The 72,089-nt window shown below is 37.5% G+C and overlaps 1 protein-coding gene across 7 annotated transcripts; it reads right to left on the reverse strand.

Moving 5' to 3' along the window:
- Positions 1-2,986: 2,986 nt before the first annotated feature.
- TAPT1 (transmembrane anterior posterior transformation 1) lies at positions 2,987-50,201 on the reverse strand. Of its 7 annotated transcripts, XM_071807330.1 has the most exons (17): positions 49,932-50,049; positions 47,370-47,626; positions 45,943-46,028; positions 45,108-45,238; positions 40,751-40,869; positions 35,821-35,844; positions 27,872-28,034; positions 23,921-24,056; positions 22,960-23,057; positions 22,742-22,811; positions 16,828-16,908; positions 15,824-15,933; positions 14,178-14,237; positions 12,734-12,802; positions 11,316-11,392; positions 7,729-7,889; positions 2,987-5,098 (listed from the first exon to the last, which is right to left on the reverse strand). In XM_071807330.1, the coding sequence occupies exons 4-17, from the start codon at positions 45,132-45,134 to the stop codon at positions 4,869-4,871; spliced, it is 1,425 nt and encodes a 474-aa protein (XP_071663431.1). In that variant the 5' UTR covers positions 45,135-45,238; positions 45,943-46,028; positions 47,370-47,626; positions 49,932-50,049; the 3' UTR covers positions 2,987-4,868. The 7 variants fall into 7 exon arrangements, with proteins under 7 accessions (XP_071663431.1, XP_071663432.1, XP_065693069.2 ...); XM_071807331.1 differs by lacking the exon at positions 45,943-46,028; XM_065836997.2 differs by lacking the exons at positions 45,943-46,028; positions 47,370-47,626 and having other exon boundaries at positions 49,932-50,201.
- Between the last annotated feature and the right edge of the window lie 21,888 nt (positions 50,202-72,089).

Raw genomic sequence — 72,089 nt, forward strand, 5'->3', positions numbered from 1 at the left:
CAGCTCCTGCTGCCTTGGCTACAGAAGGAAGCCGGCTGATGGCTATATTGCTGCCTTTAACCGGAATGTCGAGTTCAAATCATATCTGCAGGCAAATTTCAGACCGACAATCAGTCCTGTCACCAGGATTGTACTTGACAGCATCAACTCAAATACCTTCCTGTTTTCATCTGGTGTGCCAAGCCCAAAAATGTGCTGTCCAATGCTGCACTTTAGGTTTCACTGCCACACTTCTCAGTAAATCAAAGGCATCACTTCCCAAGACTCCACAATTCCACTTCTCTGAATTACCTATTTTGAACTGTCAGCATTAAACAAGCGATTCCTGAAGTACCTTGATCCTTAATTTATTTCCAGCACAACAGCAGAAATAAGCATCTGTCAGGACTGGACATAACAGGAACACACCCTTTCTGATATTCAAAGTAGTAAACATACATAGAAACTTATGGACAGCTTTTGTCCAACAAACTGAGCATGCATGGGAAGAAGCAATACCAACATAAAACCTGAGGCTTCCTTGAACACCAAAAATTGTTCTATTAAAAATATACCTGCAACATCATGCTCATATCAGCAACCTAAAATGAGTAAGTAATTCTTGATATAAAAACACAAAAGTAGTAAAACCAACAGAAAGTATAATACATGCAATGTGACTGTTCAGCAAAGTTTACAATAAAACTGCCCCAAACTCACCCTAAAAAAATTACAGCCCAAGGTAGTGTTGCTGCAAACCACATCTGTGTTCTCACAGAGCTGACTCCCTCCCAGACGCTCAACACTTTCTGCAGTCCGGCTGTAAGACAGAAGTGCCTTCAATGAAGAGTGAGGCCGTGGCTGTGCTGACAGCATCACTCCAATCCACAGCAGTGAATGTTTGAAGTAAAGAACCACGTATTAAATACACACTGAGGCTTTGGTCCTTGCTTTTGAGAAATGAGGGTCTAGCATAAAAACTAGCGTGGCCTGCAGCCAGGTACAGCTGGGCAGCACCTTTACAAGAACAGCAACTCCTCTGTGGGCAGCGGTTTTGCTAAATCAGGGTATAAAAGATACTGCAGTGCTAAAAAGGTCTAGCTAGGCTCAGGCTTAGTTGGCATGGCCGATGAAAGATACTCTTCTGCTACAGAAGTAGACACACAAAAATGACAGGTTGGGTGTTTCTGACAGCCTTCAGAGTCTGAGCATCTCATACCACTACATAAAAAAACCAAAACCTTCCTCGAGCTAAAGATGGTCCCGTTGCAGCACTTTCAGTGTGTTCCAGCTCCTTTTGCTACCTGCTTAGTACTCACACAAAAGTATTTTACTTCTGTTGACTCCAAGGAACCAGAGTCCAAATTTCTAAGAAAGAGCAATTGCTCTGAAGAAGTTTCAAGAGCAAATTTACGTAGTAACTGTGAAGATAATTTCTGAAGTCGTGATTACTCAAGACTGACAGAGTTTGTACAACTCCTAGTTTAGAAACTGGGCTACTCCATTGTAAGACAAAACATTGCAGTTTTTCAGGTGTTTCACAGAGTTTGATTACATTTTACTATAATTAAATTGCATTCATCCTTGCTTACTAAATATTCAGAATTGTAGCCCAACAGCTGAGCTGGTGTAGCAGTCACAACTGTGCAAATACTGCCTTTAATAAGCGACCTTAGCAACTACGCTGACCTACAAAAAACAACTTCTAAATGAATCCTTAGAATATAGAAAACTTTGCACAACAACAAAAAAAAGACAAAGTTGAAAAGTTTCAAGCAACTCACTCTATATCAAGAGGCAAGTAAGTTAACAGTGTACTTGTAATTGTAAAACTACTTTGCTTTAGGGGAAATTCTGCTTGTCTGATGAACATCTGAAAGGCTTCAAAAGATTAATTAAATAACTCTATGGAAAACAGAGTTGTTCCTTATTGCTCTCATGAATAATATTAATTATGAATACACACCGTAGTGAGTGTGTGCTTTTGGAATTAATTTGGCAACTATGACTTCAACTGAAATATCACTGATTGCATCAGAACTGCCTGCATTTTTTTTTTTTGGAACAACTCAATTTATTCAATGCTTAACCTCTGATGTTCTTATGTATTTCACTGTTAAGACAGGAGCTTTTCAAGAAAACTTAAAGAACTGTACCTATATAGAGGAGAAATTTGGTGTCGCCATTTTTTGTTCTGTGGTTTGTTCCCCCTCAGCCACATCTACAGTTGTGAGAGGACCACCCAGGGTCAGAGAAGCTGTGACCTTTCATTGAAGATGCACTGCTGGATATTCAAGGAACCCCTACTAGTCACGAACACAAACACGAGAACAATTGGAGAGCTTGGGGCAAGAGAAAACAATGAAATTCCATGCCCAGTTGGGCCCCTACCAGACTTTCAGAGTTTCGGGGGAAGTGTTGCACGTCCAACGGCCTCTGTAACCAGCACCTCCAGTACAGCTTGAAGCAGCACAGTTATACCGACACAGCAGAGATGTAACCACAGAGCCCAGTTCCACTGCTTTAGATGGAGTCAGCACAGCTCCGGTGTAAAAGCAAAGCAAAGGCTCCCAGCCTCAAGACGAGGATGTGGGCCGGGACTTGGACTTGAGAGCAGGTGGCCATTGCCCCATCACTGTGACCGCCACGTGCTCGGGAAAGGATCTGCCTACGCTTACATCGCACTTACATCTGGCTTTGCTGTGTACGTGTGACTAATACAACTATAGTAATCGACTGCATAAATTACAGCTCCCTTAAGACATAGTATTTTTTCATTTACATGAGTTTTGCCTTTGGCATCAATACCTTCCTTCTTCCTACAAGTGGCAATAACCAACTGCTACAGAAATAAATCAGATCTAAAGCCATTGATAACCCAGTTCTTACGCACGCTGGTTCGCCACATTTGCAAGAATCTTGTTTCATCGAAATCAGAATTTAGTACAGTAGATACATTGTAAGTTCACCAACTCTGAATACTAAGAAAGAAATGTCGACGCCATACTTTTCCTTTTTTAAACAAATATTACAAAATTGAATTTTATTGAGTTTCACACAAGATGCACTTATAAAATTGATACAGAATGTCATTCAACAGAAAAAAATGAAAGCAACTGCTAAATAATTCAAAAATAAGACACACCAAATTGACAGATAATCTGAATTTCAATGTGTGAACATCTCCAATTAGTATAAATACATCAAAAATTAAAGAACTTCAGATTTTTCCCCAGCACAAGTCCTCTTCACTCTCATCCCTGAACAGTAACCACAGATTTTGGCTGTCACTCCATCAAGAGATGGGAGAGGCCCAAAGCCTGCAGTGAGAAGCTCCCACCAGCACAGACCCACTGACCTGGACGGCAAAGCTGCCTCATGGCCAAGTCTGCTCAGATACACCGCAACTCCACCCACCTGTCTCCATGTGCTATAGTACTGTAAGCCTGCAAGTTTCAGGGATTAGCATATACATTAAACATTCACATGTTCATAAAGCAAATAGACTTTGGCTTTCTCACTCTGACGAATTAGGAAATTAGCAAAGAGCAAATTTTGTCTTCATTTGTTCAGCACTGAAGTACTTTTATGATAACTTCCCTTGGAAAGTGGCACTGGTGCTTACTTAAATATCTGAAAGGCATTTGAAGTTAATGCTGTGTTTTAACAATAATATATATAAAGAATTTATCATTAACTAAAGGGTCTCTTCTGATACAAGTCTCCAGCCTAAGTTTTGAGCTCAAATTTATTCCATTCTTGGTCCTGAGGATTACAAACCATCTTTCATCAATTCTCCCACAACTGTATCTCACACCAGAAATTAAGATGCATTGTAATTCCTTAATGCTCCTTACACATCTTGTCCGTCTACTTGTCTGAGCTCAATCAATTAAAATGAGAAATTTCGACTTGATTGTTTGAGCCTTTATACGCATGTTCTCAGGCGAGTTAATACACAGATGTCATTCTACCCAGAGTTAAACCCCAAAAGCAGTGCAATGTTCTTTTCCGCTGTGTTAGTGCCATACACACAGTTCTAACACAACAGTTGCTCACTGCAATTCACACTGCGTTTCCTCAAGTGCCCCTTTATTATTTTTTCCTACAACAAAAAATCTTCAGCTTTTAAAGATAATTTTATAAATAATTTGCCTTGCAGGACACACAACATAAGAAATGATTATGCTTCTTATTTGCCCAGTTAAGCAGAACTTTCATTACTGTGATCCTTCCTTTGTGTTTAATATTTAGATAAAATAGTATGCAGTAAGTCTTCCATTTAAAGGCAAAATTTTATTCTGATTACAAGATTTTCAAGGTACATCTTGAAAAGATTTTTGTTGACAAGAATAACTATCTTGACTTACTGTTTTATGTACCAATGCTTTATGTGTTTCTTGATATGAGCACAGGTTTTGAATTCTGCTTGCAGATGTTTAATAAAACAGGTAACTGGAAAGGCAAGCTTCTGGTCAAGTTGTCATACATTTCCAGGATTATCCTTACACTGGAGGAACCTTCATGAAAAGCAATATCTTCTAGAAGAATGGTTTCATAATGCAGAGCAGGATTATGCTTTTTTTTCCAGCCTATTTTCCAGAAAAGTGATACTGCAGCTCTGCCACCAGGCTACAGAATCATGATCCACCACATTTTCCAAGAGGCAAGTTAAAGACCACTTACTTGACCTGGCCAGATACTGAGCCAAGCTACTTGTAGAAAGAAATTAATATTTTTTTTGCCATTAATAATTTAAGTTTTTAAATAAATATTTATGTGCCTTTTTTGGCAACTGTCCATTCTGGTAGCATCTGCTGTCCCAACAGCTCAGTATCCTTAGCACATTGATTTAAAAAACAAAAACAAAACCAAAAACGAAAACAAACTTAGTCAATTCTGTTTCCACAAATAGTAAACCTGTCTATCTCCAACAAGTCTTTCTTTGAAGACCTATGTTTTAATTCTGAACTGTCTTGGCTTATATCTTTTTCTTCTCCATCAGGAGTTGTCAGGAATTGATCAGAATTGCTTGTTACAAGTAAAGATGGCGCACTCTCCTTGTGATGCACAGGTTGATTGGTAACTGATGTAGATCCATTTTCATCTGTGGCAATTCCTGTCGGAACAGAAGACAATTACAAAGATAATAATGAATTTAACATAGACATCCTGAGGCATCTATAACATCCAGATTCATTCAAAGCTGTCCTGAAAAAGTATGCTGCATCCAATCAGCAGAAACAACAGAGGAATGCTACCTTTTAGTTTTACCATAACAGATTTCCTTTTCTAATTTGATAAAAGGATAGAAAATGAATTCTACAGAAGTTCAGATAAGGAGCAAGAGCATAAACACCAGATCTTAGGACATACACTCCATTCTTCTGGTTTATGTACTCATTTTTGTTGGCTTAGGCAAAAAGATTTTTGATAGTTGTGTGAATCACACAAATATTTTCTACTGAAATGAAGAAAAGGAATCTCTGTAGAGGGACCTAGATGTGCCTAATTATATATGTACAATAAACCTGGCTCTCTAGGGATAGCTAATAAATGACTCATGCAGTGCTACACACTTAATAGCACTGGCTCCTAAAGCAGTTCTATTAAAGATGTCTATTTTTATTCCTGTCTCTTACTTCAGTGGAATTGAACACTAGCTCCATTAACCCAAGATATTTGTAACTAATATCCACATATTGTTTCCATGTTTTGTTAAAACATTTAAAGTATTAAAATGCAAGTGGCCAGGAAATAATTTTCCCTATTTACTATCTCCTCATAAAGACTGAGTTATTGTTTCTAAAGCAATCTGAAAAAATCTGAGTAATCTGGAGAGTACTGCAGACCAGCCCAGGAGAACAGTATTTGTCAGAATAGCAGCACTACCCAAATCACTTCAAAACTTTTTTTTCAGTGTAGCATCTCTTCACTATACACCATCTGCCACTTGAAGGTACATGGATTACTCTCCATAGTCTCATGAAAGTCAAAGGTTCTAAACTTGCATCAAGAAAGGCAACAAGTAATGCTAACTGTAGAACTTTGTTGCAAAGGTATTTCCTAACCCAGTAACTTTCACAGAAAGCTGATCAGTCTATAGATGATTATCAGTAATTAGAAATTCCATCCTTTAAGAGTAAGTTTCAAATTTTATCCTTCACAATTTTAAATGGTTTCTGTGCATGAGGTGGAAACTCTTAATAAAATAAACTGATAGAAAGTAGACCAGATTAATTCCCTCACCCTCAACTAGTAAGAGACCAGCTGAAAGACTATTTTGAAAAAAAAGTTGGTAAATGGGGCACAGGGATTAATCAATATTGCAGAGCCAGCACTAATAACGCAGACATACAGCAGCTGGGGAAGGTAAAAATCATTTGTTCACGTAACTGGGTTTCTAGTAAATAGAGAGCTATTAAAAGGTACAAACCTCCCTGAAAAACTGTTAAAATTTGAGCTTTTTCATCAATGGAAATTTAGAATATTCTAAATAAAAATCAGCAAAGCTTTTTGATAGCTTCTTTTTAGTGAAAATCTTTCAATTTGAGGAAATAAGTGTCTCTGCTGACTGACCTGGTAAAATTGCTGCTGCTTCAGCTAAAAATAGTCTTATTTACAGTAATTTTAAGGGTCAATCTAAGTAAGCATAGCTTATTAAGCCTCATAACCAAGTGTAGTACTAGAGTCTTTTATCAAAACATTATCATTATGACAATTATCTAATGAAAGGCAAAAGGCATTCAGACCAATTCATATTACATTCTTTCATGATGAAACAAAAGCAACTCTATGAATTTAAGCTACTTAAAAACAAATGTCCACACCAAGTTTCTGCATGATGTGATTTGACACAGGTGAGATATAGAGATTTATGACTGAAACATTAACAGATTCCTAACTCTACTATTGCTGGCAAGACATCATGACGACTAATAAGCACCTTACACTTCAAGTTGTTCAAGTCTTTGGCAAGAAACCGAGCGAACACAATAAACGCCTCACTGTTCAGTTCTCTAGGGCTCCCATTGAGCTCTTCACAGAGGAAGAGATACAATCCAATTCAGCTGGCTGGAACAATGAAGGTTTCTGTTTCCTTCTACAACATGTCACAGGAATATAATAACGCTCCATTCCAATTATGTATTAACTGCTAATGCTGAGAAAACCACTGCTGCATAGACTGGAAATGTAGTGAGCAGAGACCAGCCGTAATTCCTACTTGGATTTCATAAAGCTTTTCATTCATGTTTTCATGACGTTTTAAAGTAATCATATCTACTGTGTGCCATGTTTTACATCAATTTCCATAAGAAATTCATAGATGGCTTCCTTATTAAACTTCAGCACTGCCAGAGACGATGTGTAAATAGTTACTTATTTGTGTAGTGACATGGCAGAGAGGGCTGGACTGGATGACCTTTGAAGGCCACTTCCAACCCAAACCATTCTATGATTATGATTTTCAAACAAAAGCACGCTGTTACTCTCATGTTTCTATCACCTCCGCATTATCAGGGTGACATCCTAGCAGAGACAAGTATTTATAACTAAAAGATTCATGAACTGAAAGCAATAAATTCTATTATATTTACAGACGTGTTCACAGTTGTGATATGGTACAATAAAGGTCCAGCAACAGGGTTACTGTGCAGCAAACAATGTCATACATCTAGTTTAATATTAAATTTAGTCTGAAAGCAATTTTCATTACAGTTGAAAACAAAACAAGGTAGTTAGTCTTACCTTGGGTAGATTTAAACACGCTTTGCTGTTTGCCAGCTGCTTTCCCTGGGGTGGCAGTAGGGACAGGATTGAATAATTTCTCCTCCATTTTTGCCTCCTTTACATATTGACATGATTTCCCCAGCAATACAATACTGTTAAGGACTTTTAGAGATATTAACCTGGAAAAAAAAAAAAAAAAAAAGATTTGTTGACATATTTGCATTAGCATATTACAATAACTGCATATTGTTCATACTGCAATTATTCATATTAAAATAATTGCATATGGTTACTGCTGTCTTGGAAGGATTAGCTAACAAATTAAATCCCTTCAATAGCAGCATCAAAAGGTAATTTCCTTCTCCTAACAATTTATTTCAGATTCAATACCTTTTTTCATTTTTTTTCCTCTCAGAAGGCACCTAGAGAAAAAACATCAAGTTTTATCACAGTTTAACGGAGGAGCTACAAGGACAGTTAAGCAGCCATTCAATGCATCAGATATTTAAACAGAACTAAAAAGGCCCCTCAACAGTGCAAATCCAAATTAAATGCGCTACAGTTAAAACTGTAGCCTTAAGTGTGCCCTGCCAAGGATCACTAGTGGACTTTGAACCACAAGAAAGCAAATATCTAGCTTCCAAATTATAGACTAATTATAAATATTCCTTTTTCACACCACAAAGGATGGTCCGTAAAACTCAACAAATCCCAAAAGGCAGCACTGCATGGGCAGCACTGCATGACCATCATGTCCAGTTGATGGCAGATTCCTTTTCTATTATCACTAATTTGCAGCACAAACTTCAGCAAGTCATTGAAATCCCTTTTTAAACCTGTCTTCTCATTTGAAGAACAGGAAGGTCTCATCTACCATCAAGTGCTTTTAGATTTACAACTCAAATGAGCTTTGTAAAATCTAAGTTATTCAACATGCAGACCACTGTCCTCTCCAGAGATGAAAGCAGAGGTGAAGCAGGTGAAGGCTCACTACAGAACAAGCAAATAGTGATCTGTTCTCCATACAACAAATGTATATATTCTCTATGCAAATGTAACAAAAGTGAATCTAATGCAGACTCTAAATTCATTCTCCACTCTCTGAAAATCTGTTTATGATGTACATCGCTAACAGACTAAAAAGAAGACTTGAAGTGAACATTCATAGATCCATGGAATAGGTCTAACTGCTTAATCATAAAGCGACCCAAGCACACTTCAGCAGCAGCTATGCTATCTCTCGCTGCATTAATGTAATCAGAATTTGTCAAGCAGAAAAACAAAGTACACTGCACTTTTAAGGGAATTTTATGCAACACATTTACTTGTAGAAGAAATTTAGAGAAACGGAAGAATGAGCAGAGCAGACCACTTACAGTGCTCAGAAGAAACTCACAATTTAGTATCCAAGCAACCACAAAAAAGGTATCATTTTATACAAGTTGAAAGCTGTGATTCTCTACAATTTCATTAGGTTATCGGGACAGATTTTGTTTCTGAGAGTTGAGAAGCTCTCCTGCATTTTTAATGAGTTTTAGAGATGTTTTCCCTACACCTTTTATGTAACATGCTTTTGTTGAGAAAGAATAGGTGTTTACAGCATGATTTGACTCTGATTTAATGAGATCAGAAGTTGAAAAGGCCATAAATCAACACACTACTGTATCAGTTCCAGCTTCTCATGGAAAATTATGCAAGAGTTTCTAGTGAGCGTTCTTTATTCTTTTCAGTCAGTCCACCCCAGGCTCAAATTTCTAACAACAACGTAAGTTTGCAGTTACTCAAAATCATAGAAAAATAAAACTCAGGTTTCATATGCTGGGCAAGACTCTTCAACAATATAACTTACAGTATTACAGTTGTTAAATATCAATACAAACAAATGTGCTCCACATTATAGTTTCAATCCTTTGCCCACTTAACTGTTTCAGATTTTATCAGACTTTTTCTTACATATCTATGCTATACCAATCTGATGAAAGGCTGAAATTTATGTTCAAAACACAAATTACTTGAAAGATGCAAGAGGTGAGTTAGCTCCAAATCTGAGATTATGGCAGAAGTAAAAATCTGTTCTCACTTTTCAATAAGCACAAAATAATAAAACCCTTATTTACTTTTGTCATCCATGCCTTCAAAGAGCAGCATTTAATCCTCTGTTAATCACATTATTTTTTCCTGCCCTACATCCTCCAAGCCACAGAGACTGGGTTGCAGCAGTGGAATGGGAGATGCAGGGAAATATTACATATATTGGGAAAAAGGAAAAACCACTGAGCAGAAGGAAGGTGATGAGTTTGGTACAACCACAGCTTGCATGTGATGATCAGGCATAGTGTTTTCAGTTGTACAGAGCTGGCTTTACAGAGAACATGGGCACTGCACGTGGTACGGTGGGGAAGAAAACAAAGTACAGTGCAGAAGAATTTGGCTAACAATTTAATATTTGGCCTATATGCAACATCTCAAAGTCCTAATTATCCGACACCAGAGATGTGCCTCTATACTGATGTGGACTAGACACATCAGATCAAGTTCTACTTTCTTGGCAGATCAAGGTCAGTTTAGAGATAAGAGTATCCCTATTCATAAAAACTATATAGTAATCCTATTCTTTTCATAAAGGTGTTGTAGAACAGCAGCCTCCTTGCTTCCAGTGTACCTGCTGAACCACTGCCCCAGACCCAGAAGTCTTGTACTTCAAGTCTTGCTGCCTTCAGTTGCAAACACAGCTCGGTAGGGCATCAGAAGAGATCTTCCCACAATATTGTAGGTAGGTTCTCTGTGCTGCAGCAATTTGAATCATTTAATTCTTTATGATCAATTTTGGGAGGACTCCAATATTAAACTGTACTGAGACACGCTGACATAGTTCAGTACACAGCTTTCCTAGAAACTGGTCATCCTCATATATTCTATAGCAACTGCATCAGAACAGGCAAACTAAATTGGAATTAAAATACAATTGAACACATCTCAGAAGAATCTGGTGAGAAGTTAAGGATAACACAAGTATAAACTGACATGATACTGAAAGGATACTTGCAAATTATTGGTTTTGGAAAACAAATTGCCATAGGGCATCATGTTCCTTAACTAAGATCACTTACTGACCCCACCCTTCCCAGAAAGGGGAGCTTTGCATTTACTTTCTTTTCATATGGCAGTTTCCTAATATGAAGAAAACCTTTTGCATTTAGTTACCAGAGAGAAGAATTTATGATCTACTCAGAGCACTTAAACTCTTTTTTTTTTTTTTGGCATATCGAATCTTTCATTCTTCTCACAGAAAGTTTCAATCCTTAGAATTAAATTTCCCCTTTTATGCAGAGATATGGTGCTTGTCTGTCAAACACTTTCAATCATGTTTCCATTAGTTATTCTCATCACAGATGTTATTGAGGGTTATAATCCCCCAATGCAGCTACAGTATTTAGGGACCAACCTGCACTCTCAATTTCAGTTTATGAGCCTAAGTGTTCTACATTTATGTTCTCCTGAACACAATCTGTGTTTACATTTATATCTAGAAGTTTAACAGAAGACTTTTTCACATATCTGGTCAAATAGTGGCAAATACTTTTCAGTTGTGTCCATTTACTTACCCGCAGTAGAACAGCACAACACAAACATAAGCTAAGACTCCTTGCACTTTTATCGAGCTTGTTACGACTCTGATGAGCTGTTTTAAGGATAAAAGTTAAACAGTGCAAACATATAGCATACAGTTATTAATAGAATATTTTAATAGACATTTCTCATTTGGTAAATTCAAGACAGAAGTAGAAACATTTACATTAATAAAAAATTACTCTAATGTTCCCGTTAGTAGTGCTAACTATTGGTTTGAAGAAGTATTATGTCAAGAGATGCTGATGCAGTAAAGCAGAATCAGTGTTTTACACTATGCTCGTATTTTGAATACAAAATTGCTTTGTGCACTAGGCATATGAATCCCAAGTTATAGTAGCAAATAATCCTGAAATCTTAGTTTTACTTCAGTATTTCAGTTAGGATTCCAAGTTTGCAAAACACTTCAATTTGTTTTAAACTCATTAGTATCCAGGATATCACATCAGAACACAATTAAGGATTTCAATTGAATTCTAACTGGATGTAATTTACTTAGTTATACAAGAATTATGATTATGATCATAGTTCTGATTTTGATTTGGGTTTGTTTGGCTTAGTTTTGTTTTTTTAAATTCCGGATAAAAACTAAGCAAAGCCTGTCAACACTGTTTTTCCCCATCTCTATGGGAGAACATTACATTTTAAAGTTAATTCCTATTGATATTCTTCCAGGAAAATTATGAATTAGCATCTTCGCTGGCAAAGTAAGGTCACATTCCCAGTATTAAAGTAACTACTGCTTGTCTACATGTGTGTATGGGGAAAGTCAGCAGCTATTTACAGAAAACATTCTGCAACAGCTAATTCAGAACAGACAGCATGTGGACATCATTCTAATAATGAAGTGATTCATTTATAGCACCATGTCCATGTAACAGGGTTATTCCAGAATCATGTATTCTACAACAGCTCAGAAGCTCAGTGCCCCATATAAAAGAAAACTTTGTCATTAAGCATACCATTACAGGGACAAGCACAAGGACTCCTATGAAACCTAAAAAAACCTCGTACACTACTGCTAACCTTCTGGCAACCAGCTGCTTTGACTATTCCGAATGAATGAACAGGATAATTGCCAAAAGGAATAAACATTTCATAAGCACAGATGTAGTTTAATTCCACTGCCATAGTTCAAGTGTGCATGAATTCTATAAAATTAATATATATTCCGTTTTCTACGAAAGGCTGATAAACAGTAACATCTGTGAAGTCATAATTAGTATGTGATATAGGCTATCCTGGATACTAACTCAACCTCGCTGCATCATTTCAGTTACTTAAGGTGATCATTTAATCCTCACAACATCAAAATGAGCTAGCTGTCTCACAGGGAGATATCCTCAACGTGAGATCTTACCGACAGAAAACTGATAGGAAAAATGCAACTTACTAAAACAGCCAGTGGAAGAGGAATGAAACCCATTCTTCTGGAAACCGAATCACTATAATCTGTATATGCCTAGAAAAAACAAAACAAAACAAAAACCAAACAAACATGAAGAATAATAAACTATTTATGCAAAGGAATGAGCTTATTTTAAGTTGGCAAACCCTCCAGATAAGAATCATTTCCTGCTAACAAACACTATATTGGTATGAAGTTCCTCTATTCAGATTTTGAAATTCAAATGCAGATAGTTGTACTCTCAGACTAAAATATAATGCTACCACGACCGGCAAGATTAGCTTCAGTGCTCTAAATCAAGAGCAACTGGAGTACAATACAAATCTCTAAATCGAGAGCAATTAGGACACTGAATTCAAATGCACTATGATATTTCATCTGTCCATTATTTCTAGCTCAGAGACCTTTTTGTACTAATTCAACTTTGATCCACAAATACCGTACAGGAAAACCCGTAACAGGGACAAAAGAAAAATTATCCATCACAATAGCAATTTTAAATAATCCACAAACATCTATAATTAGCCTCAAGATAAATGCATGAAAATAATGTTGAAAATATGCTTACATTTTAACTCTCAAAACATTACTTTGCCTGACAGCTTTCATGCAATTTTGAATGTCATGCCAAAGTCAGTGCCTATATGATGCTACCTCATTTTCCACAGAAAGGAAAAGTAATGGAGCTTTCAGAATTAATAAATAGTTATTTTTTAAATCAACAAATTATTAATACTTAATTATTTGTAATTGAAGATGTATAACTTCTTTATGAGGTATAACTACTGCATTCCTAGCAATAATTATACATGCCGAAGACACCAACAAATTATAATAGAGTTCATTTAGCAGTGAGTGCACTCACTAATAGTTAACAGACTCACCCAGGAAAGGTGAGCTGCAAACAATCTTCCAAATACAGTACTAATAAAAGCCACAAGCAGTCTGTTCTGTAAATACCCATGCCACAATGGTAACATCCATATAAACATCCCTATATATCTGTGCATGTTGTCTGTGAAGAAGTAATACAAATTCCTAATGAATACTCTATTTTAACCCCACACAGTTAAAATACAATGAAAAATAATTTAAAGTTATCTCAAGAACATCTTGTTAAGCTTACTTAGTTCCAATATATCTCAAAAATGTCAAAGTTGTTACAATCATCCCCTGACTCTATGCGTATTTGGAAGAGACTTTTCAACAATAAATTAAATAAAGTTCAAACTGACCTGAACAACTGGATACAAATAAGAACAGAAATCACAAGGAAATATTCCTATTATCTCTTACTAAAAAAAAGAGTAGAATTTCAGTGCTGTAGGAGTGTAACAGTTTGTATGTATTTCTTTAAGTATTTGTTCAAATATATCCCCCCCCAATTATGTTAGTTAATACAAGAGAATGACTTTATTTTCAGGCTTACATTTTTCTGTCGACTGCTAACAAGGTCAAATGCAAGACTGGCTCTGTATTCACTGTAGACCTGGAAAAAATCCAGCACGTTGGATGTATAATCAATTTTTTAATCATACTTTATGGAAGCAACAGAGAAATTAATAAAGTATTTCTGTAAAAATATTATAAACATTTATGTACAAGCTGAAGGAGTCAAAGCCATTTTTTTCAAAGTCTAATTCCACCCTTCAACAAATGAGCCTGTATTTCTGTGATAAAGTAACTTGTGTATATATACAACAAACAACACTACGCCAGGAATTGAATGTAACTTTATGAAGTATTCACTGAATTTGAGGATCATCAGAAACACAAAGTAAGAGAAATCACGTTTACTCTTTTCCTACAGTTCATAATTTATTTTAGCTACATGAAAGGCAGCACTGGGATCAAATTAAACAAATAAGAGAGCTTACTTATATATTAAACAAGTAGTCCCATGAAAAAAGCAAATTCTATCAGAAGGTGAAGGAAGCTTCTCTTTCTCTTTAAAACAGTTCTGCCTAGTAAGACAGAAAAGCATATGCTTTCAGGATAAGTGGCAGGGCAATTTGCACTGCAGGTGCTCGAAACTTCTGAAAAAGCCTGACCTAGCAAGCATAAATCTTTAGAACTTTAAGCAAAAAAAATACAAAATTTTTTAAATAAACCTTGCAACTTTGTCACTTATTACCCCCATCCTCCAGCTGTTTTGGCACACTGAAGCATGCTACATTTTTGGCTATCATGACTTCAGTATTGCTCTTTTCCAGTCTCTCTATGAAAGTAGGGCATGCACAGATGCCTCTGGCATAAGGGAGCTTATTAAACACACCTATTAAACTTTTTTCTACTCTGAACAATGTAGTTACTGCAGAGATACTGAAAAAGATAGCACTTCACAAGTTCTGGTCTCATTTCCTGAGAAGTGGTTTTAGTAGTGAAAAAACGCTAACTCATCTCTTCAAAAACTTATCAAGTTATTTGAATTCACACAGCATGCAAGACAAATGGTGACTGTATCATGCTGCAACACACAAGTAACCTCATCTACTACTTTAAAAGAAGGACTGCTTAGTGTATATATATATATCTGACCTAAGAAATTTCAGAGTGGGAAACTAACATAACCTACTTCATGTTAGTGCTCAAGGGACAGTGGAAAAAAATCTCTGATTTCAGATTCTATCTTTAACACACATGCAAGAACAGAGATTCTGCAGCCTCACAATACCTGCTTTTCCTAAAGTCTGAATTTTAACCTACAATCCATTCTGCCAGGAAAAGGTAAAAGCTCTGTGTAAACTGTAAAACCTTCTGTCAATGTAACTGGAGATCATTTCACAAGTGATCTGCCAGTTATGTGAACTCTAGTTATTATGTGAACTGTTATACAACACTTTCATGGATCTGGAACTAGTAGTTTGGAATCAGAGGTGTTTGTCCCACATTATAAAGATCCTCAGAAGTATATTATATCAAGAAGTCACCAAGCTTTCCCAAATTATATCCTAGATACGAAAATAACTATTTTTACATTTTCTGCACGGGAATGAATTTTAATATTAAAAAAAAATATTAGCAAAATAAACGAGAACTTAAAAGAGCATTCATCATTCTAAATAGGATACCTACATCTGCTGTGATGTCGTTGAATTTAGTGATAAAGGCATGTTTCACAATATCCACAGCAATTTCTGAAGCAACCACCATGCAAACATCTGGGAATAACACCCAAAGATGATCTGAAGGTTGGGAACAAACAAGTTAGGCCATTTCATTTGATGCCAGTATACAAAACAAAAATTATAACATTTTTGCTTTACAGTGAAAAAACCTTGGGCCTCTGATGAGTCTGTAACTTTACATTACCACTCAGCATGGAGTGTGCAAGTTCTCGCTTACTCCACTGCTGTTCTAGAAACTTATCAGTACTATACAATCCCAGCACAATTAGGGTCAGGTTCTAAAGCCTTTATTTTGCAAAGCTTTATCTCTACTAGGAAGACAATCCTTGCACATATTGGACAGCAGATGTTCAGTATGTATGAGGAACAGATAGAGCACTAGAGGTTTTAGATGCTCAAGGTAAAATTTAGGTAGACCGGTAATATTCAAGCAAAATACACCACACAGGTCAGGGCTCCAATTTATTAAACCAAAGTTCTACCAAAATAAAACCAAAATTTTACTCAATATTTATTCAAGATGGTATTAAAATCTTAAGTATAACCAATATGAATGGAAAGTTACGAATTTTAATTTTAACTTAATCGTCTACCAAATTTCAATCTCACCAGCCTCACAAAATAAAATTCTCTAGGGTATCCCTTATGCTCCATATACTCCAAGGAAAGAGTAGAGCTAGGAAGAACTCATTCAAGACACTACTTTAAACATACCTATGCATATGTGTAGCATAACAGCATATACTTAAAGCAGAAAGGATAGAGTCACTCTTACAAGAAAGCCAGAAATAGAAAAATGAGTACTTAAGGTGTTCAACAAATTAAAATTCCTGAATTACATGTCCTGGCTACCCTTATCTTTCAGACTGAGGAAAGAAGCAAGAGATACAGCTGTTGATAGCACAGGAATTTGTCATTTTTGTATTTAACTTTTCTACAAGTTTAACTCACCTGGATTCCATGAGAACTGTTCCATATTTCTTAGACATACAATTAATAGCAGCACATAATTGGTGAACCTCTCTTTTATATCTAGGTAAAAAAAAAAAAACAACAACAACAACAACCTGTCAAGTCCAAATAAACATTTATTTGCATACACAGATATCTACTTATTCTGAGGTTCTATCATTTATTAAATCTTGGATTAGACAACCTTTTCCACAAATTATTTGATCAGATTTGAGGGGAGGGGATGCTGGGAACCTCATTCTGGACAGGATCTCTGCAGTTTGCTGTGGCCTGACTGGAGGTCCATCCAATGCCGCATCAACTTGGGGTTCCCAGCATCAGAAGGGACTTAGGTTGTGACTTAAATTGTGAGTTGCTATCATATTTTCTGGTATATAAATAAAATAGTCATATTTCCTGATAAAGTTTGTGCATTTCTTGTGTGATACAAAAAGAACCAGCGCCTCCTGGTGCAAAAATAGAGACCATACACATATCTGTCATTTCAAGTTATTAGCAGGGCAAATTTCATTTTGTACAGAACGTGAATCCATTAGTAGGAAAAAAGTGTTTCAAGACAACTATTACACCTTATTTAAAAGGTCCCTACTAGTCTTTCACATTGCCATTGTAAAAGAGAACAGAAGGATACATCAGTTTGGTTATGAAAACCGTAAGAACTGTAACGCAAAAGCAGTCCCACTTGAGACAGGGTTCTGTGACTTGCCCTCCCAGACTAGGCAGGGTCTTTTTTTCTATTTTGATGCCTTAATTCCAGAAACAACTCATACAGCTTGCTTCAGAAAGCATCACATTTTTTACCATTAAAAAACCTCTGAAATTTATTGAAAAGTAAGGTAAAACCTAAAACATAATGTCACCAAAAGTCAGCAAGTCTAAACAAGCCTTTTAAAAAGAACTATTATGAAAATCTGTGAAGATATTGTTATCACTTGTTACAACTGTTAATAACCACAACAATAATTTCTTTGCAGGCAAGTCATCTCCATATCCAAAGGGTTCATTGAGGGGAGAGCAGTGGATGTTGTCTACCTTGACTTCAGCAAGGATTTGGACACTGTCCCACAACATCCTCATAGGTAAGCTCAGTAAGTGCGGGTTGGATGAGCGGACAGTGAGATGGATTGAGAACTGGCTGGATGGCAGAACTCAGGGGATTGTGATCAATGGGGCAGAGTCTAATTGGAGGCCTGTAGTTAGTGGTGTTCTCCAGGGGTCAGTACTGGATCCAGTCTTGTTTAACCTGTTCCTCAATGACTTGGATGAAGAGACTGAGTGCAACCTCAGCATTTGCTGATGATACCAAACTGAGTGGGAGGGTTGACACATGAGAAGGCTGTGCTGCCATTCAGCAAGACCTGCCCAGGCTGGAGGATTGGACGGAGAAGAACCAGATGAAATTCAACAAGGGCAAGAAAAGGACAGCTCCTCCAGGAGACGGGAACAAAAAGCACACAGAATTCAAGAAGAATGAGACTGACAAGTCAATAACGGCCTTCTAGGCTTCTGAATCCACAAACCACTGTCCAAATTACCAGAACACAGTATTTTCTGACAAATCTAGTTATGAGATGTCACTTGGCACTGTCACCAGTGCATTAATATGCAGTCAAGCATTCCTTGATTGATACTCTTTATCACACCCCTTAGCGACTCAAAAGTAATCACTGAGTTTTCAGACTTTTGCCCAAAATTTCAAAAGGGTTTAATCTTTTATTTACCACATTGCATACTTCTACACTGCCATGACACAGCATTGATCAGCAATGCTTAAGACAACACACAGGTCCCATCTTCAGTGGTTCAGATCCCAGGAAGGTCTGTACAGATAGAAATGAATTCTCAAGTGGGAAATAAGGACCTTAATTCAGGCCTAAACATAAAGCATGTCTCATGCCTATCCTTCAGACATTTATTACCTGCCCAGTATATGTCAGCTCACCAGGTGACAGGATTAAACTGAGAAGGGACACCTTTGGCCTTAAATTTCCACTCATGCTGTAATAAGAAACATTTTTTCCTCCACTAATTACAGACTGGATGACAAGCTGACACCTGTTTTTCCCCTCTGCTTATTTTCTCTTTTCTCAGTGGCCTTCCCTCTAATCAGTTATCTCTGCTGCCATCACTACTCAAGGCTGCTCAGAATGAGAGGAATGAGTACGGCTGCTCTTCTTCATCCTCGCCCTCCTCATCAACTGGTTGTCAGAGGCATAAGCAAGGGAGAAAAGGCATTTTCCAGCAGCTTCAACAGAAAACCCAAATGATTCAGAAATTCATTTCATTTCTAACCCTCAAAGAGCAGGGCAAAAAAGGCTTCAGGATATCCAAAACAACCAATGATAATCAATGCTAAATCCCCAATTAAAATTTTCAAATACACAATACGCAGCAAAAATGTTTCATCATTTATTACAAACTTATTTGATATTGTATATGTACATATATATATATATATTTTTTTTTAAGAGGTGAGGGGAATTCACTGTATGATGTATTGCCACCTCCTAGATGAAAGGCTACATCCCTATATTCACACTTACGGATATCACCTCTTAAAGAAGAGCAAAGAGAAAGTAAATTACTATATTTGTGAAGCCGGGGAAAGAGTGACAAGCCACTGGTGTTAGTGTTGAGTTATAGAGACTGCAGGTACTGGCAAAAGGAAATGTCTCTATTCTGCTTTAGCACAACAAAAGTAAAATCAGAAGAAAAAGGCATCTCTGTTCTTCGTTTTCCATCATGACAAACCTTGACAACATTGACATAAGCCACTCCAACTCAGTTTCAAATGTATCCCACAAAGTGCTGGTGATAAGCATATCGCAAACTGTTTTTTCAATTAGAATACAGTGTAGCTTTAACAACCCCTTCCATTGTAAGACAGGGTTAAATGACAGCCCAAATAACAGGCTGAGGACATTCTAAATGGTCTTAGCTACCTCCACAAGCACATGATTAAGAAGTTCACTTTCTCACTGTTTATGTTCCCTGTGTTGAAGAGCAGACATCTACCATTAATTCAGGCATACTTATCCCCCTGACTGCTCTCCTGTCAGCACACACCATGCACAGACTGCATTCTATAGTAACACCATGCTTAAACTCTTCTCTTAATAGGGTAGGCCCTGAAGCCCGGCCACACATCACACCATATACTGCCAATATACACATTCTTTAGGCTATTTTGAAAGAAGACACTGAATTTGCTTTTGCTGCCATGTATCCACTAATGGTAAAAATGACTACATATGATTAAATCTGTTCAGTATCCGTTAAAATATGTATTTCAGTATTGAGAAGGGAAAGGAAGAATCAGACATTCCAAGACTTAGTACATCAGAATTTCATAATATAAGAAATGTCTTAGAAAGTAAAACTGAAATGGTTCATTTCTGTTTTCATGCTTCTATTCACTGGATTGATTACTTTTGAATTCTATTTGTAACAACTTCTCTTGATCACAACGTCTACCCCTGAGGTCATTGATACCTTTTCTGATATTTCATATTTTTCTTTTGATTAACATGGTTAAATAAGGAGTTTCACCTATTCATGACAAGTTCCGCAGATGCCTCTATGAGACAAACCTTATTTAACCCCCCTCAAGAATAAGTATATTTAGCTTCTGTGCACTTATCAGACAATGGTAATACTTTCAGCAGAACCGCAGAAAAGGTGGGACAAGGGGGCATCTATTCAGTCTTTCTAAGCTTAAGAATATATTTGTGCCATTGCTGCCCTACAGCAGAGACTGCAGACCCAAAAAAACAACTGGAAGAAAATGAGAGAAAAGTGGGGAATATATAGGGGAACATATAGGGGAACCTATATTGAGTGGTTTCTTTTAGCAGTTTAGTTCAGTTCAGGCATGCAGTTCAAGAACAGCGTATCCTAGGACACACAAAGCACTCTAAAGCCTAACTGGAAGCTTAGTCCACAGGGCAAGACTAGCCTCAGTTCCAAGGGCAGGATGTAGCTCTGGCACAGCACGCCACTGCAAGATGCACTGACATTTCAGCTGCAGGTAATAAAACATTTGAAGGATAAGAAATTTATCAGAGTACAGGAACTGAAGCAATACTGATCCATCGTTACTGAAGCTGCGATGCAATAAATCTGTTCAAGTTCAAAAGAGGTGAAAATCTCTCCTAAAAACTTGTCTATGTTATTCACCAGCGTGAAGAAAAACATTTCTATTTATAACCATACTAAGAAGTGTTTCCAGGAAAAGTTATCTGTTTGAAGGGAATAAATTAGCTTGTTTTGTGCACTCTTCTATGTATGTACCCACCTGCTTCCATCCCTGTATGGTAAAACGAATGGCATCACTTTTTCCACAAAGTGATAAAGGGAGACCTAATATTGCTATTAATGGATCTTCAATAATAATGTCTAGCAATAAAAATATTGATATGCATTTATTCTAGCATACTATTGCAGGTGCTTTTTATGGAGGAAATTACTAACCTTCTCTAATAGCAGTGCCTCATCTATTTCAACATTTAAATCAAGAAAGAGGCTTTGCCTTTCAGTAGGAGAGCTAGGTGCACACTTGTAACTATTTTCTGCGAGTACTGTGATTAATGAGAGGAAATTTATTAAATACATTTAAAAAATATAAGTATTTAAATCTTGGAAAGAAAAATACATACTATCTGCACAGAATAAACACTATCAACCCAGCTGAGAAGATTAGTTTTTTAGGTTTTTAAGAACTTCTAAGAGGTAGATTAAAATGTAGTGCAAATTTTTCTGTTACCTGATGTATTTAAGATTTATATAAATAGTTTTTCATCCAAAGACTCACAAAACAACTGCCATTTAACATTTGCATGTAGTATCATTGAAGTTTGCAGATGAATTCGACAAAAATCACAGCAGCAGCCAGAACTGAAAACCTAAAGCAAGCCTGCTGAAAGTTTAACTCTGGATTAAAAAAAACACCACAAATCATCTGCTTTTAAATAAGCAGCTGAATTCTTTTTGACCTACTGAACATCTGAATTCTCTGGTTTAAAAAGCTATGAGTTGGAATGAAAACATAAATTCTGTTTGCTTATTTGTATAAATAACTTTGATCAAAAATGTCATATGCACAAAATAACAGCAATAAAAGTGTTCAACAACCAGAAAATATTATAAGCAAAGAAGCTCTAGTGCAATCTGTCCTATTTGTTTTGAAACCAAAAATTCAACAAATATTTCAGATGGTTGATATCAGAGTTCGAAAGAACCTTCATCAAAGTATACCTGTACCAGTTTTTCCTCATGAGAAACACTGAATAGGTGTTTCCAAATTTCACACAGTTAAGAAGTGCCAGAAGCATCACATATTTCTTAAGTACCCTCTACTGTAATCTGGCTAGTTGGCCAAAAGTTGCAGTCACCTCTGGTTTTTCCTTCAGAAGCCAGCTACTCCGCTACTTTCTTTTTTCTTGGCGTTGGGAAGTATTTCAAGATCCACCTTCACAACTAACAACCAACATACATTCTGAGATAGCTGTCAAAGAAGTACACTACAATGGCAACTTTTTGAAAACAGAAGATTTTGAAGCATAGGTATTTTGAATACCACACCATTTTGAACACCATTTGAATACCATAACTTAAATCTGAAGTTTGTATTTAATAATAACTTTAGCACACAGCCAATAGGTTGTTTTATCACCTCAAATAAAAACTAGCCATTTAAGGAAAAACAGTGTTCCTAGAAGTGGAATCCCAGTTTCATCCTATTGAATCAAACACATTTACAGAAGATGAGGAATTCAAATCAGAACCCTCATATTCATCAAGGTAAAGCTGTTTTAACAATAATATTTAACAACAACAATAATAATAATCAGCCTCTGAGTTCACAGTTTCTCCTGATTAGCACAGCTATACATACCGCTATTTGACATTTGAAAAAGATTGTTCTTCTCAAACTTCTTGAAAACACTTCCTTTTATTTCAACGAACTGCAATTTTTAAAAACAGTTAATTAGGTTTTATTGATAAAAAAATGATATAAACAAATCAGACAATCAAATAATATGCAGACATACGATATGCAAAGAATGCTGAAAAAAAATTAGGGTAGCTAATATAATGAAGCTACATACTTACATTATTTGACATCATGATCGTAAGCAGTGATTTATTGTGGGAGTTGAAGGCCACATTAAGGGTTGTTGCTTGAACCATTATAAGAATAGCATGCAGGACTAGATAGCAAGGTTAAGGAAGCATATTTGGAGATAATTTTTCTACACAACAGTACTGAATATCACCAAACTCAAATTTCCTATTTTGTTTCCCAAGTTTAACAAAAAAGCTTCTATCTCCCTGTCAACTAGATTTACAGCAAGATAGTACGTCAATTTACGTAAAGTATCCACAATGCTTTGTAGCATATAATAATTATGCTAATTTTTCTTTTTATGAAAGAGCCCAATTACATTAGCCAGGAGAAACTGCAATACAACCTGAAGGAAAAACGTCTGAGACAAAGATAGATTCAGAGAAAACAGGAAAGTACAAGAACTCTCAATTCATCACATCATCTATTGGACTATGAATCTCTTTACAGATCATTTTTATCAGTTCACTGTAAAGTTACTTCACACTAAACTCATTTGCCACCTGAACATACATGAGTTTACCCTTTCATTTCAAGAAAATGTTTTCAAGCTAGGTGTTTGTTACATTCCACTAAAAAACAAGACCCCACTGTCTTCGAGACCCTGTGCCTCAAAATTCTCAAATACAAATAAGAAATCAACGTTTCCATGAACTATCCAATTACTGTTTTTCCTTCTACTACAAACTAGGCATTAAAAAAGCTGTCTACTACTGCAGCGGTACACCACTATGCAGTTGTGCTCGGTGTTTTGTTTGTTTGTGGTGGTGTTTTTTTTTTTTCTTCAACGTAGGTTAAAAGGTTTTTTTGTTCATTTTAAAACCCTGTAGAACTGGTGATCTTTGAAAGGAACACTGATTTAAGAATACTATCAATTTTTAAATATATCAAAAATAATGCAATGTGTAATCTAACGTAGAAAATTTTGCAATTGAAGAAAAAGGATACAGACATACAGCACTGCCATGAAGAAGTGAGGGATCACACCTATGTGAGCTCTTTTTCTTTCCTTAGGTTCTGTAGCTGTCCAGTAAAGAGCATCCAAAATATCTTGTCCAAATGAAGAAAACAGACGATCAGCCACCTAAGCAAGACAAATTTTTTATTGCCTTAAAGCAACACATTTCTCTACAACACTTAAATATACCACCCTAGGTACAGCTCGACCTAAAAAAGTTTCAAATATTTATCACTTTCCATCTCTTCTTCATTCAGTTTCTACTCTGGATTTCACAGTGATAGTGTTCCTTTTGTATGCTCAGCAGCTTTCCTTCCCTCTCAAATTTACCATCCCCTTTTCAATAGTATTTAAAATACAGAACCATGTAGTGTTATCTTAGATGCTTCCTTAGAAGACATCCAGGTACAGTTCAAACTTCAGCCTTTGACAAAGCAACGTGCATGTTGCATCAAACTATCCTATTTTTTTTCCCAACCCTCTGTGTTTAATAGGTGGAAAAAAATAATGAAAAATGGATTTCCAATGTGTGATAGGAGAGAGTATCAGCTTACAGGTACAAAAAGGTCTGAAATCAGATTTGCCTATACTGTTGCTTTACGTATTGGAATGAAGTATATATTCGATACAAATCTTCACATAAAGCAGAATTCAAAATGAAAAGCAATATAACACAACAGCAACCGATCAAGGGGGACTAGAAATTCTGCCAAAAAGGGATAACTAGTTTGAAAAAACTACAAATATCTAAAGTGTAACCCAAAGAATATATGCACAAGTAGGAAAAAAAAAAGCAGTAATTCTAAAGACGAGAAAACCACGGACAGCAATCTGAGCTTGTAATTTAATAGCACAGCAATAAAGGTCACACGGAGTTCCACAAGTTCTCAACACTTCATCACTTCCAGTAAGCATGTAAAACTGAGGATAACTACAAGGAAAGACTTTTTTTCTGCCTATACACTACAGTTCAGTAATATGAAAACTAAGCTGTACAGAACAACAAAAATAGCACTTCAAAAATTAAATTCAGTATCATGAGGCACATGTCTGGCTGAAAAAAACCCAAACAGATAGCTTTCAATGCTTACTAATTCAACCAAACAGAAGTGGTTACATATGAAATAGTGCTTATCTCTGCTTAATAAAAACAACTGATATTTCCTCTTACTTTCTGTAAGACAACAATTTTGGACATGTTAAAACAACATGTAGCAATACACTAGGTGCACAACATACCCACAAATACTGAACCATATCTATTAACTAGAAAATAAATTCTTGGTACAACATAAGTAAATCCAGACTTAGGATCATTTCCTGACTTTGCTAATTAAGCCTTCTAAAGGTAAAGATAACCAAAGGAGAGAAATCATATACTTTAACTTATTCAAGTCAATATTTATTGAAGTCTCCTAAAACATGAAGGATGAATTAAAAGAAATTTTTACTGGATGTCTCAAGAAAACTATACTATATGCTACACTTTAAGCATCACCTACGAAATAAAATGAAAAAAACCCAATGATCTGATGAACTACCATAAATCTGAAGTTCATAAGCTCTTCAGTTTGAGAGATATTTACAGTGGTATTGTTTTCGGCTTTTAAATTTTATAAATTAAGCTGGCCTGTGTTATTTGGTTCCTGCTCATTGTGATGACCCATTGAGTAATTACACCTGGTGTGGTAACACCAGCTACAGAATGCTTAGAGTTTCGTAGGTTTTTGTTCACAATATTGTGAGGGGTTTAATAGTTACATGGTGGCTTTGCTTTCCTTTTTATTTAAGCAGTCCTTGTATCTTAGCTGACAGGATAGAAAAATATTAAAACCCACCACACAATATTGTTGTTTGCTTTTCCAAATATGACTTACCTAAACCCTACATGCCGGCTCCAGGCTCCAGCAGAATTCCATGGTGAGTGCTGTCACCAGCGTAACGCACACTGGGGCTTCACAAGGAGCAGGAGCCGGTGGGTCTGAATCTAAAAAAGAAAAGTGTCATTTAAGCTAAATGTGCTGAATGCTCCCCTAGGCTATCTGGAGCATTCAGCACATAATTTGAAGATTTTGCATTTCTCATATCTGTCCAGGACAATATTCCCCGGACTTGTCAACAGCCGAAAACATTAGGACATTGTAAACATCTCTGTTGCTCTGTGATTAACTAAATCAGGAAGATTTTCCTACTTTGAAAGCTTGTGAAAAATGTAATTTTATTACTTAAAGAAAAGCATATTTAACAGTTCCTTAAAAACCGTTGCTTGCATTAGTAGCAAAGACTTAAAATAGTCTTAGCAAACCAATATTCAAACTGTTGAAAGCTGATTATCAATCAAGTCTTTCAGTGGGATCTCATGATATTTTTCATCAATAACGTGGATGCAACCTATTATATCATGGTAAAAAAGTAAAAAAACGTGTCCTGTGCTTGGTATCTTTGATTTCTTGAGGCATCATGGAAACGAAATACTGTTTCCAACTTCAAAGTCTAATGTAATTTTTCTAATAGCTATGAGCAGTAACAGGATTCCCCATTTCCTAAAAACCCCCACAAACTCAGGCAGCACTTCTTAGTTGAGAGGCACACACTTTTGGTTCTGACAAACATAGCAATGAAACTTAACTCTTCATTCAAAATGGAACGGCACACAGCTCCCAATTCACAGCAAACACTGCCGTTTCTCTTCAAATTACATGGTAAGCACATAGTGCTGTACTATCTCAGCTGTAAGAGAATGGACTCAAAGCAGTTGTGAAATAAGGAGAGATTACCATTTTGAGCACATGGCTTATTTAGTAAGTGATAATCTCTCACAGATTATGGAACTATATATGGATGAGTACTTCTCAACACAACTAAAATCCTTGTAGTAACTCAGTGCCAATTCAATATTTGTACATGTTTTTCAGCAAATCTAGAATGAAAGGAAACAAAATCCTATGAATAAACAACTGAGGTTATTTCTATTATATTTATATCACTTAGGATAAAGTGTGTTCCTTAAGTAATATTTTAATATTTTATGAGGAAAGAACAAATGTCTGTGCAAAATGTGACTATTTTGTCTAAAGTGTAGCTCCTTTTTACTAGTCTTCAAACAAAGGTACAACAGATGTTCAAACAAGGATTAATATGTTATTCAGAGACCCAGAATCCTAGTAAAGTAACTCTTGTGTACAAAGCTCTGATTGAGTACTTTTAACAGGTTGTATTCCTAGCATGTTCTATATTTGCAGGATGGAGATAAGATTGCAGCTATGAAAACATTATTTACTTTGTGAATCACTAATGACAGAAGTGCAATTAAAAATCTCACTCATGCTTTACAAAACAGGAATAACTTTATTTTTTTCTTCCCCCAGAATTTCTATCTTACCTCCCAAACCAGAATTTCCTTTTCTTGTTCACAACATTCATTCAATTTATTGTTTATGTACTCAGGCTTTTGCCTGCTAGTCAGGACTGAGAAAGATTAAGCAGTAATATGTGTCCTTGCATACAATGAAAGCTATACTTCCATAATGAAGAATTAAAAACCAAATTCCATGTCTTCTGCCATCTTCCTTCTCTGCCCTCTCGCAGGATCTTATCAGTATTTCAAATCAATACTTTCTAGTTTCCTCAATGAGTTCAAAACCTCATTCATTCCACTCCTTGCATTTCAGTTTAAGACATTTCTTCTTCCATTTCCAGGTCTCAATTTTTATTCAACTAAATTGATTAATAAGCTCCAGGACTTCGGCAATATGAAACAGTATCTACAAAACCGACTTTTCACAAACTTGTCTCTTTCACTGCAGGTTTATTATCAAGGGTATGTGCACATTCGTGGGAATATGAGATGTGCCATGTTCTAAGTACAAATACTGTAATACGACAATATATTAGATAGTTCAAAAAAAGCATGCTTGATATTCTGATGCCAACATTCTTACCTCAAGCATGTTATAGATGATGTAGAGCTTTATGACAGACTGTCCCCTTATAAGATGATACATCATAGAGTAGTCAACATAGTGCATCATGAAGTAGCAGATGACCAATATAACTCCTTTGAGAATGTCACATACCTGAGCAGGTTGTAGCAAACGTCTATCACTGAAATAGAAAGGGTGAGAAGTTTTATTAAAAGACATATACCCACAAAACACCGAAGTTATGAAGTCAATAGGAATTTAGAGAAGCTGTTAATCAAGGACATATTTTAATGTACTATATCACTGCCTCTTTCCCTGCCTCTCCCTCCAACCCAAAAGGAACACCATAACAGTGATGCACAGTTACAGATCACACTCCTGAGCAGGATCACATTCTCTTATCTGCCACATCCCTTTACTTAAAATAGAGTATTTCTCAGGTAAGAGCTCCCACTTGCTAAGAACCTTCTGCATGCATGCCTTTTGGTTTTTAAATTTATCTTCCCTATTCCAGCCAGTCCTACTCATCATTTTGACTTCCTCAGTTACAGAAATTGTATTTGCTACAACCAAAAGAAATGAAGCAGTCATTTTTAATTTCAGTATAATGAACTAGATGCTGAGGAACAGGTTCTAAATGCAATTCCATATCTTCTTTTAGCTCTAAGCTCTGCAGCAGTAAATGCACACAAATTGACATCAGAGCTTGAGGCTGATCTTGGACCAATGCAGAAGTTTTCTATCTACAGTCCCACAAGCTACCCAGAAGACTAAATGAATCATTATCCAATTTCAGCCTATAAACTAAAGCTACAGGAAGAAAACAGCTTTACCTCAATTGCCACAATAGCAGCCACAAGCATAATGAAATTGCAAGGCAGTATTTACTTGCCTATTTACTGAGTTTAGAAATAATAAGATGTAAGGCATTTAAAGAGCCTTCAGATTAAATCAAAAGATTATTTAAGAATTAAATATCAAAAACCAGAGAAATAATTTCTATTACATGCATTCATTTTTAATATACACTGAAAGGTTTTTGCAGAAGTTGATGTTTCAAAAAAGTCAGAAGCAGTTAGTAGAGCGCAAGTCATGAATTTTCATTTTATGTTTTCTTAAATGACTAGGTTATCCAGAGATTATACAATGCTCCCATAAAGTGATACACATTTAGAAAAAAAATATAGAGTAAGTTGATAAAAATTCATGCTGTTATTAAAAAGCATCCAAACAGTTACTTATGACCTCTGGGAGTCAAGACATTCCACAGACCCCACAGAAAGATAAAAATCCCAGCTACCTGACTCATTCTATTTAAGTACAACATCAGAGCTAGAATGTTATACTTTGGGTTTCTTTGTTGTCTTCCATTCAAAAGAAAAAAGCCCTGAAGACAGCATTCATGCATCATAACACTCATGGAACCACACAGCGTCACGCTACAATGGGAAACAGATAATTCTCATTCTAGGAGTATATGAGAAAGTTTCCAGAACTTTCAGATTTATAGTACACTTTGAACAGAGAGTAACTGCTCCTTTTATTATACACCTTTTACTGCATCATCTGTGTTAGAATTAATTCTATTATCAACAACAGAATTTAACCTGGTCCTCCTTAGGTTCTTAACCTAAGAGACATTTTCTTGCTCTCAGAATTCATCCAGTAACAGTAACCACATCACATTTTATTTCAGACTAAGTCCTTGACAAAAAGCCTCAATGAATTTTCTTCCTTTCCCCCACCACAATAGTTTTAACTGAAAACATCAATTTAAAAACGTAAAGAGAAGTGAAAGTGTCCATTTGACAACACATTCAGTATTTGCTGCTTAAAGAACCTATGACTATGCCCTTGCATAACACACACAAATAAATTCACCCTCTCCAACTGGCAAAATTATGTTCTGAAAATTTATTGACCTATTTAACTACATCTGACTTAAATGATTATACTTATTTAAATATGTTAGCGTATATTGAAAAGTTTATTGGATTTAAACCAGAACATGATTATGACTACCACCCATATGCTGAATAACACAGCATGTTCCTTCTTCTCCATCCTACTTCAATTTTGGAAGTGCATTCAGAGTCATTTCAGTATGAGTCCCCCAGCCGACACTCACAGTCTGCAACACATTGGGATAAAGCAGTAAAGCCATTATCATGCTACACACAGTAATGTCAGGCCTTAGCATTTGAAAAAGAGAATCAGAATTTGTTACTCAGAAATCAGCTTCTTCATTCTTCCAGCCAACATCTACCTCAGCATTAGAGAAGCAGTGAGTACCCGGTAGAGAAAACCTGACTAGAAGAGACACCCACTTCAGAAGTCTGTTTTAAAACTTTGGCAAGGTACCGATTTTTATGATGGAATGGCCTCTTGTTGAAATGCGCTAGTAAGCAGAACCTGTTCATGAAGTTTCTGAAGCAGCCCAGAAAGACTCTCACAGGCAAACGCTTTGATGTCCACACCACAAATCAATACAGACTGAGAGTTACTATGTTAAAGGTTTTCTAGCTTATAAATAACATCAAAGATGCCCAACCACCAGTACAGTCACAAATTGCAGTTATTCTGTACTGTTAACCCCATCAGTCTTCTGCTTGCATTGATTTTCAGCAGTTTGATTACACTCACTTGAGCGAAACCAACTCAGGAGAAGCTGATGGAAAACCAGACAGCAACCATCACACGGGAATACAAACTCTAAGAACAGACAACACACACCCAAGAGCACCACTGCTCTTCTGAAGGTGGTCTCAACTCTGAAAACTAACTCTGGAGAAAAATGCCATATGAAGGTGCATCCAAACTCACACATGGCATCCTATATGCTGGAAAGACTAAGGTATTTTGAGAATGCGCTGTGTACAGAACAAAACGAATATCACTATGGTTCAATTCAAAGGCTGCCCAAAGGGCTAGATCAACTGCACTTGATCGCTGTGCCTTACAGGAATCAATCTTTTGTGGAATAAAGTATATACAAATAACATTTTTAGAGAATTTTACCTCTCAAAGTGACTTGGATCTTATTTCTCAGTAGGCTGTATATCTAGAAAAAACTGCAATAAACACTTCCATTTTTTTTCTGATGTTTTAACTAAAACCACAGTCTATTAGTGCTCTATTCAAAGTTATGCCATAACTTCTTGTGCTTCTCACCCATGAGAGGCAGAACCAATGCTGTGACAACTTCAAGACACATGTCTAAAAGCAATTGCAAAAATATCGTCACAAGTTCCACCTTACTCAGCTTGATGACAGAAGAGCTGTCAGCATCTCTAACCCCCGGTCAGTACAAGGGATTATCGCAAAGGTTGAGTACAGAGAACTGCTTTATAGCAAAAGAGAAAGAACCTGGCATTTAAAATATATTCCAGTCTTCATTGCACACTAAGACAGACCCCTTCATACTGAATAGGCAAGTAATCTATGGTCTACAAATAATATGACTACTGCATAAACCCACAAAAGCACTTTTACTGCAGCAGAATCCATTTCTGCTCTGGCTAATAATATTTACGAAAGGATTTCGAGGTGTGGCTCTGAATATAATATGGGATAGGGATAATTATTTCATACAAAAGACAAGGAAATCAAGTAAATGGATTAAGTCTAATGATTTGTCACCTTTTGGCAACTACATAGAAGTAACTGCAAAGCCCGCAGTTATGAAATGATGCAGTCAGTGTTCAGGGAGAACTGAACACTGCAGTTTTAGCTTGAACCAACGTGAGCCTGATCATGTGCTGTATTTGTCACAAATCATTCCTATTCCTTGAATTAAACTGTTTAATACATATAAACACACGCAGGCTGATGTGTTTTTATGCCTGTTATAAAAAATTCATAGCCTACCCATTACACTTTCTGCATTCATTTTTCTCAAGATATGTTTCTACTTATTGTCTCCAGTAACTACTCAGTGCCAACACTGGAAAGGTCTTTCAGAACAATCTTGAGCGCCAAGTAATCTGACCTCATGATTAATATCACACACAAATTCATAATGCTGTACTCATCTGCACCATGAGTACTACAGATTCTCTAAAAAAAGAAAAAACACAGTGTTGTGCTGATATTTTCAATATCTCGTTTGAAAGTAGGGAGCCAAGAAGTTATTTATGGGTGCTTTTTCTCATAAGTGAAAAATAATAAAAAAAAAAAATAGATAAAGAGCATAAAAACTACCTTATTTTATATTTAAACACTTAGTTACAAAACAGCAAGCAGCAGAATCTTTCTACAGAAATCAGTCGGTCTTTTTCTTCAAAGCTATCCCAGATACACAATAACACCATAGAAGTGAATTAAATATTAACACTTTCCCAGCTTTAGTGAACTGAGAGCGTTTGGCCACAAGATGCAGTTATATCCTACTGGACCCCGCAAATAATATTATATTAATTGTTTCAAAATTTAGCTGATTACACAGCTGAATATAATTTAAATTTCAACTCTCACATCTCATAAACCAGTAAATACATGGATTCATTTGGACTGTCTTTCAAATGTGCTTTAAGACACATGATTTCTGGTGGCGGGTTTTCTTTCTTTCACCTAATTACTTTCTACCATTATTTATTACTTCTAACATTTTTACTATAAGTCATGCTCTCCAAGATGCTCTTTAGAGAATTTTATAAGTGGTTTCATTATGCTAAACCTTGAGTTCCCACGTTTAGCTATACAGACCAGACTACCAAGGAATTTTTAAATTAAACTTCTTCAAACATCAAAGTACCTTAATAGTAGAGAGTAAGGCTTATCCATTCTTACTATTATCCACTACATAAAATCTTCTATTGCTTTTCTATTACTAGTGCTGAATACACCGAGGTGTTTAAATATGAGATGATCCTTCAATCTGCATGAATTCAGGGTGAAAATCCAAGCATTACTCTAAAGGTAAACTCTCTCACACTGTAACACTAACTAGCAAACTAAGGCAACATAAAAAAACCATGCAGGGACTTCAGCATTCTACAGTGTGTACTTACCAAGATGTTCAAACTTCTCAGCCTTTGGGTACATCTACCATTAAGTCTACTAACTGACAGAAAACATCCACTGAATCAAACCCTTCTGTCTCCAAATAATATAAGTATATAAATGCATGCCTAAGGGGATATACCAGCTTATTATTCATTTTAATATAAGCAAGTGATGTGCAAGCCTTACTACTATACCTCCTTATTCCACCACAGGATGCTTCTCTTTCACTCCAGTCAATTAACAAAATGAGAAGCATGCTGAGCTCAATGCTAATCACACAGTGTTCAAGGCAGTTAGAAGTGAAACCACAGCAAAATTTATACAGTGCACCAACTGACATAAACCAAGAATTCAGAAAACTGGTCTGCTACAGGAAAAGATTTCCTTTTACAACAGAATTCATAAGCTCAAGGTTTAATACTCATGCTTCAAACTTTCCAGTTCATGGTTTGTCTACCTCAAGACACTTAGTAAGTGTGAATCCAAGTCTTTCCTAGGTTTAGAAAACAACTGGATCTGTGTAACTCCTCTCCCTTTAGCTAAAAGCAAGCGTCTTCCTTTATAAACAGCTAGAAAGAATTATTTTGCTATTCTATAAAACTAAAATACTGTTAAATTAGAATACTACCAAATATTTTGGCTACTCATTAATTTGTTCTGTACATTTTAAGAACAACAACAAAATCTAACTTTTTTCATGATTAGTTGTAACATGTAAGAAAATGCACTGAAAGTGTAACAAAATCAAGAGCCAAACTTATTTCAAGATATACATAAACCAACTACCCAGTAATGAGAAATCTGGTGTGAAAAAGTGATTGCTATAAGCAATCTCCTTAGACAAGTGAAAGTTAAGGAACTAGTTACCTGACTAATTTTCAAGGTATGTCTATTTGATACCATACCCAAAAGGCCATGATCCACATTTCATATTACTAGCAGTAAGAGTTCTGTCTCCATCTACTGGTTAAAAAACTGTGAGGTTCAAACACTTACAAGGGCTATGACCACACAAACAGTCGTACTACTGATACGTAGTATCTGTGACTATTCCAACTGAAGAGCATCTGGATTTCACAGTATCTTTCCTTTCAGAAGAAAAACGGCTCAAGATTTTCAGTGTATTGGCATCTACCCCATCAATTCCTTTTCTGTTCCAACAGCTGTACAATTAAAGTTACTTAACATTAAGCAGAGCATTATCAAAAATAAATCACAGTTTACTGATATTTGGCTTTAATGTGTTAAAAATCACAAGTAGCTACGCAGAACTTTAAGTGACTGGCTTCCAAAAAACCAAAGATCGGGTGTTAAGTGTTTCAATAAGCCTTACTTATTGAATTTGGGACACAGAATATGCCCCAGGACAAACAGGAATTTGTTCTTAATGTAGAAAGAAGTGCAAAAAGCTCACTAGAGTAGTCTCTGTTGTGCTTTTCAGTAACTATCATCGCAAAATGAATATGTTCACTATATTGTATACAAACTAACCTGTAAACAAGTATACTTGTCTGAATACTTCATTACTTTAGCTTCTAATGCATAAGCACTCTGTATAAATTATTTTAAACTTAACTTTGCACAGACTGTCATATGTCATCATATGACTTCTTTACTTTTGTCTTTCAGGCTTTCTGGCATCCCTCAAATCTTCACAAGTCTGATTAGATATATTTTTCTAGTCACCTCGTAGAGTTGTTTGGTTTTTAGTTATTGGTTTTATTTGGTGTTTGTTGTTATTTGTTTGTGTTTTAAACCAACAGGAATTAAAGACATTTTTCTTGTTTAATTTTACAGTTTAGAGATGTCCAACAGGATGACTGCATTTTTAACTGGTTCCTTTACTGTAGTCTCATCCAAACAATTCAGATTACTCTAAACAATTACTCCTTCACAGTTAGAACAGAAAATACTTCCAATGCTGATTCACATATGTGGTAATTTAAAGATACGAATACACTATCACTGTAATAATGCCTTAGATGGATATTTTTAACTGTAATAAAATAATTAACTTCACCACCTGTATACATATACATTTATAAACTCTTAAGATAATAGTATTATTTCTACAAATGCTATTGTACTTTACACTATTTAAAAACCCTTTTCATTTATAAAGGTTTATTTTTTGTCTAGTAATGCAATTAATCTTTTTAGCACTGAGGTTACAAGTTCAAGTGAGAATTTTACAGCAAACCTTTTGTAACTGTACTACTTATTCAACATGAACACTGAAAATGTTAGAAAACCACTAGGGTTTATATTAATAATATACTTCAGTTAGTGAAATGGTGGTCTAGTTAAAGTTTTGTTTAAGATATCTTTTCTTTCTCCATTTTTACATCTTAAGTACTTGTATGAAAACTGAACCGTGGAATGTTGTTTTACATGTAGATATTTAGCCTTGATCAAAGTCTTAATTCTTCAAAGTGTCCTTCATTAATGAACTACAGTATCATAGGTTTCTAATCTTATATGAAGCATTAAGAAGAACTATTCAATTAACACAAAGGGATATTTTCCTGTTAACATACTAAGCAAAAATGCCATGGAAAACAAAAGACAAGTGAGTTTGTCTGAAGGGCACACTTGACCATAAAGACACACATTAAGAATTTTCAAAATGTGCAAAATGATCTCTTGGAAATATTTTCCTACAATTATGCTCAAGTTTGGAATTAAGTTTGGATTCAGGAAGAAAAGTTATTTTGATCAAATCTAATAACCATTTTGAGACTTTAAAAAGAGATCCAGTTTACAGTACGCAGGACTTCATTGTTGCAAAAACTGTGAGATGGATAGACCAAGTGCTGATAAAAATATGTCCAAAACAAAGAATTCTAAGATACAGAGAGCTGAGTTTGCCAAGATTAGATGGCATTTCATTTCTCAAACAATAAAAAGCCTCTACATGCACACAACACAGCACGAGACCATGCTAAGAATGAAACAAAACCAACCTTGCTGTTAGGCCCCGATGAGAGCTGTCTCAAAATAAATAAAAAAAATGAGGTTTCAAATAAGTGACAACTAGCATTAGCTTTCATTAACTTTACTTTTTTAATAACAGAATCAACTATAACTGAAGTCAGTAAACGAACATACGCTGAAGTCCTGTATTTCATTATGCAGAGAATCAACTTTAAGTCTAAGACACCTGGCAATGAACTTTCAGAACTCCCCATAATTCACATTAAACATTACAAAAAACTGCTTGAAGTACACGCAAAAATACAGCTATGAACTTCACTGAAGCACTACTTGGAATAAATGCAAAAAAGCTTAAGGCACTCTAAGTACAGCAGGGGCTACAGTTCTTCCAAGAGATCCTATTTTAAATTGGGTCAAACTGGTCCACAGGCATTCTACATAAAAAATGTTTTAAATCTGTTAAGATCACAAACCGTTTCCACAATGATGTGAAGTCACATACGAAAATAAACCTACTGTGAACAGCACCACATCAATTTCATGTGTTGGTTGTTAAAACTAAGTGTTGGTCTCTCCTTTGAAGTACGTGGGTTAATTCAGCTATACTATCCATTTGTAATCAGTCTTTTTACTGATTACATGTAGATGGGTGAATTTGGCTGACAGCATAAAAGGAAAAAGAAAACCAGGATTTACTCACCAAGGAGGAATCCCTGTGACACCACATTCCATCCTATAAAGGAAGTGAAAGTGCTCTTCCCTTCGGTCTGATTTACAAGAAAGAAAGAAAGAGAAGGTTGTAATGTCGCTACGCTACGCGCTGTTATGGAAAGGAGAAAGGACTACTTGACAGAAAATACTGAATGTACCTGTCTTTGTTTTGCCTGGTGGAAAGCTACACATTTTGGTGGACAGGTGCACTACTTTCTCAATTAAATTAACCAGACAATTGGAAGTTTATAAATTTAACAGCTATAGCCCTTAGGAAAAAAAACCAGGCTTGGGAATAAGTGTTCAACATAGGTTCAAATTTATTTAATAACCTGATAATATGCAGAAATAACGTCCAGAATTAGAATGCCAGTATATTCGCTCTGGTTTGTCTTTTTTTCCCCTTGGTATTCTTTCTTTATCCGCTTTCTATCTTGAAGTAATGCTGCTCTATTTATTTCCTATTGAAAAGCATAAGTCGATGATTTCACAGGAGGACAATGGGAATTTTAAGAGGTAGATATAATATAACTGAAGTTTATGATGTTATTCCTGACAGGACTTAATACACTTATATCAGGGAGAAGATAATAGAAACAAAAAAAAACCCAACACAGAACACATTTATAATCTGCAGCTATTTCTATATGGAAGAAATGTAAAGATCTTGTCAATCAATCTTCCCATATAAGAAAATTCTTAATCTACTTCTGTATTTTATCAAGAAAGCTAGTATTCATAGGAAAAAAAAAAAAGTATCTCACTTTCCACAATAAGTCCTTACTTGCTTCGTGGACATGATGTAAAATGCCTTTAAATGTCATTTAATTGGGAGTCCCATCAGAGTTTCACTAACATGCAATTTTAGCTTTTGGTGTTTTTCAAACAACACAGAAAAGCTTTTCCACATTCCCATGAGAGTTTCTATCAGTGTGCAAAAATATTTTCAAGGAAAAAAATTGAGCTCTATAAAAGGTTTCAAAACAAGCAGAGATATTAACCTGCCCAGAATCTCCAGGTCTGAGGTATTAATAAAAAATGTGTCTTAATTGTTAAAGAAAACAGTACCTTTTAAGCACAGATAGTTTCAGAAGCCCATCATCAAAGACTGCAATTCTGAAGAGAACTCCACCAGGTCCACTTCCCTCTTTGCCTTAGATTTGGTGTTCCAGCAAAGTACGGGCTTTTATGTTGTCAACGAATATTTTAATAAAATGAGAATAGTTTATACAAGAACAATTTAGGAAACTTCCTTGACTTGGAAGAAATTACAGCAGAGCAGATTTTTTTTTGTAATTTCAGAAGATGCAATTTAATTTTGTGAAGTTATTTTTTTAAGAGCACCCTACTATTTGCAAAGCATAGCAGTAATGAAGTTGCACCTGCCAAAACCACCACAATCTGATGACTTAGCCTCTGCCAGTTTGATCACAGTAATTTAACCAGCAGCTTAGTTTACTTAATGACAGAATCTTAGATTCTTCTGACTGAAGTTTTCAAAGTTCTAGTGTCTCTCTAAAATAGCTATGTTAACACCACTACAGTTCTGACAGACACAGAGAACCAAATGTACTCAATATGAAAGATCAAATGACGAGGAATGACAATTTAGCAAACTGAAGCACTTACACTGTCTAAGCAGAAAACGGAAACAATTTTTTTTAAGATACATTACTCTTTGTTCCCTTTCAGAGCTCTGTATAACAAATATTAAACCATGTAGAAGAGGCTATAAAGCGCTCCCCCTACATTTAAGCACTGCACACAATATCATAGACAGGAATTAGCTCACCTTACATAGGATGTAGTTTTATTGTTTTAAAGAAATAATGGGTAATACAATCTTTTCTACATTGAAAAGAGCAGAAAGAATTATGAGGAACTAAATGAACTGATGAGTAAACCAGAAGGGAGATAAAACAGTCACTGCTGAATCATTTCACTGAGATGTTGAGAAAAAGAGTCAAGATGAAGGGAGGAGCACTTTTATTTACTGCACAGAATGGAATATGATGTGGCAGGTTCAAATAACAACTGGTCATGTTTCTCAACACTTACTCGACATTTGTGAGGAAGAGCGACCTAAAAGATAAACAGCCACCTGCTTTGCAAGTACCTTTTGTAATTACAGATGTCTTACCTATTGAACTCTATTTTGTTACAAACACATAAAAAGATATTTCCTGAGCTAGAACAAAATTCCAAATCTTTTTTGCCATAACAAATCAAATCAGGATAACTCCCCCACGGCCCCCCCAAAAGCAAAGCATAAGCTCTGAACATTTGGAAATAAGAATCATTACATCTGGAAAACATTCCATTACATAAACATGAATTGTGAACCATTCAATAAAAAGCCACCAACATTAAAACATTAATGAATTAGACAAAGCCTCAAGCAGTGAACAAATAAAGAGATTCTAGAGCAGAGGTGTCAAACTCATTTTACTACTCCTACATTTGTACAGTCCTAAAATTACATTTGTCTCTTTGAAGGCAACTGCGAGGTTGATGTGGCCCCCTGTGAAAATGAGTTTTGCACACCTGTTCTAGGGAAATGAATTCCATAAACATTTGACGAAACTGTGGCAAAATAAATTGCTTCAGAAGTTGTTAGAAAAACAAAGCCATCTTCACTCAAGAGGACTTCAGTTTCACTGAATCTTGCCTGATAACACTATAAAGTTAGCACAGAATAGATTAAACTGGATTCTAACCTGCCTTACATAATAAAAATAATATCAAGCAAGCAGACTAAGTTTTAACATTGCAGGTGTGTGTACATATATATACACAGACACATGTGTGAGTGTGTATGGTATATCCCATGTTGCTTTCTTCAGCACACTGAATACCCCAAACCAGCAATTGGTTTTTCAAATTTTTAACTGTAACTTCAGAAGAGCAGAAAACTTGTTTGTTAAAAGCAAAATGTTGTTTACAAACAAGGAAGAACACTTTTTAAACAGAAAAAAGTAGTGGGATCCAAATGATAGATTAAAATCCTTTACATCTACCTGAATTTTAATATTTTAGCAGTAGCACCCATACAGATATTTACAAATAGGCATAGAGTTTTACTCGCCATCAGGTTAAAACTAAATAGCTGTCATATCTTTTACACAGCTAGGAAAACCCTTTTAACATAATGAAACTAAGATTCAGCACAAAATTAACACCACACTAAAACACCGGAGACTGCCACCTGGTGCCTATGTTAAGCATCACCAAGTACAAACATTTCAGCTTCAGACTACACTCTAAAATATTATTTCTTATGTAATTAGACTAGCGTTTGCTCTAATCAGAACATGCATTCTAAACTATGTATCTAAATGCACTTCACATATAAAACTATCAATAACGTAATGCAAGCAAAAAAGACTTAAAATTAAATAAATAAATCAGCTACTATAAGTTAATGTAAAGGTTGGGGAAATCCAGAATGAAAACCCTGAAATCCTAATTTATTCAAGGAAAAAAATCACACCATCAATACAAATATTCCATTTCTTTTAGGCTACTCTTCAGGCTCACATAATCAGTTTTACCATGAAGTAGCAACTTTTCACAAGGAAATAAATTTTATCCAATTTTTGATGTCTATGTCACAAAGGCAAACAAAAATATCCTATGTATTAGCAAATTCCTCTTAGTATTGATCTAAACAAAAAAGTAAGGGGTTAAGATCTAAAATTCATAACATTATTCTGATTAGTTAGTTCCATCCAACTACTCTCTTAAGATTCTTTGAAAGAGAGAAGATAACATGTTTTATAGAGTTATCCTTTGGGCAGCTTACTGTGGAAACAAGCAGAACTTTTGCTGTAATAAAAATTTTGTTTCAATATGAGAGAGTATATCAAAAGACATGAGCCAAGCCACTAACTCGAGTCTAAGAAATCTTACCACACTGTTCAAACAGATGGCAGTTAGAAGAACAAAACTACAGGGTAATGTTACATCTCTGTCCTTTACTAACCTGAATATGCCTAATTGGTGCTGTTATCAAACTGTTGTGTCTGAAGGAAACAACGATGACAGTTAGCGACTGTAGGCAAAACTTAAAGGTGTCCCACACACCTTTGCTTTGGCTAGTTTAGGCCAAAACTTCTATTTTACAGTGGAAGAAGTCATTAGTTCAAATGGCCCTGAAAGGCTATAAAATCAAGCACACAGGTGAATAGAGAAACATTTTATGAGTCCATTATTTAAGGGTATTAACACCTTTCCCTTGAATCAACTTACCGTAAGCCATAGCAAGGCAAAGTGATGAACCGGAACATTGCCAGAAAAACTCTCAAAGGAAGCAGGGTGAATACATACAGAAAAGCATCCAGGCACAAAAAGATTCCAAAAAACATCAACTAAATTACAAAAATAAAACAGAAGTATGTTAGTAGTTTATAAAGAGCTACACAAAGTTTATAAAGAATTATTATACGAAAAATACTTTTACATAAGACTAATTAACCAAATAAGTACAATGTTCTCACTTATTCAATCACCTGAACTGTAATAAAAATAAGATGCTATACACTTGGAAGACTATTCAGCAAAAATTCTGCACCACAAGGTCCAAGCAGCAAGGCGTTTGCAGACCTCCATGGCTCACTGAACTCAGTCTTTATTGGATGGATGAATTGCACTTGGATGTAACTGTAGCTCATTTTCTAATGGTGACTTTCCTCTAAGGTTAGAAAAGAGAATGGTTTTAACCTTTGAAAAAAATGTTGAGCTGTGTACACCTGTGCACAGCCATTTTTTGCCTAAGTCCTTTTTAATATGCTTTTTTTCTTACTATTTTTTTTTTTTACCATGTTAGTTTTCTATTCCATAGCTAATTACAGCTGTGTTAGTTCTCCTTCAGATAACATCCACCTTGTTCATACAAAGAACACAATATAAAGATGTAAACTTTCAGTTGCCCTCAGTTTAAATGCTTTATCCTTAACTTACAGGAACAGTTAAAGCAATTTCATTATAGCCACAAGCCAAGCAACTCTATGGTAATTAAACTGGACCTAAACTCTGTGATCAGAAAGCTCTTATGTACCAGACTCCCCCTCACATTACATGCCTTTATCTGCTCTTTGAATCTAAGATTTACCTGAATGGGACTCTAGGCATATACTTTTATGCCTGTCAGACCAGAAGCCAGTGTTTTTGCTGCAAGGAAAATCACCTAAAAAGGCAAGCTTAACTGGCTAGATGGTTAGGACTAGCAAAAATCTAAGCAGGCCTAGATATCCATGACAGATAAGCTGTGACATGTGAAAGTTGCATCTATTGCTGATGTGAAAGACGCTGGTTTGGGGAGAAAGAAAAAAAAAAAGTAAACCAAAGAACAAGTAAGTTACTTTTATTTCCCACAATACTTTTGCCTTTCAAAACACCTTCTCTGTTACCTTGTGCAGCAGCCAGTTCAATGTCCAATGAGATACTGTCACTGACAGGTACCTTTCTCTCACTTACTCCTCAAGTGTCCTTGTACCTCTGAAAGCAATCCCAGGGAGTACACCCTGGTACATGGACCCATGAGCCACACCAGATGACTGACTCAGGCACAAGAGCACTGTTATAATCTCTGAGCTGTTGCTTTCCCTTCTAACACTATTTCTATCAATTTTGCAGTCTGTACTTCAATACCATCAGGACACCACAGTCTGCTTCCTGATATTCACTCATTCACCTCTAGTACCATTTTCTAAAGTTTCAGTAGAGTTATTCAAAATTATCGGGAGCAGTGGTTATAAATAATGGATGAACTTATGCACTGCATTTTAATATGCCATCAAGTTATCCATTTCTTTGTATATTCAGCATATGGTTTAAAAGTTATCAAACACTGAGGATGACTTACTAACTCCTTAACCCAAGAAACAAAAAAAAAAACAAACCAAACAAGATAGCCTATCATCTTGCCCCTGAATTATTTGAGGACATATTTAAAATCTAGAAAACAATTCTGCATTTTCTTTTTGATTCAGACAGACTTTTTCTCTAAGTGTTATCACGTTTTTTCCCATTCCATAAGCCTGCGTTAATACTTGTAACTACTGTTTAATGTCCTCATTTTCTTAATGTTTTACAACATTGCACTTGCACACTTATGTGCACCTGTTGAAATATAATCAGAACTGAACCTTCCACCCATTTCTGTAAACCTTAATTTTCCTGCTACATTTCAGATACCGAGGAGCTAACAGAGAAGCTACCAGTTTTTCAATCATCATAATCATATTTTAGCAAAAGAGCACTAAGTTTCATTTTGAGATCAACTGACAAGTGTTCCCTTAAGATGGCAGGAATATAGACTACCTTTTCATGCAGTAAAAATAACCTATTACAATTAAGAGCTTCCACTCAAACGGTACAAAAAGCTCAAGTGGAAGTAGTGCTTATATTAAAGATTACCTAGCTTCTCTAAATAAAAAAGTAATATTCAGAATAACAACAACAAAAAATATTACCCTTTTAGCATCACATCCCAGTTTAAAATTATGCACATGTAATAAGTGCACGTTGAAGAATATCTCCTGATATAAGGTTTTAATAAATTTATTCCAGTTTATTCTCACTCTACCCAACTATGATTTTTATTCCTAGTCTGTAATTATACTACTAGTTAGTAAACAATACAAGCCATTATGAAAATTCTCTTCCTTTCCTTATGTGTCACATGCTTTATTTCAACTAAGCAGACCTTTGAATTACAGAATCAAGTGATTCCTGCAATAGGTGATGATCTGTATACAATTTAGTTTGCTTTCTAGGTGTTCACCTTCATACTTTTTCCAGTTTTTCAACAAGTATGATTCAATTTGATATAGCTAATATGTATACTAACCTGGACTAAGCCCATGCAAAGCACTAACAAATTTATTTAATATCTCTGTAAAAAGATGACTATCACTTTTTAAATCTATCTGCTTATTACTCAGTTTCATATTCACTCAAAGTACAGCCTCCAGTTTGATTTACTATGCAAAACTCATCATTCTAACCACTTGCAGCATCAACCTCATTTATAAAAGACTGTTGGCCTTCGCTTATTCTTGAGTACTTAAAGTTTGATTGGGAATCTGTGGTGATGATCCTTCAGAATACTCTGTGACTTGGAGATGGCACCTATTAGTCTACATAATTACAACAGAGATGATGTAGAATTGCTATATTGTTCAACTGAGACTCTACCAGAACTGGAATATTCTGCCGTAAGCTGGAATGGGTGAACAATGAGGATGCTAAGACATCACGCATGGAGATATTCAAAGCCCAGCTGGATCTCATCCTGAGCAACCTGTTGTGATGCAGCTTTAGGCAAGGGCTTGGACTACATAATTTCCAGAGGTCCACCACAATCTCATCCATACTGTGATTTTCTGTGGTAACTAACTGGGAATTTATTTTTGTAAAACCAGGTCTCATCATGGTCCAAGAATTAATTTAATGATACTGAAGGGGGAACCTGACAAAGGGTCTCCTATTCTGCCTCCCTCCTCTACTGCTCTTTCATCTTTCCAGCCCTATTCCAAAGTATCCAGCTCTCCTTCTGCCAGCTCTGGATCCTCAAGAATATTGGCTGAGCAATTTGGCTCACTATCCCAGCAAAGAACAAATAGATTAAGAAAAGTGAAGCATTCACTGCCAAATTATGAGCTGATTTAACTGAGGATGGTCCAATAAGCACCACAGCTCATGCAACAGGCAGCATAGGCAAGAGACCGAAGTGGAAGGAACAGTGAAACAAGACTCTTCCTTCAACAGAAGTTTAATTGGTGTAGCCCTACTGTGTAACTTCCTCCCTAGAAGTTTGGAGAATTTTAGCAATATAACTTTTAATGTTGTCACCCTGCAGCCTAGCCAAACCTTACCAATGTTGCCTTCTCATCATTGAGCATATCCCTGCTGCCTTGCAAAACCGACACCCTCTCCTACAGCATTTCAAAATGCTTAGGCCAGAACAGAACTCTCTGTAATGTATTACAGCACTGGAACTTGGGTCACTGCAGGGCCAGAACTATATCTGAGCTAACACAAGGGAGGTGGCAGGAATGCCTCAGAAAGGGCCATAGTCCTGGGACAGAGAGGGAAGATGTGGTAAACAGTGGCAAGAAACAAAAAAGAAGGCTGTGAAAATCAAGTCAAAAACCTTCGACAGAAACTCATCCAACACCATCTTTTTAAAGGACCAAAATCTTCCCACCCTCAAAACATTTTATACTGGAAAAATCCCTAACACTTTTTTTTTAAAGTCTAAAATTACATATTTTGGTAAACAGTTTTCTTTTGCTTGACTATTCACTTCAGGATCAGCAATGTCTTTATATTTGAATTAATTTATCATCATCTAGACTTGAAAATCAGTCATGTCTGCCTCTGCTATCTGCTAGTAACATATATAAGTGGCCATGAGTTGCCACCAGCAACAAGCAAACACAGGCAAAACTCCTGAAACCACGGGTTACTGACACTGAAAATTAATAATTATAAATGCTTAAATCTTTTTTAGTAGCAGAAGTGTTTGGAAAATAGATATTTAAGTAACTTAATGCAACAGATTTAATCTCTAAATTCAAACAAATCTTAAAGAATACTTCACCTTTTCCAGTTCTTTTGGTATCCGCATGCACGTGTACACTCTTTCTCTCCGCTCTGTGTATTTTGCTTCATTGTGTTCAAGGAAGTAACCTCTTGTTAGCTCAGCACTGATGAATCTCAGCAATGAAAGATCTACATTCAGGAACACATATAAGCAGAAGACACTTCAGGCATTAACTCCCAAAGAGTGATAAGACTGCTATGTTTTTGTTACTTGTTCCATGCCTCATTTACATCACATCTAACCCAGAAGGTTTCTGCTGATAGTAACAAGAAAATCAAATAACTTGGTATGGCAGGAGCTATATGAGAAGCAAGTCCTATGTTCTCCCATTCCCCTGTTGTCTCCCAACAAACAAAACAAGCCACAATTCCCAGCAACCATTTGCATCAGACATCCCAGTTCTCCAAAACATAACTCAAAGCAGCTCTACAGAATGCAATATGTTGAGTGGATCTAATCCTTAATGTACTGACAGTCTTCCTAAATTTTCTAAGCTATACTTTTTTAAAAGCTATTTTCCACCCTCAGCAACACTAGCAACTTGTTCTTTATTTTAAAGAACAACTTTCTGTAAGATCAAAACATTCACAGATACTCGATCCCAAGTGATTCAGTGCACACACAGTACAAGCATGGTGATTATTTGATGATCAGACCAAAGTCTTTCAAGACCAAAAAACCATAAAGCATGTATAGACCTGCATTTTAATGGCTGTCGACAAATAAGCTGAAGGTTGATTTACCTATATTTAGTCAACTCATACAGCTTCCAAAAAAAGACTTTGCAGAGAGTAGTCTTGCAAAAGGAAATAAAATATGAAATTATAATTACGAAATTCCAGGCTGTCAGCATGACGAGGTTGAGCTTAAGTTTCAACCCTCACTGGTAAGGTCTGACATTGCCACCTCTTGGTAACACTGCAGAAGTGACAGAACACTACAATGAAGTTCAACATTTCTGGTTATTATTGGCATTTAAAAATAGAAACTCTCATCGTACACACAACATTCAAAAGACGGAAATCACTTATCTAGACAGATAGGTGAAAAGCTGCAATGCATTTATCATTACACATGAACATGCTCACAAACAGTAAATTCAGATTTTAGCCAAAGCCTTAGCAAGTACTAGTGGGAAAGGGGGAGCAGGGAATGGACCTTGCATGGTACAATGCTCAACATTTTTGGGGGGAGAAAGAGGCTGCATAACACTGCCTAAGCAAAACAGCCTAGGGAACAGCTGTTAAAGACAGGAATGCAGGTATAGATGGTAGACGTAAAGAGCCCACCCAACACTGTCTGAGAAAGTGGCTTCTCAATATTCATCACATTGAAGATGCTGCTGACCATTAGCTGAAAGAGTAGCCAGAGAATTACAAAGTTTTAAAGCAAAGAAGGAATTAGTCCAAACAGAAGTACGAAAGGAGGAGAAGAGGCAGGGTGTGCTTGTAGCCTACACTGCGCTTTGGGCACAGGGCACATGTGAAGAGCACAGTTAGAACTTGTGGGAACTACAAATAGGCATTTTGAAGTTTGTAGTGCCGCATTAACATTCTGTCTGTGTCTAGAATTATGCTTTTTCATGTTGCCAATACTGATCGCAGCTATATAATTCACCAACTGCTGGTTAATTATGTATTGTTAATAAATTGTTTAAATAACGGTTTGCTTTAAACTATGTGCACTGAACAGTTTTTCCCTGTATGAGCTTGTTTAGATAGCAATTTTGATGATGTATATATTACTGAACCACTTCTAGTAAGTAGGTCAAAGCTACTGTAAACCTTAAAGGTATTTATTTTAAAACAAACAGAAACATGTAGTTTAATGAGTAGTAAAAAACTAATATTGACACATAAATTTTCAATCGAAGTTCACTCCACTGAAATAAGGCAGAAGTTCACACCACTAAATCATTGTTCAGATCTCTTGCAAACTTGTTTTCTGCAGTCTTCCTTTGCAACACTATCACTTGTAACTTTTTTGTTTTTCCCATTTCTTTCTTAAAAAGTCAAAAGAGATAACATCAGCTATAAACACACAAATTAGCTACTCTGTTAACTGCTCAGGTGTATTTTCTTTCATCCCAGATGACTGACCTTCTCTAACTTAAAGATAATTCATCTCAAACAACCGAAGTTTCCTGTGAAGTAAATGCATGCATATGGGCAACCACCACGGAGTCCCTTTTGGGTCCCCTCCCACTTGAGATATTCTATGATTCTAACTAAAGAGCTATTTGTTCCCACTCCTTCTTACCTCACACAAACTTTGATGGGCCTATTGTTAAAAAACAAATTATTCTAAGTTTCTTCCACCTGGCCAGACTTTCAAGCCCCAGATATGACCGAGGTTGATCAATACACAAGCTCCAGACTGTGACTGCAAAACAATCTCTTCAGTGACAGGGGATGCACTGAAGCACAGACACTCAGCCAGCTCCTTTCTGAGCATTTACTGCCACCCAGCATCAGCCCTAGTTCTGTGCCAGCTGTGAAACAGATCAGTGGCTGACCCTGTAGGAAAAACACAGTAAGCAAAAGAACACGATGAGACACTAATGCAGGACAGAGCAAAAAATCATCTGAGAAACTGCTTAATTCCACTATCAAAGCATCATTTTTTTTTTAATATAAGTAAACACTCCAATTTCTACTTCAACTTCCTTCCCTACTTCAGACTGTAGCCTAAGTTTCAACTGTTCTGATAGCATACTCAGTGCTTGAAGTATTTTCATTTATCTCCCCATATCAGGACTGAAAAGCACAAGCATCTTCAAAACATAAAAGGCTATTAATTCCTTAAAGGTAAAAAGATAATGATTTACCTAAGTTATACTTCAATGCACAGCTACACAAAGGATAACCATTAACCAGAAACGGAGAGGAAAACTTGTGCAAATGTGAAACATACCGCCGCTCAATAATTTTTTATCCCTATATAATTGTAACTTCAATCCTAAATGGAACAATTCCAGATACTTCACTTCTGTCAGTCCTAAATAGACACTTCTCTCATGAACACTCAAATCAATCAAGACTACAACAGCACAATACTGTTTCCAAAAACAAGTATTTCCTTTTCCGCTAAACAACTTCTCTGTACTGTACTGATCCTGCTTTACCACCTTGAAAAAACCCTACTTCTGTTCACCATGTAACATATTACTACTGATAGATGAGTTAGAATTTTTAGTTGCTCTATCAAGAAGCCTGTTCTTATGTTTTCTTGTCCTGAAGAGTCAGAGAGCACCAATGAATTGTAACTATTTTTTAATTTAAAATCAATAGTTGGAAGATAGCTATTGGGGGTGTGTGTGTGTGTGTGTGAATTTCTTATTTCCCTACTTTTCAAAAAGTTATTTGTTCAGCTATCTTTCAGGCACATCAGTATGTATCTTGCCCATTGTTTTTTTCACCACAAAGCAATTCATAATACTACAATCAAGCAATGGAAATTACATTTACTTCATCAGTACCACAGAAGTGTAGTCAATGATGCTGCAAGTCCTAGGTCAAAGCATGTCAAAAAGGGATACAGCACTTGTCAAGCTTAGAAGAAAAGCACTGAATTGTTGGCAGGTGTGTGGTGTTTTTTGTTGTTTTTTGTTTTTTGTTTTTTTTTTTTTTTCCCTATTTGGTAGGACCTATGCTATCACATTCAAGCCAACACCGAGGCAAGAAAGCCGGCAAATTTGGACACCACTTTGAGCACTTTCCAGATTTTTTCAGCAAGCCACTCAAGAATATGGTGCTAATAAAGCAACCTTATCAACACTAAATCAGCCCTGCTGCACTGAGTGACAATACTTAACAAAAAATGCAGGGCTATTTTCAAAAATTACTCTGTAGTAATCGAAATTGGCAGTTTGAGTGTAAACGCAAATATAGCTGCAGGTTTTAGCAAAAGCCAAGACATTTTCCCTTATTTTTTCCCTACGAAATCCCGCCAGTAAACTACACTTAGTTTAAAAGACTTCTAAGAACGTGCATACAACTTCAAGGCTCTAACAGCACCGTTACTTTCAGCAGTACAGGCAAAGACTACTGACTCACAGCTCTGTGTACGTAACAAACATTAAGACGAGGAAACACTTCTCGTACTTCAGCACCAAAGTTCAGGGATCCTGCAGCCCCCGGGCCGGGGGCTCAGGGAACGCAGGACCCGGGTCTGAACCGCTCTGCTCCTGCCCAAACCCGCCGTGCGACACGCTGCCCGCGGCAACTCCACGGCAGGTGCGGATTTTAACAACCTGAGATTCGGCTTTAACGCGCAACACTCGGATGGATGATGCCCCGTCGTTAAACAACCTCCTGGCGATTAACGTGCTGCGTGACAGGGCACAGGGACTTCACTGACCCTGCTCCCCGTTCTTGCACGCGAAGGAGTGGAAAGAAGGGACACAACCAGCCGCCCCGGGGCTTTATTTCCCTGACACGGGTGAGTTCGCTGACTAAACTTGAGGACCGGGAGCGAAGCGGCAGCGAAGGTGGCGGGGCCGGTCCCCGCCCGGCCGCTCAGGGCTGACCCGCCAGAGCCCGGCGCAGTTTTTGAAGTCGCTCGCCGAAGTTCGCCCAGGCGGGCGGCCGGGCGCTCTCAGCCCGGCCTCAGGCACCCACCGCGGCCCCCCGGCGGGCCGGGCCGCCCGGCGCTGTGCGGAACCAGCGCTGGTGACGCGCCCCGGAGGCGCCGCCCGGCCCGGGGCAACACCGCGGCGGCCACCGCGGTCTCCCGTAGGGACCGACCCAGCCCCGCTGATCTCGCTGCCCGCCACTCGCCCCTCGCGGGAGGAGGCCGCCCACCGCGCCGCCGCTCGCTCACCGGAGAGGCTCCGCTTCTTCTTCCTGCCCCGGTCGCTCTCGTAGAAGCCCAGCGTCTCCGTTCGCTGCTGCGGAGACGGCTGCCCCGGGCCGGCGGTAGGCGGCCGCGGCTCGCTGCTCCCCCAGAGAGTCTTGGGCTCGCCCCGGCCGCTGTCCTGCTGCTCCGGTGCGCCGCCGCGCCGCCCGTCCCCGCCGCTGCCCGGCGCAGCGGCGTCGGCCACGCCGGCCATGTTCGCCGCCCGCAGCAGCGCCCCCGAGCCGCGCGCCACGCCGCGCCCCTGCCCGTGACTCATCACCGCGCGACAGCGGCGCGGGCCGGCCGCCGCGAGAGGGCCCGGCGTGGGGGGCGGGGGCGCGGCCGGCGCAGCGCCATCTTGCCGCCGTTAACTGTGTGCGTGCCGGGACCCGGCGGGGCCGGGCTGGGTCCGCCTCATTTCACCTCCTCCCGGCGCCTTCTTCTGCTCCGCCGCGATGCTTACTCTGGTCTTATTGACACCACTGGGCGCAAATGTATTAACGTTAGAGAGATCTAGCGGGCTGTCTGACGTTGTGATAAAAACCAAGTGTGCAAAGGTCACGGTGTCACCTGCCACACGGGTTAACCGGGGAACAGTGGCCCAAAACAACTGCAAATAACGCGATTAATCTATCCCACACCATGCAAATAAAGACCTTGTTTGAAAATGGAAAGCAAGAGGTGAATTATTAACCCTAAAGCCAACAAGATTTCAGTAACATAACGTGTCAGACACTGGGCACTTGAGGTCACAGCCGGAGCCCCTGGCTCTGCCCACCAGCGGCCTCTGGAAGGAGCCGCTGCTGCCCGGCCCACCCATGCCAAGGACCGTGTGCTGTGGCCGTGTGGCTCCCCTGGAGCTCACACAGTCCCGCCGGGTACAGGAGGGTGAGGAGGAGTCCCCAGAGCTCAACCAACCTCACCAGCCTGAGAACCAGGGCCTGAAATCTTGTCCTTCCTTAAAGGCTGAGGCTGGGGATGCTGTTAATTACTGGCAGCATGATACTGGTGGCGAAAAGGCTTGTCAGAGGCCATATTAAATGAAAAGTGCTTGTTCCTGTCTCGAAGTGCGTATAATTTATACAAGGATAAACAAATATAAGAAGCAGGGAGCTCAAGATAACAACGAAGCACTTGTTTGCAGAGGGAATTCACATGGGCACAAGGACAAAATTCCTGGCCTGAACTTCAAGTAGAAGACCTCCTTCACATTAAGTTCTCATGTTCTTATCATGCATTCTGAGGTTTAATATTTAGCCACTCATCCTGGGAAAACAAAGAGTGCTTTATTCTTTCTTTGGAGGGCCATCGTAGTCTTCCTCTGTAACTGTAAGTTAATTGTACGGTTGTCTCAAAGAGCATTTCAAGCTTTGTATAGACTAGAGATACTCATTTCCATTGCCATTAGTGGTTCTAAATGCCTAAAATCCAGTAGGATTAATCAAAGTCTTAATGTTTTCAGGCAGGGGAGCACTTTTTGCAGGTACTTGTAATGTGTAATAAGAATATCATACAGGGAGCTAACAGTAATAGCTACTATACATTATCAGTTTGGGCTTTCTTCTCCCAGCTTTTTATGCAGATGTAGAAAGTTGGACAAATAGGATGCAGAATAAAGATCTCCAAAAAGAGCTGAAAAATTCCCTCAGCAGGAGTGCTCTTGCAGTCCATGCCAAGTTACATGACACCCTGAGAGATATTCTTCTTTTCTCATTCCAACTGTGTAGAAAAGCTATATCCATCCATAAGATGCATTGCATGATACTTAAGGACAACAAAGTGTTACAACTTTGTTATCAGTCTTACTGCCTTTGCAGTAAGAAGCATCATCTAACAACCAGCTTCTTTTGTCAGGCCCACCGAGAAGCTATCCAACGTATTGTCGGCACCAGTTGTGACAGCACATCCATTTTCTATTCAGGGGTTGACCCAAGATAACCTTGGTTTGTTTACAAGATCTTCCAGTTTTCCGCTTGAAGTCGTTCAGCTGAAGACACGATAATAGCATGACCACAATACAGTTCAGCTAAGAATTGGCTCATATTATTGATGCATTGAGCAGCTGCCCTCAAGTTTCTACCTGCAGAGTCTTTCTGGATGTTTTTTCTGTATGTTACAACTAATTTGTAAACCATCATTGGCCAGAATTTTAATATGTTCTTTTCCACATGCAAAGATGTGTGGTTTTCAACTATGACACGTGATATTTTGGCACACTGGCCACTTCCACAAGTTCAAGCCAAATGCAGCAAAATCCAGTCTTTAGACATTAGAGTCCTTGAACTAGCCAAGTCAGAGGGCAAAAGTTGTTTAGTGAAAAATGTTAGCAGTGTTGAAATAGGAAGTAGTGGTTCATTACGATATCTGCTCTTGGGAGTTATCTGGGACCATCTGCTGTTTGGGCATGAGAAGCTGTATTTCGTTGCTTTTCATAGCTTATCTGCTACGAGACATGCTACGGAATCTCTCTGCGGCAGGTCAGAATCCACTTTGCAGTTTCATAACATTCACCAATCTTTTCCCTGAAGCGATTATTTTAGAACAAGACACAGCCCTGTTTGTGTTCCTACAGCTGGAGTTTTACTTTTTTCCCCAAGAGATAATTAGCAGGTGGCGGGGGAAGGGAGAATTGTTTCAAAATGATGACTGTCTCCAAGGAGAGAAACAGTTTCATTCATAGAGCAACAATAAACATTAGGATAGTCATGCAGTGAATACAGACTGGGAAGTGTTACTTCAGTTTTATTAGAAATGCCGTCGGTGCTGATCTTTGGGGCTTTGAGAAGCTACTTCTTTTGTTGCCTTAATTTTTCCATACATATACTAGAGTAATGTTTATTTACCCATAATTTGTCTTATACATAATCATCACAGAGGGATTTTTGCTAATTTGATGTCAGGAAAGTTTATTCTGGCACTGCCAGCTATTAAAACTTTTTAGTGTGTCCAGCTTGGTTGTGCTTTGGTCCCTGAGTACCCACTGCTGCAACTACTCTGTCTCCTAGAGAGGACAGTCTTTTTCTAAAGAACATGTTTACTTGGTCTAAATTTCCTCCTTTTTTTTTTTTTTTTTTTTTTTTGTAATGTATTTTTTCCCCACAAGAGCCAACCAAAGGTCATTAAGAAGAAGACTCAGAAAATGGGTAATCATTATTTGTAGTGGTTTTTGCTGCCAGAACTTCAATGTCTTTTCTGACCTTTCCATCTATTTCACTTATCCCTACCAACTCGGATATCCTCCCTTAACATAGATGGTCTATCAATGAAGTGTGCTAAAAAGAGCTCTAGTAAGATCTTTTTAGAGAGCAATACAATGTCAAGAAAATTAGATCTCATATGAGAAATAAATTATGGGCATAGGCTAAGAAATAGGAAAGAAGTCTATAGAGAAGCGTGGAAACTCAATGTACTGCACAAAGCAGAAGTGAAACTGGATAATGCATTAACTAGCAGTAGAGGCGGGTGTTAAAATGATTTTAGTAACAATGCCATACTCATAGCTGCATGAAACAGTTATGTGTAACAGCAGTACTCATTACTGTATGAAAACATCTGGTATCTGTCTTACATTGTAAGCTTTTTGTCAGTGACACTCGAACTTCTTTAGACTTTGCAATATCACTCAAAAAAAAAAGGATACTAAAAATGTACAATTTAATGGTTTAATTTATTGAGTCTCCTGCAAGAGTTACACTGAGTTATAGTGTTATATGTGTGATTTTCAATTATTCTTAATTTTTAAAAATGTCTTCACTTAGTATACCTTCTGTGGGGAGGAAAGTCAACGAAACTCATGATGAATTCAAAGTGCAATATTCCTTTTTTTTTTTTTTTCCCCAGGATAAATATTTTCAGCCCCTTTGTAATAGAAACAAGTTATTTTCTATTGGCTTTGTGTCTTCTAGTTCATCGATACACTTAGTGTGTGGGTGCATATTCATTCTTCTGCTAAAGGCAATGCATCTCTTAGCAACAACTGTTATTAACAAACTCAGTTCTAGATCTTTCAGAATTGCAGCTGTCATATTTTTGCAAGGTAGAAAAGTATTGGTTGGAAGTATAATCTAATTCTGTCTCAGTCGGTTCTGTTTAGTAGCTGAAGTTAAAAATATCTGTTTACACCCACAGGAGAAAAAATCATGTAAAGATTCTCCCCTCCATTTTATGTTCAGCATCGAAGCAGCAGATGATTTTTTTTTTTTATATATGGACTAATCTTCACATATGAAAAATAATCAGTACAAGAAATTGTTGTATAGACACTAGTACCCTACATATTTCACTTTTTTTTTTTTTTTTTAATCTCAATATAAAATTTTTACTACTAGGTTTTACCATATATTTTCCTGAGTTGTAGGCTCACTAAATATTAGGTTGACTCCTGGGTAAGCTGAGGGCATTACTCAACATCAGCATGTCCTTGAATAATGCAAGTACAAATCATGTTATGCAATACTACAGTACCTGAAAGTCGGGTTTGACTTCTCACTGGTACATTTCCATTATTTGTTTGCTTTGGATACTGTATTATACAGTGCAGGAGCTGCTGCATGGTTAAAAAAACTCAATGGTGCTTTCCAGTGACAGCCTGTTTTTCCACATCTGCAATCTTTGAAATTTTTGGAAGAAATTCTTCTTTTGAGATACTTTTATGTGGCATCATCTTCTCCTGGGACCATAGTTCAAGGAAGACTGAAAGGCAGAGGTACAGAAAGTTAGTTCAATATTGCAGGTTTTAAAAAAACATGCTCACATTATCTTAAAAATAAATTTCGTAATATTATTTGGTTTTTGTTAGAATTTCTAGGAGTTCCCTTGTGTGATATTTTTATAGCTCTTTCACTGTCACATATCTTGAAAGTTTTTATCAAGGCAATACTTCTTCTCTGACTGTCAGTGACAGTTTTTTCCTGCCCAAGGTCTGATCTCCATTTCTCAGTGTCAAGATTTCTTGAGGATTTATATCTTGAGCAAAAGGCCAGAACTAATACTTAAACTGCTGCCTCTATTGGAGCGCAGGTACCTGAACCTCTGACACCTATTATGTAAGCAAAGCAGCAGATGGTCTTTTCAACATCAATATAACTGAACTCAGTGATAAATGGGGCATTTCCCCATAAGATTCACACATTTGAAAGTAAAGTATCAGGGAGGTCCCTAAATCTCTTTGATTCCAAATTACTTAATCACAGTCTTCATCTTGAAGGGTTGGAAGGAAGGTTTTGTAATCTCTTCTTTCCTCTTTTTTTCTTATTACATACGTGTAGCTATAGTGCATAACATTTAAAGATGGCTCTAGATATGACAAGATGGTTTTAAGTGTTATAAGAGTTCAGCTGCCTTTGACTCCATCCTCAGATGAACTAAGCCAGACATAAGGTGTGGGGGAAGTCAGTGGAGAAAATGCAGATGGAAAAACAGTTATGAGAGCTCCTAGAGTCATGGACTGGGAAGAGAAAAACACCTGGGGAAGGTTTCCTGTACTTACTACGAAGAAAATTAACTCTATCCCAGCCAAAACCAGCACACCCAGTATGAGACAGAAAGCGGTTGGTGTTTTGTTTAGGTGTCAGAAAATAAGTTACCTCTAAAAATTGGTTTCCTAATGTGTAAGTTTCAGTCTGCCATTTCTTTGTGTTTTTCAGGTCCAGGGAGCAGAAGTTAAAATCCTGAAGTTGGAATGGCCCAGGTTTTGTGCCTGAATTTAGAATATGGGTTTTCAGTCGTGCCAAATCCAAGTGGAGATAGACATCTCTGTTGTAAGAATCATTTGCAATCAGAGTTGCTGTAAACAGTCCTATTGATTGAGTTGAAAATCTCAGCTCAGCAAGAGCATTTCTGTTATGATAAAGTATGCAGATATATACATACATACAAGATTTATGCCTAAAATTAGATGGTGAGATCTCTGGATAGATCTTAAGTCTCTCACTTCCCAAAGCATCTCTGCTCAGGAGGTAATTCAAATGTGTTAGATTTAAACATAATGGTAAATGCTTTTCTGATTTTAGGCAGTAAAAATGTGTTCTTCAAAAATGTTGAGTCTCCTGTAGGACCAACTGAATCACTTCAGAGATTCTGGGACCCCTACTTTGGATTCCTACTTCTGAAAATCATGGCTCATTTTGTAATCATAGTTGCACATGAAAAACCATAGCATACATAGAAAAGGAAATGTATTGCTTATAGATGTATAGCTAATGGCTCTGAGACCAAACCTTCAGTCATTTTAAGTCAAAATAAAGTCATGACCTTCGGTGGACTCATACAGTTTTCATGAGATTGGAACTGTTTTTTGAATTATTTGAGGTTTGAAAGAAGAAATGGTTTATTGTTTGATTTAATTGTTATTTTCTATCTAAACAGTGCGTTGATACAGATCACCTAACACACTGTGCACAAGGTAACAAAGGTGAAAAACCTATGCAGAACTGCTCTTCATACACACAGATATTGTTCTTATGTATATAAACACACAAAAAATATTTACATATACATGACAACAGAATACTGAAATCAAGACCAAATTTAGGAACTAAGTATTGTTTTAACATTAGAAATGTTTTAAAATCAGCTAGTCCCTTTCAGGCAAGGGTTCAGTGCTGCATTTTTAAATAATTGTCACCCTTTGAGGTTGTTTATTGTGTTATTACCAATCTAATTGTCAAGTGTGACAACAGCACTTGGGTCAAATTCGCCTCTGATTTAATTCCAGTAATGCCAACGTAGTCTGCATGATCTAAGTTAGCATACAGACATAGATTTTTGATGTATTCACAAACTGTGTCTATCAATATACCAAACTCTGTCTATTGAGAACACAGTTACAGCATCAAGTGACTTCTTATACCACATACCAAAGACCCTCTGTAGTAGCATGATGAGATAATAATACATTTTCAACTGGAACTCAAAATTTCCCATACTTTTTTTGCTCAAGTTTTGTATTTTGAAGCAGGCAATTTTAATTTGGCAGACTCTGTACAAATCCAATTACCATTTGGAACTCCTGGAGGTTTGCTCTACCTTGATGAGTAACAAGATGCACTGGAATAGGTTTGAGATCAATCTTTCAGCCCTGGCAGATCATAAAGAAAGATGCTTACACTGAAAATACTTGATATTCCTGCAAAGTAACCCTACCCGCCCTACATTTGCATCAACTAGCAGAGCATTAACTGAACATGTTTTTCCTTTCCATTTTCAAATTACTATTATTGTGAGATCCTGTGATTTACAAGTTATATGCACCAAAGCCACATTAAGAGTTGACAGAACTCACAGAGGGACATGAAGAGTAAAAGCTGAAATTCCATCTGTCAGCCACTGAGTTCGCATTTGGAATATCAGAATATAAGTATTGGGAAAACCAGCAACTGGTTAAAGGATCCAGCAATTTAATTGAAACGATATGAAATATATTCACTTTTGGAAAATTTATGAAAGCAAAGTTTCAAACACAGGCAGCTAAGAAAAAGTCCTGTACATGATGTCTCTTAATGCTATTGTGTTCAAAGTACTGTCAGCGTTTCTTTTACTGGGATTTACTGTGGAGTACTAGCTGAACTTCTAACTCAGCCTTAAGAATATATGCTTCTTTACAATCCGATGGCTTGGTTAGGCCTGAAAATCTTGCACAGGTGGGCAGGGATGTTCATGTGCTTGTTTAGAGCACCTGCACACAGAAATGTGTGTTCATAAAACCAAATACCTGAATATTCTGTAGAGATGTTTGTAGGCAAAAGGAACCATAGACAAGCAATTACCAAACCAGCTTGCACAAAGATGATTCCCATGCACACGGATATTTTTGTGGGCATTAGTCATCTGCTTGGTTATGATAACTTGATCCAAAGTCTGACTCTGGAGTTATTTTAGTGATCAGGATGCGCTATTTTAGTTCCGTATTATTGTATAAATCTTTATAATATAATTGCTGACAGAACCTTTATCACAGCATTGCTGTCAGTTCATTTGTGATCTTTATGATCTTCTTGCAGATCATTTATTCATTCAACCCAGGAATAAATGCTTGATACATAAATTTTAATAATCGCAGTCTTGCCCAGTCAGGACGACCCCTTTCTGAATGACTGGAAGTGACATGACTCATTCTCTCCTTTGTATATTCCCAGCTGGCACTTTCAGTTCCCTCCCAGTACTCCTATATTTCACAACCCATAACAATTATTCTGCCCTTTCCTTAAGTAAGATTGTTTGAAATGAAATCAGGAGAATTATTAATTAAAATAAGAGCAGTTGAATGTCTGAGTGTTACCCCTTGGATGAATGCAGAACTATCATCTTAATTGCAAGCAGCATACTTGGTGGTAATATACAAAGCACACCTTGTTTAATAGAAATATTTCACACTTACAGTGAGATGGTTAAATTATATGTCCTGGTGTGTCTGCAGAACACAAGCATATGATTAAACTGGAGTCCAAGATATGGACAAACAAGACTAATAAAGCAATACCTGAGAATTAACAGAAAAAATATAATAATGTTCACAGAACGGCTGTGTCTTCTTACTCTTTCCTCCTCACAGTGTGTTCTTGGCTTCTGATGCTGTGAGTTAAGATTGCTTGTGGTGCCAAATCACCCTTTTTTTTCTCTATAGTGTGTCTTCATGGCAGATCTTGTTCTCACCTTCTTAGCTGTGTTTGGCTCATGTCCTTAGTAGCCACATTTTAAAAACTTTGCTTGAATATTGTTGACCTTTTAGACCCCTAGCCCAACTTGAGTGAGAGGGTGCAACACCTGGCGGAGTCAACCGCAGGATCAGCATCGCAATGTCCTGAAGGCACAGCCAGGAGTTGACTGTTTCACTCTGGAGCGTAATTGGTGTCCTGGGAGAGAGGAACACCTTCCTCTTGGTTTGCAATGACCACTAAAACACTGGGATGCTGGAAACCACTTGTTTTACAAAGTTAAGGAATAGACTGATCCTGAGCCAGCTCTTCCTATGCAACCAAGCCTGATTTCTGTGAGCTTTCAAGGAAGTAATTGAGCAGATAATTTGGCACTGAGAAAGTGAGAGCACCAACAAGTCTTAGTGGGTTAGAGACAGTTGGAGGTGACAAGCTGTTTTGTAAGCAAGCCACTTGTATTTAGAATTTTAGATCTGGGTTGAGGATCATCATTTTAGACTCAAAGGCTTAAAAATTGTGACTTAAATTCAGGAGTGAGTTAAAAACTGAATTTCTCATGTGGGAAATAGATTTCCAGGTTGGGAACAGCTCTAACACTTAGGCAGTTTTCCATTTACTAAGTATAGCTATTCATTTTAATTTGCATAAAGAACATGGATATGTAAGTCCCCAATTACTTTAAAAGCAATATTTCAGCTGATACCGTGAAGTAATTAGTTCAGTGAGGAAATGACATTACATAGTGGAAAGTTTGGTTTGCCAAGGATCAATTTGTTGACATTTGAATCCAACTAGAAATGAAATGCACAGAAGAAAAAGTAGACTATTTCAGTAAAAAAGCCTTCTCATCAATTTGGAACAAATGAAAAGCAGGCCTGCTTCTCAGCCAGAGGGGCTAAGTAAGGGATTTCTCTGCAGTAGAAGACTTACAAATGACCGTTTAAACATGAGGAGAATAGAACAGGAATAGAACATTTTATGATTATAGCATGAGGAATCAACACGTTTCTTTTTCTTCCTTTTTTTTTTTTTTTTTTTTTTTCCCTGAAGTAGAATCCTTATTTCTTTAGCACTTTTTTCCCTATATACAAAATTAGGATACTATTACATATGCCACTTTTTCACAGACTCTAGTACTTGATCCAGCAACGTTTGTTAGTACCTCTCAACTCCTCAAACAGGAAATACAACAGGAAGGCAAATACCTTATTTTGATTTGCATTTGGGTTTCCTTGCTTGATTGTTGCCATTGTTTATGTACTGTCATATAAATTCATAGCATCTCCCCTACAAATAAAACACAACATGACTTTGTTCCAAGAATTTTCCTGTCTAAACTGGAGATCATAATAATAAAAAAAATCAAGTGATAACAATGAAAAATGACTGAGCTACAAGGGAATGAGGAATGCAGCTGTGAGAGGTAACAAACCAGTTACTATTATATATGTTTTTTGTTAGTTCATCCACATAACAAAGGGAAAGGAAAGGTGCTTTATATAAGCGAGTGTTTTTTTTCTCAGTACAAGATGCATGTGAAGGTTGCTGATGTAACAGGTAGATGTAAGACTATTTAAATTGTCCAAAGCAAAATGACTTTCAGTTATTCTTAAATATTATAGTGGCTTTCAGTCTTTTTTCAACACAAGCTTGGATTTAAAATATATAGACCCTGCATGAAGATTTAATTTTTGTATTTTTCCTAGAATTGTATAAATAGCTACTATAAATTGACAAGAACCATTAATTACTATTCTAATTAAAGAGAACAGTGATTTCTGAGATAATTCATGTCAATGTTGGATAAACACTCAGAAATAAGCTAGTAAAGGTTCACTTTGTCCTCTAGAGATCATGTAGTCATGCCTACCAGAAAGAACTATGTAAAATAAATCTGCTGAAAAGCATAGTCCCTATCTCCACGATATAGAGATAAAACATCTTTTAACAGCATATAGCTATGCTATGCAGCAGCTTCAGATAGAAAATGAAGGTATGTTCAGAACTGCGTTGGAAAAGATTCAGTTTTGTGGTAAGAATTAATTTTAATTCTTTTGGATGTGAGCCAGATTTTAACTGATGTGAGTAAGAAAAATCTGCCTATAGGAACACTTTTTATTCCAGCCTGGTATGCTTCAGGATTTCATGCTCTTTCCTCCTAAGAAATCAATTGGGGTTGAAGATAGGATGCTGGAGACAAGATAGTGCCTCATAGTAAGTAGAGGTCTGATTAGCTGTGGCCATACTTATCTATTTATCCAAAACATGCATAGATTTTATGAATTCCATTATGACAGGTCTTTTAAGGACCACACAATGAGCAGTTATAAGTAACTGAGAAGTATTCTCCACTTAGACACAAAAAAGGCCCTGAAATGGCTGTGTGCTGCCTTTCCATGTTCGCACTCTCGTGAATGAGCTGGGTCACGTAGAGGACTAGCTCTGGCACACCTCAGCCCTCTGCTATGTTTTGCTTTCAGCCCCTTTTTCAGCTTTGACAAAACAGGCACAAGAGGATTTCAAGCTGACAGAGATCATTCTTATCTTGATCATCAGTGGACCATGGACTCCACGCTACTGTTGTAATCTGAACTAAACTGGAGGTGGTACTGGGGCATTTGGCTTCACCTGGGCTTCTGCTTCCATGTGACACCAGTGGCATTCTTTGCACCAGCAATCACAAATGGAAGGTTGCTTCTGGGTCTCTCATCCAGCCACTCACTCTTTCCTAATGCATAAGTTCTGAATTTTTGCCATTTTGAAGGAGAAAGTGCACAGATGAATCACTTCTGTGATGAAGAAATTCATTAGGTCTGAGGATACATTCTTTATGTGGGTATTTTGGAAACATTACTGATGTAGCCTGTTGAATCTGCATACCTGTAATAATGATAACAAGCTGACAATCTATACTTACATTAAGTGATTAACATATTTAGTAATAATAGAAAGCATTGTCAACTGTGAAGACAATCATCAATTAAATAGATTCTGTATTCTAGAGGCTTGCCCCAGCTAGGTTAACAAAGAATGACAGCAAGGCACAACCAAAAGGCTCCCCAAAATACCTGAGTGCAGTGAGTCACACTGAGTCTGCCCTCTGCTTGCAGAGGTCACTGTGAGACATGTCAAAGCATTCTTGGGTGAAAATTTGGAGTACATGAAAAATATGCTCTGGATAGTCTATCACCCTCCCAATGGCTTGGCTTCTGCAAATTCTGGAGGAGAAATGAACAGACAGGACAAATTACAGGAGACATTCAGACTAGGCCAGTGTAGTCCAGGGGCTGTGCATACCTTTTGAATTATGGCATTTCTTAGCTCTCTGTTGAACTCAGGAACCTTCAGATCTAAACTCCATTCACTACTCTGTCTTACTAATGCATCCAGGCTTTTATTTATGAGTAATTTCTTGATTTCTAAAAATGCATCCTTCATTTCACTGTAATTTTTATTTTTAATGTGGACTTGTATCAGATCTATATAGTTGCCAGTGAAGAGTCCTTGCCCGCAGCTGAATGATCACACTCAGTGCTATAATTCTGATGTGGATATAAATGCTTTGTGTTTTTCTGCTTATAAGTACAATTTATCCTTGAAAGATTCACTATGAAGAAAATCCAAAGATATGCACATTTTTAAAGAAAGGCCTGGAACTCTGTAGGAAAATGTAAAATAAAAAGGTGTATATATTTCTGGAAAATATTGAATAAATTTAGCACCAAAGGTAGAAAGTTTTTGACACTGTTAAACTCAATATTTATAGCATAGAACCAAACTGAAATTGAACGAATACACATAAGGAACAAATACAATGTATCAGAAATCTTTTATTCTATGCTGCCATCTTGTGACTGGAAATGTGACCTGCTGGCATTAACTAGCTAGAAAACCAAGCCCTTTAAATAAGACCTGTACAGCTCAGTGAGGACATTTTGTTGAAATATTCTTTCTGTTCTTACCTAGTCAGCACACACTGTATCATTAGCAGGAAACCAACCAACCAACCAGAGAAAGTACTTTGGCAGCATTTCAGCTAATGGAGTCATCACTGAGGAGTCCTGAGATTGGCTGTTGTGGATAGGATGGTTGCACAGTGAAGTCATCATCCATGAACACTTCTGAGATGGTAACTTCTGTAAGCATCCACTAAATCAACTCCTGCCTGTGGGTAAACAGATCCACCAGGCAACCCTTCTTCAAAACTCCTGAGAGGACATACCAAGTTGGCTTTTCTGTCACTATGGGAAAGCAACATGAAATAAACAGCTGGCCTGTGATTTCCCTCTCTCTGTAACATAAAGAAACAGACATCTTGCTTGGGATGAAATTCAAGGTTGAATAAGTAGATGTTATAGAGCATTATATCCTGATGTTCCCACAGCTTGGCTTTAAGGAGCCTATTGAAGACCAGTGAATGAGAACCAGTAGACAAGGTGAATCTTAACTGCTAACCACACCGTAAGATAGGCAACACCGTGCACTGCATCACTAGCACAAGGCAGAGCCCATTTGGAAAGCCTCAGGTTTTTGTGATGCTACTTGGGATACAGTTTTGTGTATGAAGGTGATGATACTCTGGATGAAGTTTTGCACATGAATGCACAGTAGCTTTACAGTAATGGGTAAATGACAGAGTACATATTAAGGTCTAACACTTCCAATGCATGGTAGTGTAGAAACCAGCTTTCAAAGCTGAGGGATGTACTTGATAACAATAACTCAAAAAATTCTGAGGGTGGAAGAACTAATTTCTTATGCAAATATCATCCAATGGATTACAGGGCATAAATCATCCAGGAATTAATTTAACCTAGAATTGAGAGAACAGTTTCTGACCACTCAATCAGTGAGATTCTGAAATGGCCATCTAGGAGAGCAAAGGAAACCTGAGGAGTAATGGGATGAATCTTCTTGAAGTTGTTCAAAATATTTTTAAGACAGGCTGCTGGCCAGAATTCAGCAGATTGTGTCCCGTCTAGTGATTGCTGTAGTTAATAAGACACCGACTTTTGAAAGCTCAGGTTTTTTAGTTATGTGAACAAATGAAAGATGCTATATATTAACAAAATAACGTACAAAACAAACAAACAACAACCAACCAGACAAAAACCAAAACACCAAAGAAGCCCCAATCTTGTGAGATTCAGATGTACCCCAAACTGGTATAGGAGAGAGCTTGAAAGCCATAGGATTATGTACACAGAGAGGAAACCACTTCCTCTCAGGAAAGGAAAGATAGATGGAACACCAGAATAGAAATCAGAGACCACAGTTTTACCCATACTGGCTTGAAACTAGCAGATTCAAAGGTTAGTTCAAGACCACTGGGCCCAGGTGTGCCTAATTTTTATCTCTAACACTGATGAAGCCTGGGAAGTGCACCTGTAGTGAGGAGGAACTGATGGTCAAAAGAATTTGTGGTGTGTAGCTTCAGTTTGGAAGTTTGCCTAGGGAAGAGTGAGAAGTCTTGCTGAGACTACTCCACGTTATTGAAATGCTGTAAGGATTTTCTATTTTAATTTGTTGTTCATCTCAGTTTTGTTTGAAGAGTACACAATCACTATGAGTTAAGAAATAACATTATTTAGAAACTAGGTGGAGCTGTTTGTTTAGCATGTGGAGCAGGTTTAATATGTTGCACTTTGTGTGCAGAGTAAACTGCATGGTTTATGTACACAGATGGTGCATGTATCACCCCTATTTCATGATGCATACATTTGATAAAATTCAATGGATGCAATGACACATTTCATGATGGATATGAGAGCTGACACACTGTGCACGTAATGTAAATTTACAGAGTGGCAGTTCTTTTTACATTAGAAGGTATTTTCAGACAGCTTGAAGAAGGCAGTGGCAATGAGTTGAGTGGCAGAGATGAAGACTGTGTTAGAGACTGACTGCTGAGGAAAGTCTTAAAAGGAACCAGATGTTGCAGTAACAGATATTTTGAAATTACTGAGTTGTAGCACAGGAATATATGAGTGTAGGAGAGGTGTGTCATTTAGCAGATCTTTTGAATATTCCACTGGATGTAGCAAAGTAAAAGTAAATAAACTACCATTTACAGGAGGTACTCAGAAAGAAAACTAGAGGTTTAAGAGGGGTGTCAGAGATGGGAAATTAATCTCTTGAACCTGTATGTGCCATTATGTTCCTGCTTTCTCAAGGTTTGCTATGACAAATGCTGTCAGCATAATGTGCTTTCTCTGAACAGTGGTGAGCTATTGGTGAAATATATGGCCATATACCATCTACATCCTTTTCTAAATGGTAAAAAGGCAAAACCACGTGGTAAGAAAACTGGGTTGGGTGCCATTTAATAAGGCCTCATGGCCCTAAAACCTCTTATTCACCCTGAATTGTTCCCCGGGGAGCTTATAGATATCTCAAGAGTGCTGGAAGTTGACGTGCAGGTTGCAGCCATCTCCGAATCTCAACTTCTCTACGTCTGCTCTAGAGTCCCCCGTATCTTTGGCACAACCGGGCTGTGCTGTTGCTGGATGTGCTGCACCTTGGAAGAACTGGGATGCCTCTATATCTGCTACTTTTATAACAGCTTGAACTTGCAGTAGAAAAGCTGGTCAGTGTTTGACTTACTCAGTGCACCTTCTGACTTTAGAAAAATGAATAAAAACATGTAGGGCATACTTTTGGCTGTGAAACTTTGTGACTAATTCAATCACCAAAACAGGGCAGCCTGTAACTTTATCAGTCATGAGGTTGCAAATAAATTGAGAGTTTTCTAATGTATGACAATCTATTGTGGAGTGGTTAAGCTTATTCCAGTTTTTAAAGACCACAGACATTGATGATATTGCTTAATAGCTGGTTAAATACTCATCGTTAATCCTGACAACATTCTGGTAAAATACATGAGAATTCAATCGCAGTTACGTGATTGGGTCATACAGTCTTTTCTGTCCCACTGTTTCCATTCTCTTGACTTTGCAAAATGAATATCATTTGTTAAATTATCTTTTCTCTCAAGTTTTCTGAAAGCTTGCAATGCTTATAGCACTGATCAGTGGCACATTTAACAGAGGAGTCTGCTCTGTTTTTCATACCTCTCTCAAGTTAAAAACTTGGTAAGAGTTTCTGTTTCTGCCTGTTTGCCTTTCTGTAGACTTTACTTCCATAACATAAAGTTTGCCTAAAGTCGTCTTACCACAACTCCCTCCTCCATAGCTCAGAACTGCCATCCCCTTTGCGTAAGTATAACCAGTCTATATATTTCTTCCCCTTTCTAAAGTAATCTTCTAAAGTCAGTTATCACTTTCCTTTCTCCTTTGCTGCCTTAATGCTGCTTCATTTATGTTCTCCTTGCCATATCAGTTTGCAAGAGGCAAATAATGTTACTTTTTTTACTCCATACAATCCATCACACACTATCTCGTCTGCCCAGATTCGGGGAGGTCAGCAAATAAATACTTTTTTTGGTGAGATTTCCATCTTCTGCTCAACTTTCATTAAAACTAAAGAGGTAATGCCCTCAACATTAGGGTTAAGAAAAAGAGTATGTGAATATGAATGAAGTCCAAGGACTTGTCTCTGATGAGAAAGTGACCAAGTATTCTCTTATAGTATGCATGTTGATACAGTAATACTACATGAACGTGTGTTCATCCACCCAGAACTGGAGCGTTCTTCCCTCAGTTTAGATTATGTTCCCTGAATACAACATAGGCAGATCAGTCATAATGCAGCAATGTTTCCATAAACCATTTCTCATGGATGTTAGGTATCCTGCAATATGTGTAAGAAAAAAGACAAGCATGTTACAAAGTTTTGCATCACCCACTGTAAGTGATCTTTCCTTGGGACCACTAGCGAGAGAGACTTTTTCTTTTGCCAGTGGGAATTATATGAAGAAACCAGAGCAGAAAAGGGCACATTTTTTTGTTCAACCCACAATACCCAGGAGGAGAGAAAATTTCCAGGATAAAAAAGTGGAAATTGAGGAAAATACCAATGGGTTGCTAGCATGTAACCTATCGACAAGTCTGTTTATCGAAAATGAAGGTCTAGTTGGAGTGGAATGCTCCAATGACAGGTGGGGAAGAGAGACTTCTCACTGTAGAACCATAAAGGCACCTGAGCACTTATTCTCAGTCAAGAGATCAGTTTTCAGAGCTGTTCAAAAAAGGTATTTGAGCGTGAAGGTGATGGACCATGGGCAGAGGGTACATAGGGGATACCCCAGGAAAAGCTTGTTGCAGCTCTGTCTCACAGGGAGCTGTTTCCACAGCAGCCTGAGCCAGGGCCACACAGATGTGCCCCATCTGGGCTGGCCTGGACCACAGGATCTGCATCCCTTGCACAACCTGCTGGTGCACATGAGCTCTGATGCTAGGCATATCAGAGGTTAAATCAGTGCAATCAAGAGATACTTCACTACCAAGGAAAAATATTTTGAGAAGTTCAGGAGCCTTGAATAACATAGTTTCATTAGTCTTGGTGAACAAATGAGTTTGTTTTAATAACCATGGTGATCAAGGACAAACAAACAATGCCTCAGTTGCTTCACTGAGGTAACTCGGTGCAGAGGTAGCAGCTGATGTAGGTACACAGTTAGAAAAGAGTGAGCCATGTGGTGAAGAGCAGGGCAGAAGTAAGCATCAGAAGTACAAAAGCATGAACAAAGGACTTTGAATCCACCAGGACTGCAGCAGGCAGGAATCTGCAGTCCTCTGGCAGGCAAGGGTGGGCCAGGCTCCTCATCCAGAGCTTTGCTGATTCACAGAGTAATTATTAATACATAATTTCTAACTCCTGATACACTAAACACAGGCAGAACTCATCACTGCACAACTACATTTTAAATCTCTGAATTATCTACTATCGTATCTAATTTTAGCATTTAAACTAGGGCAAGACTAATCTATTGTCCTTCTAATTCAAGCCCTATCACACCATGATGTTCTACAGTCTTAATATCAAAACAGTTAATTCAGTACCACCTTACTCACTTTTATGATGTCTGGATTTACAAAGGTTTGAACAAAGGCCTTGTGTCGTGTAAAGAACTCCTTTTTGTGCTGTGCTGTTTGACTGAAAATGAGTTTTCTTCATGCAGTTAGAAACCTTTATTTTCCATAGCTAGCACAGTCATTATTTGGACCTAGTTTGAGAACAAGAGAATTCCCCAGCACAGAGTTAATGTTTTTAATTGCTCTGCTCTGAGAGCCAAGGCCTTTCTGAGCTCTGTCCACAGGTGTGAGGCAGCTGGGAAGGGGGCATGGATGGGGCAGAACTTGATTGACATCCAGACTGATCAATAAGAGTATTCCATCCCATTAACGTCATGCTTCATATTAAAGGAGAGTGGGGATCTTCCAATGTCTCTCTTGCTTTTTGGCTTTCTTCTCTCTCTTTGTTGGAGCCAGGGGAGTTCTATTTGGGATGTTTAGTTCAGCCTTTTACCATCCTGCTGTTTTGCAGAGGCCTCTGGGCCTTTCAGCCTTTTTCCTCTCTTCTGTCTCCAGGATTGTCTGTTCAGGACCAGGTGCTGCTTCCTGGGACTGACTGCTCAGTGTGGACAGTTTGTGAGGAATTGCATTGAGTATCTTTTATTTTATGTTCTATTTCTCTTTTTTAAAATATATTTACTAGTAGCGTATTAGTATCTTGTTATTTTATCAAACTCTGTTTATCACAACTCAAGTTTCTCTCTTCCCTTTTGATTCTCTCTCCCACTTGGGGGGATGGGGATTGGGTTGAGTGAGTGGCTATCGTGGTTTTATTGCTAGCTTGGATTAAAGCATGACATGTGCATACACAGGCAAAAGAGTTGACTGGAAAACACACATCTGTACTGCATAGTCACAACCTGTGAGATTAGTTTGATGCTTTACTAGAGAATTACTGCAAAACCACTTTGGTTACCGGCTACAGGACTGACCAATCTCCCTCCCAGTCCCCTTCTTACTCTAGATATTGTTCCTCATAATAGAAGAACTGAAGGAACTGGCATTAGGATTTCATTAAAGATAATTTATTAAAACCACAGAAGGTCTATGTACTAGAGAAAAACTTCCAAAGATAAGATCAAAGTTGGCATTTTAATAAAAAGTAAGGTGCCCAAATAAATTGGTGGTCCCACAGGTGCTGAGCATCTGCCACTAATGTTAACTTCCACAAGAGTGGAAACCAGGCAGTGCATATGAAAACTAAGCTCTCTATTTAGGTACTTGAACATGCCAAAACCCAAGACTGTCCCTCACACTTCCCGCCCCTTTGGCTGCCCTCAGATTGGGTAACATGCTTTCGGTGTGCTCAGTTACTGTACAGCTGTTCTGGACAGCCACCCAGGATCAGAGATGGACATTCACACAGCTGTGCCCATGGCAAATACTCCCTGTACCCCAGCTGTTTGCTGCTTGCTTATGCTAGAGATTTCTGTCCTCAGGAGGAATCCTGTCAGCATTTGCTAATCTGCTTCAGACAACCACAACTGGGTTAATTTAAGCAGCTGATGAAAGTGGTTTGTGCTAGCAGGGCTAACTTTGCCTGAAGCATTTTAGCAAATCCACCCAAGATCTCTTCCCCGAGCAGAGCCGTGGGGACAGCTTCCAGCTGCTGGCTGTACAAACAGCTGGAGGCAGGATGGTTGAACAGGCACGTGGGATCTGGAGGGAGGTGGTCTGTCTATGGCCTGACATGGAGTTATCTGAGACAGTGGGGGAAAAAAATGAGTCACAAGAGCAACACTGAGTAAGAATAGAGTCCAAATCAAGGGTTTGTCTCTGATTCTTTTTAACATGGACGAAGATTTCAATGAGAATTCACTGCTGATATCCAAATGTCCTTCAGTATCACAAGGAGACTAGTCCCTTGTGGAAAAGTCTTTAACGCCCCTAAAATTACCAACAGTGCCTCAGTGTCCAGCTTTGTAACCCAAGTACCCTCTTCTGCCTTATGGTTTCAGAAGACAAAAGAAAATGAGAACAAGCAAATAAAATGTAATCTCTTTTCAGTAAAAAATCATCTGTATTTCAGACATTATTTGCAGCAACGTCTGCTCCTTATCCTTTCCTCTCAATAGAAAAATGAAAAACTGAAAAACAACTGTTCCTGTTACCTCTCACCAACATCTAATGTTTTCACCTCTTAGTCAAGTATATAACTCAGTCCTCGCATCCATATTTTCACAGTTGTGGTAAACCAGCATTCTCTGGGCTGCCTTTTGCTTTTTTCCAAGATATATTATTACCTCCTGTATGTCATGCTCTCTTCCCTCCCATCATATTTCTGGCAAATTGCATGCCCCATGTGCTGGATGAGAACATTATCTGATTCCGTGGTTCTAAATAACTCTGTTAATAGATTTAGATTAATGCCAGAATCAGAATAATGCTACTTCTACAGCTGTCTTTCAAGTGTGTGAGCATAGGCAGATCTCATCTGGGCTGGTTTTGACTGCCACAGTTCTTTATCCTCCGCATTGTAGGCAGGATCCTGTGGCCAGTTTCTGAAGACTTAACCCTTCAAAGAAAGGAAAATATAATCTATGAAACAATAAAAATCAGTAATCTTGACCATGAATCTCCCCAAACCACTCATGCACACGCTTCCAGATAGCCAGTAACATCCTGCTTGATAGGATGTTTTTACATGTTATCTCCAATTTGTATTGTATTAAGCATCAAAGTTAGTACTTAGCATCTTTACATGGTCCCATGTGTTTTGCTAGGGATGCACTCACTGGTTATTAATTGGATAAAACCTGATATTAGCTTGGCTTTGTTTAATTTCTAATGTTATTTACTCTGCGCTGACTAACCTCAGTTAACATTGTGAATTGTTTGCACTTTAATGACCAGATATTCCATTACATTATGTAAGTTATTTGCATAGTGATTATGATTTAATGTTATTGGTAATTAGAATTATTTGCTTGCTGGTAATGCTGTATAAATGATCTGTCATTAATCACAGGGCACACCTTACGAAGAGCTCTAATGAGGAAAGCTGCAGATTAATGTCACTAAACTATTGTTCTCCTCTGGGCCATCGTTTTCCATCACGGAGAACTGTCTTCTGTATTTATTGATCATTCATTGATTGTTACCATAAAGACCTGGGGCTTTGTAAATGTCTTTAATCTTTGATGTAAGGTATCATCAGACTTTGAGTCACAATAATCAAAATGTGTAGCTGCTAAAATTTTCATGTCAGATGGTCACACTTGCAGTTTTAAACCACATCAGAAGTTCCTCCTCTTAAAGAATGAAGAGGATCCATAGTCCAAACCCCTCACTTCTGTATCCATTGAGTCAAGGGCACACGTTTGACGAAGAAAAATAAAAGGCAAAGGCCAATGAGATCCAAGCCAGCAGAGCACTGTCTTTAATTCAGAAAACGAAGCTTCCAAGGGGAAGCTTCCCCTGGAAAAAGCCAGCTGAGAAATTTTGTTGTTCGTTTTTTTGGACTCTCTTCTTCATATCCACCACTATTTTAGGAACCACTTTTATTCTCTCCTTGCAATAAACCACTAGTTTCTGAGAATAAAATTACACTCAACATCCCTCCTACCCCTATTTAGTGTTTGCTATCCCTAGTTTGATGAACTGAGTGACTGTTACCATATAAGCAGAGAATCCCCTTCCCTTGGGAAACTGGGTGTCCATCTAAGGCCATGCTGTGCAGCCAGACCTCCGAGCTCTCCAGTGATGCGCCAGTGGCTGACAGACAGCTGTATCCACACTCTGACACTTTTTTTTTGAAAACAGGGAAAAACCGTTGGTTACCAGGATTTCCAAGGTAGGAATTAGAGCTTCAGAATCCCAAGCACAGTGCTAAGACCCAGCAAAAGAGGATTCAAGGCACAGTCCCGAACCCTGCACCTCCATGCACCCCTGCAGCACGTGGATGGGTACTTCAAGGTCATGTGAGAAATCTGAGGCAGATTTTCACACATCCACAGCCAGTGCAAAACCTGAATGTTTCGTCTTCTCAGGCTCTGAAGTTAGTTAAAATCAGACCTATCTGTTTAACTAATGTAAGAGGAGAGACATTCTGAAATAAGCTTCATGCCTATTAAGGGTCTTTACTATAACTTAACGACAAGGCATTTTGTGTAAATACTTTTTGAGTGTCTGAAAGAGCTTGAACTGTATGTGAAGTATGAAAATACTTGTCACAACACTTTCTGCAATTTTTGTGGAATAAAGAACTGTTTATCTATATAGTGATTCAGTCAAATTGCAATGCCTGTTTATCATGCCAAAAGATTTGAATAGTCTGAAAGAAATATTTGTACTGAAAAGCTTTATTTAGAATCAAAAAGAAAATAGCTTAAACCTACTGAACCAGAAAATGTATGCAAAGGAAGATCAATGTGAATAAAATATCTCTTTTAATATTTTACCAGGGGAAAAAACAGAATTGTTAATGTTATTTTTAATTTTGAACCTCTGTAAGATTTTGAACAATCTTGGTTTTGCTTTAGAAGGTTAAACAAAAAGACTAGTCGGTTGTATAAGGG

Source organism: Patagioenas fasciata, chromosome 4 (genome assembly GCF_037038585.1).
Source record: "Patagioenas fasciata isolate bPatFas1 chromosome 4, bPatFas1.hap1, whole genome shotgun sequence".
Taxonomy (NCBI): domain Eukaryota; kingdom Metazoa; phylum Chordata; class Aves; order Columbiformes; family Columbidae; genus Patagioenas; species Patagioenas fasciata.

Excerpts from the sequence above, each read along its gene's own strand:
- TAPT1 (XM_065836997.2), bottom strand. The coding sequence starts at position 50,160 with ATGGCCGGCGTGGCCGACGCCGCTGCGCCGGGCAGCGGCGGGGACGGG. Across the intron at positions 45,239-49,931 it reads GAAGAAGCGGAGCCTCTCCG|ATCTTTCATTGCTGAGATTC; the intron begins GTGAGCGAGCGG and ends TCCTGAATGTAG. Across the intron at positions 5,099-7,728 it reads CGTGTTTAAATCTACCCAAG|GAATTGCCACAGATGAAAAT; the intron begins GTAAGACTAACT and ends CTGTTCCGACAG.